This window comes from Malaclemys terrapin, chromosome 12 (assembly GCF_027887155.1).
Source record: "Malaclemys terrapin pileata isolate rMalTer1 chromosome 12, rMalTer1.hap1, whole genome shotgun sequence".
NCBI lineage: Eukaryota > Metazoa > Chordata > Testudines > Emydidae > Malaclemys > Malaclemys terrapin.
In genome coordinates, this window is record NC_071516.1 from 12,751,688 (window position 1) to 12,823,776 (window position 72,089).

The 72,089-nt window shown below is 41.4% G+C and overlaps 1 protein-coding gene across 1 annotated transcript; it reads left to right on the forward strand.

The window, feature by feature from the left end:
- Positions 1–2,745: 2,745 nt before the first annotated feature.
- Positions 2,746–54,541, forward strand: BMP7 (bone morphogenetic protein 7). The gene is made up of 7 exons (XM_054046226.1): positions 2,746–3,536; positions 29,190–29,382; positions 41,343–41,491; positions 47,227–47,424; positions 49,869–49,945; positions 50,629–50,739; positions 52,160–54,541. Exons 1-7 carry the CDS (start codon positions 3,116–3,118, stop codon positions 52,307–52,309), a joined length of 1,299 nt encoding a protein of 432 aa, XP_053902201.1. The 5' UTR covers positions 2,746–3,115; the 3' UTR covers positions 52,310–54,541.
- The last annotated feature ends 17,548 nt before the right edge of the window (positions 54,542–72,089 follow it).

A 72,089-nucleotide genomic window follows, 5' to 3' on the forward strand; every position in this document is an offset into this window, starting at 1 on the left:
TGGATCCTAATATTGACGTTTGAGCCCATTTCAGTCTATACAGAATTATCCTTTATTGAACATACTGGGACAAATTCTGCTCTTGTTTACAACCCATAACCCCACTGATGTCAATGAGGGATTAGGCATGTGATGTGAGAAGAATTCTCTAATAGATTCCCTTTCTTAACCCACACACATAAAGAATCCCCCTAGCATCATGTGCTACAGGTAAAGAAGCAGTGGCATGTGGACTATTATATATATCTGTCATACATCTATTGTATTGTACTTACTAGTTTACAATCACAAATCAGACATTTTGGGAGGGTGTGCGGGGGAGAGGGTAGAGTGTGGAGGCATTACCCACAGCTGCTTCAAAGAAAGAGTTTGGTTCACTGATTCTTATAATAATCCCCTCTCATAAAAGCCCAATTGCTTGTCCACAACGTCATCTCACTACTTCATTCTTAATCTCTGCTACACAATGTACCTTGCTTTGCAATTTAGACAGGAAATGAAGAATAGGACCATAGAAGAAAGCAATACAATTATATAATTTAATTAATAAACTCATTAAATCATCTGATTTGTTCCCATGCAAGTGTAGCAGCATATACTCCCAATGTTCCCCACTCCTCAAGAAAGGACATATCCAATATTAAACTGATACACTTGCTTAGAGTCAAAAATAGGGAACCTAAACAGCTGAATATATAGGAAAAACAAAGAGAAATAAATGACCTCTTAGGCAACCCTAAAAACTCACCAAGTTTTAAAATTCATCTCCCATAAAAATGATAAACTAAGTCTCAGCAACCAGTTTCCTGGCAAAACACCTTCCAACTCCCAATATACAACTACTTTTCTTTGCTTCCCCAAAAAGGAAAAGTTAAAGGGACACTGTCAACTTGAAAAGTAGTCAGTTTCAAAAAGTGAGTTACAAGTAGTTTTAGATACTACACCCATTCTTGAGTCCCCTTTGACAATTTTGACGGTTTGACTATCATGTTTTCCTATTTTTAAGATGTTTTTCTTCCCCCTGTTGCTGAGTGAAAGATCCACACACAACAAGATGGGAACCAACTGGCTATATAAGACAGTGGAAGTGACATGGTGCCGTCAAATGCACATAGGAAACAAAATGAAAAAAAAAAACAAAAAACACTTTGTCAATTCTATTTCAGTTATACACTTGGCAAGCATTTTCACACAGAAAGGGCCTGATTCTCAGAGGTGTTGTAGGTACTCAGCACTTCTTGGGATCAAGCCCAAGATTTGTATAAAAGTTGTTACACAAAATAAAATTGTGTATAGTATTGCAGGCAGTTGAAATCACAGAGCTAAGCCAAAGTGAAGGGACTTTGGAAGATCAGAAGCAAGAGACAAACTTGATGTAAATTACCTACTCCTTCCCACTGCTTGACAGCTGGTTGGTAGTGCTTCTCAGGGAGTATAAAAGATTTTGAGAGCTCATTCTTGTTGCCTCCATTGGGGACCCAAAACTCTCATTGATTTAGGAGCTTTGAGAAGCAATATGGTCCAGAGGAAGGAGCACAGGGCTGGGAGCTAGGAATCTTAATTCTGGTTCTATCACTTACTCAGTAGGTGGCCTTAGGGTGATTTACTTCAATTATATGCCTTAAGTTTCCTCTTCGATTCAGGCTATCCCCTTTTCATAGGCCTCTTATGAAAAATCGCTAGTTACTGCTTATATGATGCTTTCAATACACAGACCTATAGAAGTGTTTGTAGGTGAAGAAGGTGTTCAGGATCAAGTATTGAGACTTTCGAGTACGGTAGAATCATCAGGAAACATCAAAGGCATATTCTGTCAAAATTAGTGTGACTGACCCACTTTTTTCATTCCCCCTTCCTTCCCAAGACTGAATTTGAAAGTCAGCATATACTGTGAATTATTTTCACTCCTCTCTTTTCAAGTAACTGTTGGGAAGCAGTAGTTAAAGTTGGTGACTAACTCTTATTAATTTTTTTTATATCACAGTAGATCCCAAAGGGCCCAATCTTGGCCCCAATGTGCTAGAGGCTGTACAGACAGGTAGTAAAAGACAGTTGTGACTCCCTGCTTTTAACACTTGATAATCCAGTTCAAGCCAAGATTCAACAAGTGAGTGTCACAGACAATAGAATGGGAAGAGGTGACGGGAGAGTAGTAAGATAATATAGTGACATAACCTAGCAACGTGCAGAAGCTGATGGTTCAAAATCTTTTAAATATTATTAATTGTTAGTATTTTAAAGTTTCTCTATCATCCCATAGTCCCCCAGTCTTCCTTGACACTTCCTTACAACCCCCCCCCCCCTGCTCCCCATCTACCTGTGGAAAAATTGACCCTGGTCTCTCTGCCTATTATATTTACATCATTAAATTTTAAATGTATGCATTTATTGTTTTCCCCCTTCTGGACAGTGTTATTATTTATATATACAAATTCTCTCCAAGTATCTCCCCCTCCCTTCCCTGTACATAAACCACCCCTTCCCCCTTGGGTGTTTTCTCTTTAATCATGCTTACATTAATTTAACTACTTAGAAATGGCTCACCCTTTCTTCTAATCCAGCAGCTTCCATAAACATCCTGAAAAGCAACCTGATCAGATGTTTCTGCTCTAGGCAGTAACATGGATTTTCTTTTCTAAGCAGTTTGGAGAGAGAGGGAGGGACAAGGGGAGAGAGAGAGAGAGAGAGAGAGAGAGAGAGAGTGTGTTGAGTTTTGCTGCCTGCTCCTCCCACAAGATACAACCTCCTGCTGCCTGTGCTGTCTGCAAAGCAGCATTTCAAACGTACTTAGACTTAGCCTGTGAGAAGTGAAGAGAAAGAGGGAAAGAGATCAGACCCTAAAGGAAGAGGGTGGAAAGTAACACTCAGGATTTATCTTTTCCATTTATCTCTTTCCTATCATATGGATTTTACAAACTACACAACCTCCCCCAGAGCCAGACTTTGATCATGAGAGCGCTGAAGCTGGATCTCCCCTGTCTACCCAAGTGATCAGAACTTTGAGGGGCAGGCACCAGCTGTCTTTAATGGTAAAGTATTTATTCCTGCTCCCCAGCCCACTGGATCTCTTTATCTCCCCTCCACAGGGAGCTGCGTGAAGGAGGAGAGGAGAGAGATGCATGTGGTGTGGCTCAGGCAGCCTGCCTCCTGGCTGCTGGTCCTGTGGGCTGCTGCTCCCTTCTGCATCCTGGCTGATTTCACCTTGGACAATGAGGTGCACTCGAGTTTCATCCACAGGAGGCTGCGAAGCCAGGAGCGCCGGGAGATTCAGCGGGAGATCCTCTCCATCCTGGGTTTGCCCCACCGGCCCCGGCCCCATCTGCACGGCAAGCAGAACTCTGCCCCCATGTTCATGCTGGATCTCTACAATGCCATGTCGGTGGAGGAGGAGACGGCAGGAGCCGCAGGGGAGGAGGGAGAGGGATTCTCCTACCCTTACAAGCCCATCTTCAGCACCCAAGGGCCACCCCTGGCCAGCCTACAGGACAGCAACTTCCTCACCGAGGCAGACATGGTTATGAGCTTCGTGAATCTGGGTGAGTCTCTAACCTCCGTCCCGGGGAGCTCTGGGATGAGACTTTTTTTTGTTGTTGTTGTTGCGGGGGAGGGTGTGCCTGAGATTGGGATTAGTGCCTGGGGGCGAGATGGGGCAGATCTCTCCTGTGGGCAAAGGGAGGACAAGAATCTGATGGCCCAAGCGTCTCTGTAGGGCCAAGTGTCTCTAATGGTGGGCACAGGTGGCAGGTGGCTCCGGTGGCAGGGCAGGGAAAAGAAGTAGCCCGAGGAAAAACTACTTTTTTATGTGATACGTAAATGGCAGTAATATTGAAATTCAGCTGGGCAGGGCTCAGGCCCTAGTTCACATCATTAGGATCTTTACAAGCTCATGTATTGTGTTGAATCAGCTCTCACCCCACGTGCCGAATTCTTCCTCCTACCCCTGCCACTGGTTATTTTGCCTGTCCCAGAGGTGGGGTTCTCCGGTGCGGGTCTTTACAAGAATCACGAGCGGCTCTGGCCTGCATAGTGAACCTCCAAGGAAGATGGGAAACCAGCACAAGACCACGAGCTGCCGCGTAGTTCACAGCCCTGGGCTTGGAGTCATGTAAACGATCACAATGGCACTCGAGCGGCTGTAAATGGATGGAGTCCAGTGGAGCAGGGAAGACAGCATTAACTAAACGGAAAGGGCCAAGCTGCTGAGAGTCTGTTTTCTCCATTGGCTGAGAGGGATTCCGTGGTAAATCCTTCTTTACTCCTGCGGCTCCTTCTATTGACCGCAGTTCTAGGCAGCTAATTTGCCTTCTTTCACAAGCACATGTCTGTGGATGGGTTTATGCAAATGACGTGAAAGTTGTCACCTTTGAATGCAGCTCGCTAGGCCCCTAATTGGATGCCATGGTCCAAGCTGAGTTCTGTTTGTCTGCTGTAGAGTGTAGGGCCTTTTGGACTAACTGGTCAGGATTTGAGTAAAAGGCTGTCATGGCCAGCATTCTATTTTAAATATATAATTATAGGTCGGAGTTTGCTGTATCCAGTTTTAGCACTCATTATGTGTGGCTCTGAAACCACCAAATGTACAGATTGGGTGCCTACAATTTCAAGACCAAATCTGAACCGTAGTTTCAAAACAGGATCAACTCAAACGTTGCCTTAATGAGATGCAAGAGGGATACACCTGATGCATAAAAATAATAAACTGGTACAGATTGCAAGCACCCTTATCTTTAATACTGTAAAAAAATCCATCATTGTCTAGAACTTAAGGGTTGGCACTATGGTTCACACCATGGCCACCTAGAACTTCCTGGTGGCAACAGAAACTGAACCATAATCCTTCTCCTGGCACTTAACCTAAAGGAGACTCACTAGTAGCAGTATAAGCTCTATGCCACACAGTTGAATAGTTATGATTATATACAGTTACCATTCCATTGCAATCTTGGTGATACCTGAAGATGGAGTATTCTATGCTAGACTTCCAGTTTCCATGAGTCACACATCCATATTAAATACCATGAGCCTCACAGGAGGGCTCTATGAGCTACATTTGGCCAGGGTCTACACTTTTCTGAAAGTGATAATAGGTTCCATTTAGAATTATAATGCTTGTCTAATCTCTTTCAGATATTTAAACCAATCATCAATAATACCTTCTAAAATCAAATATTTGAACATCCAAAATTACAGTTGGTGGTTAAATATTAGAGTTTAAAGATAAGAGATCATGTTAACACTGTGCTTGCTGGTACCTTAGTATTAAGTATAAAGTACAATCTAAGGCTGAGAATGCAGGGACACTCAATAAGCTCTAACAGAAAACAAAAGATGTTGAAATAATGAAACTAAAATTCACACTTTTCTTTTTATATTGTAAAAGGAGGATTTTGTGAAAGGGATAAATAATTAATATGAGTCAACTCCAGATAAAGAAACATTTATCTCCAGGGGAATAATTATATCCTTTATAAAAAGCAAAGTTATTTCCAATGTAGCTTTCATAAGTACAGCTCTAGGAACCCAGTCTCATACTCATTATGTAAGGAAAGATCATCTCTGAAGTCCATGGCAGTTTTGTATAAAACATATTAAGGTTCAGGCCCTAAAGTAGATTATATTGCACACAAACATTTTAGCCCAAAGTGTGATTATAGTGAAATTAGTCAACATATTATACAATATAGAACAATTTTTGGATAGCTCTTGTTCTATAGGAGTATCATGGAACACAGAGTGATTGCATATATGTAAACAGAAGTTACAAAATGTAACCCTAAGATTATTACACACTCCATCACAATTCTTGGCTTTTGTAGTTAGTTTAGAAAGCATTCAAGTATTCTTCAAGCAAAATGATCCATTATAGTTTTATTTAATTGCTGTCAGGATGGCCAGTCATTAGTCAGAAGGTAGGCAATAGTCAATGGTTTTATATAGACAGGTGGAATTATTACCAACAAGGCACTTTTGAGAGGTTTATCTGTACTGTTTTGTTCCCCTGTCAACAGTGCATGCCAGGACAAGTTTAAAAAGGACATAGATCTGCAATAGCTTTCTTCATCACTGTGCACACCTTTCATCCCATTATAGTCATCGTTCTTTCATCTGTATCGGACAAAGCCTGGCTTGTTTATGGACTTTTTAATGAATCAGACTAGCTCCTAACTCACATTTATAGTCAAACACAACACCTGCTCTAGTATGAACAGTTTTCTATGGCATACAGTGAAAATTAGATCTATTGTAGACTGTTTTTTTTTAAGCTTTCTACAATGATTCTATTTAAATCAGAGCTGAATTGCTAAATGCAGTCAGTATTCAACTGTGTCCTAGTTTTGTAAGAGATACTCTGTGGGCATTGTATCTCACAGGTAGGTTTTTATTACATTCGAAAGCCAGCACAATGAGGAAGTGTCACAGCATAATAAAATGTGCATCTTAGTAATGAGGGAAGTGAGAGTAAGTAGAGAAGTCATTACTAAATCTAAGCTTCAGTAAACAAGCTATGGTATTGCAGATCTGTGTGACTTCCAGAAGGTTAGTCTACTGGTATACTTTCTCTCTTTGAACATGTTTCTTCATCCATCTAGAAAGACAGTTTTTGTTGGGCTTAAAAGGCATTACATATGATAATAAATTACAAGATATGAAAGAGGAGATAAATTTATTGACTTCTGTGGAGTTAAATCAGGGCTGACTTTGCTCAAAGAGTTTACATTTGACCTTAGTGGTTAGGAATCAGAATACAGGTGCTTTATTTCAAGGGTAGCTTGAAACAAACTAAGTTTATATTGAGCAAGTAGCATTATTATAATAGCTTGATAATTAACTAGATATAGCACTAGATCCAGTTAACTCATGGGCCAGTTTCTGTTCTCAGTTACACCAGTACTGAGATGGATGAGGAATGGGGCTGTGTCAGGAATAGGCTTGGATGTAAACAAAAGCAGAATTAGGCCACATAGGTCTGAATACCTAATTCAAATAAATAATGACCAGGCTTATAAGGGTATTACTATAAATTTTATTCCTCTGGATTTCATTTAAAAGAAAAAGTGTTCTCTTGCACAACCTTAATTTTAAAATTCATAAACAGCAACTAACGAGAAAACATCCAGGTTGCAGAGAGCTTTTTTTCTAAAAAATAATTGGATTGTCTTTATGTTAATAGGCTTGACTTGGTAAATAGTTCTTCCTTGACTTTTTTTTTTTTTTTTTTTTTTTTTTAAAGACCCAGCATGAGTGATGTGCAATCAGTTAATTTGTCTCATAGCTGATTATAAAATGGATAAAATTGTTTAATCCTTGAAAAAATGAGTTTAAAAAAACCCAGAAAATTAGTCATTCTTGGAAGAAGCGTGTGAAAGTGGCTTTTGTTAATGTAAATCAAGAAGCTGAAGAGCCCCTAAGTTTCATTTTATTTCATACCATCTGGCTATCCTTTTTGTTGACAAGTGTTTGGCATAGAGAACCATCTCTTTGCCCTTTAATAACAGGCTTTAACACTGTAGGGTATTAGAAAAAGATTCTATAACAGTTAAAAAATTTCCTCTGGGGAATACTTTATAAAGTGAGCACGGGCTGCAGGCATTTGCAGCTGTAACCTGGCTTGTGTTAAAATTTGGAAGGGGCTGCCTTGCATTCCAGCTCACTACAGGCCTTCACTGGTGTACAGCCAAAGGTTAATATAGATGTCACACGGTTTTGCTTTAGAGAGTCTTAGATATAAGAGTACGTGTACAGCTGTGTTTTTAGTAACCCTTTCATAATCACTTCTTTTAAACCTCATTTTCCTGCTTATATAAATCAAAGATTTTCAAGGATATTTGACCTGGATTTGAACTTTTGATCTTCATGTATCTCCCACTTGAAACAAAGCAGATTATATCTTGGCCCTGAATGTCTGCTCATGATCAGATGATTTGGCCCATATATTAGGCCAAACCATCAGATTCCCCCCTCCCCTCCACCACTGCCCTCTAGTCCTGTTACAGTTCTCAAGCCTGAACAGATATGCCCTGTGATAGTTTCAGACAGTATGGATCCACCAATGCTTAGGTGGCGTGGAATTAGCTTATGGGGAAAAGTTTGTAGCAAACGACAAAAATAATGAAATATTGTGTCTGTGTAGCAAGGAGCTATCCAGTATTCTTGGAATGTACAGACCAATCCTACAGGAAAACACTGAATTTCATTCTCGCTTCCTTATCTGTAAAATGGGAAATGAGACTAGGAGTTAGTTACCTGCCTCACACAGGAGTTGCACAGACTGACTCATTATTTAAGGTACAGACTGTAGCTGACCCTGTGAAGGGGGTAGGAAATGGAACATGAAGGCCTCTCATTCCCTTGTACTTCTGTGCAGGACATAGTCCCAGTCCCAATCCTTGCTCTTCCAATGGCTACATTGGCAAGCAGGCCTGGATAGGACTGGAGGGCTGGTCCATTCTGTCTGCTTCTTGTCAAAGGATGTAACTTTGGCCACAGCGGCATACTCTCTTCATTGCTCCCAGGCATATTATCCCTGGAAGCTGAAGCCCTTAACAGGACCTGTAGTTTAAAACAGCCACAATGTAAGGTAAGGTAATTTGAAGAAAACAAGCCCTTAGGACCAGATCTTGCAATCCCACAGTGAGAGGTGTTTCCCCCCCACCCCACCCCCAAGTAACAACTACAGTGCCTCGCTTTATAGAAGTGGTAAACACTGTATTATTAACCATTGGTTTAGGACAGGGGTCGGCAACCTTTCAGAAGTGGTGTGCGGAGTCTTCATTTATTCACTCTAATTTAAGGTTTCGCGTGTCAGTCATACATTTTAACATTTTTAGAAGGTCTCTTTCTATAAGTCTATAATATCTAACTAAACTCTTGTTGTGTAAAGTAAATAAGGTTTTTAACCTGTTTAAGAAGCTTCATTTAAAATTAAATTAAAATGCAGAGCCCCCCGGACCGGTGGCCAGGACCCAGGCAGTGTGAGTGCCACTGAAAATCAGCCTGCGTGCCGCCGTTGGCGCGCGGGCCATAGGTTGCCTACCCCTGGTTTAGGATATGCTACCCCTCTCTTAAAACCCTCCCTTTTGCTTGGGTGAGAATTGTCTCTACCATTGTCTCTTCAGACTAAGTTTAACAGCCTGTTGGCATACATCATGAAAATCAATCTTTACGTTTTCTTTTGTAAGTAAGCTTGTGTACAGTTTGGAACACTTTTGTGGGTGGGGAAGGTTGCACGAGTGGTTGGAAACATTAATTAAAAAAAAAAAAAAGATTAACTATTAAAGCCTAGTCAGGGCTGTCGACAGGCTTCTTTTAAATAGGACATTGCTATGCTTTAGTTTAATACATTCTGGCAGTGTCACCGGGGTTAAGGCTAATACAAGGATGTGTGGATCCTGTCATGTTATTGTCAGGAGGAATGTGGGGATTAGGGTTAAAAGTGGCAGAGGGTGAGCGGTGCAGCTCTGTACACTTATTATAAAAGATTTAAGTCCCACTGGTAAAATCAATATATTAAATTGCAAGAGCCTCTGTTTTCAGTTAAGTTAAATCAAATATGTTGGTAGTGCTAATATGGTTTCTATCCTTGGACCAAGTGAAGAAATGCTAATATTTGTGTAGAAACTGCTAATATGTGGTTAAAATGTAACACATTTAGTTTTACATATCTAAGTTATTCTAAGTTGATGAATACCAGAGAAACACTGAGATGGTGGATGAAGTCATCTGAGTGACTGACTAAGTTAAGGAAATATTAATAGTGGCCAGATAGAGAGGTTACCTGATGATATACAGCACTAGGAGGAGATAGTATTTTTAATTCCCTTCCAAATACAGTCAACTTCTTCCAAGCCAGAGTCAAAATATTCAGTTAGATAAATATATATTTTTAAGTTATGAGTTGTAAAAAGTATCACTTTTTAAAATAAATTAGTGGCCTGTATGTTTAAAAGTTAGTTTCAGAACTAAGATTCTGATCTTGTAAACATCTGAAGTCAGTGGGACTACTCAATAGGACAACTCACATGGATAAAGTTAATGACAAGCATAAATGTTTATATGATTGGGGCCTAGGAGCAGATTTTTGGCTAGATCTTCAGCCATGTAAATTGGCGTAGCTCCATTGGATCTGCCCCCTTACTTTAGATTTACATTGGTGTAAATGAGTGTAACTACATTAAACTCACTCCAGATTTACACCAGGATAACTGAATTCTGAATCTGGTCAAGTGTCCCTATACAGAAATAATCAGCAAGCAGTATTTTATTTTCGGGCTTCAAATAGTTTTCTTTCCTAATCTTAGAAAGTAGTTGTTTAGAGAAAAGGTTTCCCTTACTGCAAATAATCAAAACACGAACCAGATCCTATTAGTCACTGCTTATCATGATTATTTGAATCCAGGTTGTTGAACTACCACTGAATTCCTGTCTTTGTAACAAGCAGAATTTAACAAATATTTTGTTTGACAAAAATGTGATATATCTTAATACAAGACATGTTTCATATGGAGAACCCTCAGTGATGAAAGATTACTGGTATCAAAATATCTGAACCTCAGCACAAATAAACAATATGGTGTAAAGATTGTAGAGCCAAATTATCTGTTGGCATAACTCCATTGAAGTCAATAGAGTTATGCCATCCGATTATCTGCCACCTAGATTTTTTTTGTATAAATATAAAAACAAGAGGCTTTATGATTTTGTCAATATCTTTCAAAAATAATACATATCATGACATATTTATGAAAATTCAGGTGCTTATTTTTGAAGTCCATACTCTCATGAATAGAGCTTCAGGACTATATTCAGGATGTGATGCTGATCTGACTTACATTGGTGTAAAAATCAGTGAAACTCCATTAATTTAAGTAGAGTTACTCCAGATTTGCACTGAAATCAGAATCAGGTCTGTTGGCTTCTACAAGAATTCCTGAGAGTAAGAATACAGAATTGGGCCCCAGAGTAACATTCTCATTCTTTTAAACATTTGTGTTAGCTACATGTTGAGTGCAGTGAAAATCCGTTAGAGATCCAGATTGAGTGGATTGAATTAATGGCAACTCTGAGACTACAAGTTTTAGTGTAATTGCTTTATTGTTTTGCAACCAAGATGCTTACAATCTAGTTCCTGTGCAAACATATTTAACGTGTGTTAATATGTCTCAAAACCAGACCCTCTCCGCAAAATTCTGCTTTTCATTAATTGACATCAGTAGCATGGTACAGTATTTCAAAGTGCTGGCCAAATATAAACTGTGTTTCTAATTTCCTTACTTTCCTGTGTTTGGAATGCCAATGTTAATTTGTTCCCATGGAAGAGTGAGAGCTGCCAACCACAGTTTTATATAAATGGCTTTACAGTGCAGAGCTGCCAAAATTAAATGATACTTAGGAATTTTCATGACATTTTGTACTGAGTGTGTGTGTGTGTGTGTGTGTGTGTGCGCGCGTGCGTGAGAGAGAGATGTATGGGTTGTTGAACAATAGCAACCGATCATTGGGAGAAATGTTTGAAGTGATTTATATTTTGTTTAGCTATCAGTTAACGTTCCTTCTCACTTAGGATCCAGTTTTTCTTTCTGTCAAATGTTATACAGCATATTACTTGTGCGCCAAAGATAACCCTTACATAGTGAACTTCGCTGATAGCTATCAAGAGTGATTTTGTGGATGCAATTATTCCCAGCATGCTTTTATTTATTGGCAGCTTAAAACTGACATTTTTGTTATCTGATCATTATGATACAGATTCTGTCACCTGTACTTGCAATAATAATACCTTACTCCTTGAGTAGCCCCATTTATTTCTCTGAGACTAGCCAGTGAGGTACTGCTCAGCATGAATAAGGATGACAGAATTTGGCTGTATATTTATATTGTCAATTTGATTAAAAATACCAAGAAATATAGGAGTACATAAACCAAATTATTTTCTTTAAAAAAAAATTAAATCAGAGGTACTCATATTTACTTTAACAACATGTGTTGTCTCTTACACAAAAGAGAGACATAATTTTGATTAAATGCATCTATTTTATTTTAAATTTAACATGATAAAAACAGAGGGGTTTTTTTCCTTTCCAGGAAGGTATTCGAGAAGTACAAACTGTCCATGTTTCAGTACACTTCTGTTAATGAGTGCTATGTTTTTGAATCTCACAAATTTCCCATTTTATTGGAACAGGTGCAGTGTTTTACCATCTGTGCCAGTGTTGCATTATACCAACAAAGTGTTGTTTTGGTTCAGTGGATTTAAAAGTCTCCTGAGAATAAAGAAATGAAAGAGAAAGAATTTAGAAAGTGCCTAGTGAAGGAAAGGCACTTCAAGTAATGTGCTTTGTCACTCAAGTCTTCTCATAAATTACCTTCAACTATTTCCAAACTGTCTGAAAAATTTATCCATAGAGTATTAAGTTTCTGTTGCATCTCTGAGGTCACATGTTATTTTTTACCATCTTTATCTTCCTGGAACTGCTTCCAAGTTAGATTCTTTTGTTGTCATGTTGAATTAAATTTTATGCTGAGTAAAAACTCTGCCTTATTTTGAAAATAGAAGAGCTGTGAATTTTCAGTGTTCAGATTTTGAGTTTTGCTGATTCTGCCCTTTTAAAGATGATACAAATATTCCTCAAAGTTTGTAAAAGCTCATTTTGCAATTAGATCAACAAGCTCATACTTAGCTTATGGCTAAAACAACAACCACCACCACCCTTTTCTAGGTTCATCTTGAAAGTGTTTAGTCAGTGTGTCTGGAAAGGCTTACAGTTAAAGTGCCTGAAGGGTGGGGATGAGATATTTCAGCATGCAGCCAGTACTATCAGGTCCACCTGGCCTGGGAAACTATGCAGGCTTTGTAGTAGAGAAAATCCTTTTACTTATATCTTCATGGGAAGCTCTTAAAAACCATACACTGCCATCCTCTGTTTTTAAAATTAGCATGATCCTCATTTGACTATGTTCCTAATGAGGGAACAACTTCACATAGACCAAGCCAATTATCATTCCAGGGGTTGTTTTAAAAAAAAAAAAATGTTGTCTGCCCATGCATGATTGCTTTCAAGTAGGAAAAAAGTTTCCTTTCTTTAGCCTTGGTCTTAATAGATTTTTAAATCAGATTCTGCTCTGAATTACACCTCCATGCAACCCTGTCAATGTAATCAGGCCAAGATCCTCAGTTAAACTGGAATAGCTCCATTGAAGGCAATGGAGTCAAAACAGTTGACAACAGCTGAGGATCTGGCACAGCACCTTCATCATGTTTGATGGGGTTGTAAATCAGGGTATGATTTAACTCCATGAATGCAGCCATTGGGCTAAATTCTGCCTCCAGTTATCGCATCTTCTTGGAGTCAGTGGGATTGTGCACATCCTAACATTTTACCAACTTGTGGTCTCTACAGCTCAGTGGCAGTGAAGTAAATAAATAAAGGACCTGGAAGAAAGTACCAAAAATACTTGTAAAATAACACAGCATCAATATTTGTGAGTAGTAATTTAAGTTAAGAGGTAAATTTATTTTACTTGGGGCCTAATTCATGCCTGAAACTCCAATTGACAATGGGAGCTTTGCTTCCAAGTAGGGATGCAAGATCTGGTCTATCATTTTAATAGCACTATATAAGAGCTAAAAATTATAAATAATGAGTTCTGTTTCTTACCACTTATTAGGATTTGAATGATTATTTTAACATGTTTTTTTTTCTTAGCATATGTCTATTATCTATACAATCCCAAATGGCAAATATTCATAACTAGCACGAATTGATCACCCGTAACCATTATGCTGGCATGCAGGAAGCTAACAAAACAAAACAAAAAAAACCCCAACCAGTTTTCAAGAAGTTTAAAACTAATTGCTGGTACCATTCAAAAGACTCTGAACATTTCAGTCTTGCTACTTTTATTTATTTATTTATTTATTACTATGCAATAATTATAACTCTATGGGGACTCTCTAGAGATTAATAAAGAATACTGTCCATCACTTTTCCTGAACCTTGTGTGGTGCTATAAACATTCTGCTGGGTTTAAGTTCCCCTTTCTGAACATAGACTTAAAAATTCAGCAATTGTTAAGAGAACGGAGGGTTTTTGTTGTTGTTTTAAGAAAAAATGTAACGTTAGCCTCACAGTCTGTTAGCTACATGAAGCAATAAATGTTTATTTGAAACCGGGAAAATCCAGGGCTGCTGGTGGTTGGTTGTTTCCTTCTAGAGGAAACAATAAACGTGCCCACTTGTATTTTAACTGCTTTACCACTAGGCCCCCTAATGACACAAATATACTTGCACTAAGCTTCAGTAAGGAATAGCTGAAAATAATCACTATTGATCTCACCATCCTTGACAGTGGAAAGAGAAGCTTTTGACTAAACAGCCATTTAATTCTAGGACAGGGTCACTAGAAGATCAAGATTTTTCCATACTTGGGCCCAAGTGGAATCTCTTATCCTACATGGTGAAACAGTCTGCCTACTGAGACAGGTGAAAAAGGGATGCTAATCACACATACGGTCAGATCCTGTTCCCATTTAAGTGAAGGGGATTTTGGTAACTGACTACAATTACTCTTTCAACACAGTAGCATGCATTATAATAAAAACTGCAGGAATTTTAGACTACATGACCCACAGAAACCAATCAATGATTGTGCCACATTAAGGCCAACCCAAGGAATGAAGAATCAGGCATGTATTAAAGAATCCAGAATCAAAAATACTCCAGCAGGCCCAAATCTCTTTTAGGTATCAGTAGCCTTTGTTTTGCTGATAAATCCATTTCACTATAAATGATGTAGTATACATGACTGCATTATTTAAGTCAGTGTGTCCAAAGTTTTTGTGATTTCCCCCCCACCCCCTTTCTGTAGTGATAATTGGCAGTTAAAGTCCTAAGGCAAAGTAGTACAGCACTTGAATGTGACATATTGGCAATAGACCAAGCTGGAGGAGAATGCTTTGTGTTCTGGTCCTATGAGGGACACTTAACTCCCCTTGTGCATAAATCCCATGGCCTTATTCGTGCACTGTTTTGAATAATGCAACACAATAGAGTGTGAATTATGTTGCATTCATACATTCATTTCATTCATTCATTCACTCATATCAAATTGACTTGGGGAAACTAGAGTACTACAGCAGCTAATCTCATACAAAAGTACTGCAATCAAAAAAAAATTATCTGAAAAAAATTGCTATTTGTTAAGGATTGACTCCAGGAGACCACTTTGGTCGAATGTTAGTGAGAGCCTCTATCTCCTATATTATGTTAAACTGCTAGCAAATATGTCTCTCCCTATTCCCAGATGACCTTAGTAATGGAGAGTAGGCCAAAAAAAATCTGAACTCTAAAGGACACATGGCCTAAAAGTATTTCTGAAGTAAAACCCCCAAAATGGCCCTGAGCGTGGGAAACCACCATCATTCCATACACAATGCCCCAGAAGACTTATGCATATGTTTGTATTCTTAATTCACCCATCTCAAAATTCCTGAGCGCATATACTAAATAGCACATAATTCATTGCTCTTTGTCAATGAAAATAATTAATCTTTATTTTAGCTTCCCCTCCCACAAAGGAATAAGTTGTATGAATATGCCCAGGTACCATCTCAGGCAAAAGTCTGAGAGAATACATGGGTCTTAGACTGAATAGTGAAGATCTGCTGACTCTTCAGCTCCCAAACTTTCAAATCCAGAAAGCTGTGAGCAGGAGCAGCCCAGTTGATCTGAATTGGCTTGGTGGCACACAAGAAGAGTGGGGTCTCAAAATAAAATGTGAAATGGGTCACTGAGCACTACTTGCAGTAGTGAAAGAGGCTGACCCCTCTGGCTGGAATAACTAAGATGAAATTCTGCTCTCAAAACAGCATTTTTAAGATCTTTTGTGCATAATGCATCACGGTATCCAGTATTCTACATTTGATCCCAACAGAGAAATCGCAGAGAAATATGCAGTAGAACTCCACAGTATGGGTCCAAAAGAAGATCTTTACTCTTACTGAGCTTTCACCTCCAGGGTAGCTATACCTTTCCCCTGAATAGTTTGCAATCCCCCTGGCACAGCAAGGACTGTAATCTTCCAGAGACTGCTTGACCTAGAAAGGTGCAGATATTTGTTGCTGCACAGAGAGGCTCAAAAGGTCTAATCTATTACTGTATCATAGCATAACTCAGAATGTATACATTCCAAGCTGTAAATTCTATTGATTACAATCAAGGGCTGAGATTCACATCAGTCACATATCTGATCTCTCCTGCTTATTTTGTAATGTCACGGGAACTACATTCTCAATAACACAGGAATTTGGGATCCAAACTAGGAAACCTGTATGATTTAAAACCTGGCAAACTGATTCTTGGATTTTTTTTTTTTTTTTTTTTTTTTTTGTATAACCATAACCCATCAAAAGGTCCCAATCCTGCAAATCCTCAGTGCTTGGATGCCCTCTGTGCTCCTCCCAAAAGGTTTGTGGGGTTGGGCCCAAGATTTAGTATAATGTTGGGTATACTCCAATTGCAATGACAATAAAACATTTAAGGAGGAATTAGATCTGTGTTATTTATCTGGGCAGGTGTTCGGAAGATGAAAGGAAAACATACGAAAATGAAATTAAACATTTCAACATAAAGAGGTCTATTTCCACACAATTCTCCAATACAGTACTTAGTCAATATCAGTGCAGAAATGGGCATATTCCATTGACAGAAATGAGGCATATGAAGGTTCCATCAACTCTCTTTTAAGGCTTGCCAATAGATATACAAAATATATATGTGTGCTTTTAAAAGACTTTTATTTTGAACTCATGATGTGAATCTATGGTATTAAAGAAAGCAGAACAATCCTTTATTTAGCTGCACCTGCACCTTAATGCCTAATGAGTTTAGTCTGATGGAATCCAGACCTCAGGAAGGATTATAAATTCTCATTTGATTTCATTTACTTCTAAAATACCTTAAACCAGCTGTACCAGTCCAGAATCCAGTCCTCCTTTCTATACCAGTTTTGCAAATGTTTTTGCTTGCTGTACTAGGTAACTTTATGCTATATAATAATATACACATAGTAATAAGGAACAGAAGGCTGTTTGAAAAAAAATAATCTACTTCTAGTGGAAAGATAATTAGAGGTATATGAGCTTGAAAACCACTACCTTGTGAGTAAAGTTTTTTGTTTTTTTTTAATTTCTTCATGCTCAGCAAGAAGAAGGGAAAAGAAATTAAAAAATCATAGGTCTGAAAACAATGTTCTCTCCGGTTGGTCCAATAGTAAAATACAGAAGGGAGAGATGGTCCCAAGGCATAGTGTTCTTTCAAGTGTAATGATCCCAAGTTGCCATGAGTTTATGTTTTAGTATTTGTCAGTAGCAAAATATCTAATAGTTGCAAACTTTAGTGGCTAGAAGCTTTATACACTCTAATGGAGAATGACCACTTTCCTTACGTGGCAAATGGTACATTCAAACAGGTCATTCTCTTTTGTATACTGTAAACACAGCAGTAAACTTGAGCAGCACCTTCGCAAAGACTGCTAGGTCAGGCTAGTTAGCTTGAACAATATCTAACCATCCAATGAATTTGCAACTTTTGGACTTTGTCCCAACTTAGCTATTACAACAGGGCAACGCAGCTTAATGACATTCCATCAGCCAGGCAATGAACACATTGCAGAGAATCGTGATCGCATTGCAATGCTTGGGTTTCTGACGGTATAGCAAGGGGAGTGGTCCCAGCGATCCCTCAGGTCATTCCAGCTACTGAAGGTGAGTGGTTGAAAAGTACACTTGCCCTCCTGAAAATTTTGGAACCTTGTGGCACAGGCATCTTGACTCCACATGTGTGAATGGGCAGAAGCTCCTCTTGAAGGATTCCAGTTAGTAACCTTCATTTTCATGGGACTTGATTTCAGGATTTCATAAACCTTCCAGAAATTTCAGTGCCATATTTTCATAATTCCTACTGTCTCCCTGGTTTGTTAAAGGGGGAACAATTTAATGAATTAGCATACACTCAGGAGCAGAGGTGCTTCATATATAAGTTGAAGATCTTGAGTTCAGGTCCCAGCTTGAGGCACTCTTCAACTGTACAAACTCCTACACCATTTTCTTTCCTCTGCCATCCTAATGTTAATGTTCAAAAACTCCTGGGTAACATGTGGGATGACAGGATGTGGTGGTTTCCAGTATCATGTGATCTCATCACTTCCTGTTGCCGCAGCAGTTCTAGGAAGCCAGGTGGTTCAACACCATTCTTATGAAATCAGACAGGTAAGACTAGGTTTGCCATTTCAAGCCTAATGGGTGAATATGAGAAAGGGCACAAACGCTTTGTTTTAATATCAGTCTCCAGTCTATGCATCCTTGTTTGCTGGAGTTCAACTCCATTTGGGAAGAATTTGCTGCTGCTCTAGACATAATTAAACCCATCTTCCCTCAGCCCTCCCTTTTCGTACATGTACAATGACACCATTGTTCAGAGTCCTGCAGCACATATGCTGACATTAAAGTGTTTAATCTTGTAGTACAGTATTCCATTATTTCTTGGACATCTGTACATAATAGAAATAGTCTGTTTTAAGGGATTTGTTGACAAAGAAATGGCTAATGCTGATGCATGTGCAGACTGAAAACATCTTTCCCAATTCCATCCGGCAGTAGGGAGGTTGCTTCTTTCCAGTCCTGAAGCCTAGTACAGATGTGATATGCACCATTGCCATTAGCAATCTTGAATTTATAACAAGGAGTCAGTGTTTTGGAAGACTTTTGGAAGCTCCCCGCTTGGTTGTCAGCTAGGTGATGTTATTGGCAACACTATTTTTATGATGAAAAGTTGAAAAAATGAAGTTATGGTTAAGGGCAAAACATTAACTCCAGAGGTTTGTTTCCCTGTAGCACAAATACTGAACTTCATGAGTTCACAGCAATAAGTACTAAGTACTTCTCAACCTCCTGTTTCTAAATGGTGACTCTTGGGGCTGGAAATCAGGACTTGGGGGAAAGGGTCTGTTTGTTCCAATCTTATTTTATGCTATTGAGTTACACCAGTAAGTGAGAGCTGAATCAGGCCCCTGGTTTCTATGCTCATCTGTGCCACTGATTTACTGTACGATTTCAGATAAGTCACTTACCCTCTCTGTACCTCACTTTATCCATCTGTATAATGGATGTAACAATAACGACTTTCCTCGAAGGGGTATTATGATGCTTAATTGTTGCAATACATTTTGAGATTCTAAGATGAGAGCACAAATTATTAGTCTTAAAATGGTTCCATTCCATAGAGTAATTGGGTACTGGCAAATGATGAGCTCAGCACACACCCTTCTGCAAAGGGCAGTATTGCACTGTCCCGGAGGGAGCATCAGGAGAGAACATGCCTCAGGAGTCACAATCACTTTCTGTGACTGGTCAGTTTGCACAGGGGTTATTCTCTTCATTAAGATGGTGCTCTGCTGTAGTGCTGGCCACCCTAGCCCAGGGGTTAATGCAGAAGGGGCACATGACAGCACTCCTCCTACTTCTTTTTAGGTGCTATGCTCTCCCAGAAGGTGCAGGCACTACTGTTATGATCTGCCCTGTGCATGCTGCTCAAGGAGAAAGGGAGGCTCCTTGTGGAAACCCTCTCTCCTTGCTCACTCATGCAAGGGCAAATCAGAGCCAGGCCCTGGAAAAAGGAGCTGAGGACTGATTTGACAGCATCCTCCAAATACTGTATTAGCACGGTTATAAAAAAGAGAGACATTTCACATCAATTATTCACAATCTAGGGCATTTTATCTACTCAGTTTCCAGAATTCCCAATGTAGGGTATTTCTTTAACTGCTGTTCCAGCTCCCTAATCTCAGTATGTTAATCTTTTAGCCAAGAGGACTGAATGAATTAAAACCAATCACAGATCCAAATTCTTGCCACTGTAAATTTACCACAACAGCCCTGTAATTCTTGCTGTAAAGCTCCGTGTAGAGGGAACCATGTGCCTTTAGTAGACTGTGGCTTGGAATATGATGATTGCAATCCCCTTTATACTCTCTCTTCTGCTTAGATGAATATAGGGACTGATTCAGCACTCCTTGCTCAGCCAAGATTCCCATTGGCTTCATTGGAAGTTTTGGGTATGCAAAGAATAACGAATCTGGCCCACAGTTTGCTTTCTTCAACCTTAGATCTCACTAACTTAAAGAGAAGGGGCCAACATTTTTAAAAGTGACTAGTGATTTTGGGTGCCCAGGTTGAGATACTTTAAAAGGATTCTGATTTCCAGAAAGAACACCCAACTTCTAAAAATCAGGCCCCGTGAAGGTCTCAAGTTGAGCATTCGGAAACTGAGGCACCCAAACCAATCACTTTTGAAAATGCAAGCCTCTGATCTTTTTTTAAAATGAACTTAATGCAAGAAAGATTCTGCTAAGTTCACAGTATTTTGTTGATTAGATTTTTTTGATATTAAAATTTTGGAAGTGTGCAAAAAATTGTGCATGCAAAAATCAAATAGATGTATTGATGTATGCAAAATTATCTGATTGCATGTGCAGTTAGCTAGTTTGTGCCCTCAGTCACCCTAAATGCTTGCACAGATAAGGCAGGCAAATATGTACCAAAATGGTCTGAAAATCTTAGCTATAGTGATCACCTAAGAAACAATTTCTATTTCTCATAGATCTAAAAGAAAAAATTTCTCCTTCCCATTTCAATCTATACTACTTCTGTCAGCGGAGTCAACAGCCATAGGCATAACATGGTATATGAAAAGATATTAAGCAAGATGTTTGATGCCAAGATGTGGCAGATTTTTTCATTGGCCTTTGTCTGAATCCCTGGTGGGTTTCACAGGCAACTGGGTTGACGACTTTGGAGCTGAGACTATTACATGTCTTATAAGCTGCTGGTGGGGTGGTGGTGTCTTTTGGAATCTATTTTCCTTTGACTTATCTTTCAGCCTCAGGAATTCAGGACCTTTAATCTATTTGAGATTAAAGTCCTTCACAAATCCCTCATGGCCTTTTTTGGGATAAAAGAAGTTACAGGCATTCTACTGCACATTCCTTTTGCCACTTTTTTTTTTTTTAAACTTTGTGAATCGGAAACAAGCAACACTCTAATTTTTCCATATAATAGAAAGTCATCATTATATTTAGAGATCAGTAAGAGTTTAGAGACTTTAATAAAATGCCTTATACAAAAATAATAAACAAATTTTCTAGCGATAATTTTGTCATGTATGTTTAAATATTCAAAATATTTTCCAAATGCACCATGAAAACATTCCAGGAAGATTAAAGTATGGATTTACCAACCCATGCAAAAAATCTGCTCACCCATTCTTTACCACTATTACTAATAATAATTATAATAATACCTAGCTCTGACATAACACTTTACATTGATGATTATGATAAACTCATACATTTTACTTGTGCATAAAAATTACTTTCCTTAGGTGAGCAGAATTTAGCAGTGCTGAATTAGGGTCTGATTCAAAGCTATGGAAGTTAATGGAAAGACTCCAGTTGGCTCCAATGGGCTTGGAATCAGACCCTTAATGCCTTTGAATGCCTTTTTTTTTTTTAAGTTCATATGAATTGTTGCAAAATTATTCCTCTGATTCATGGTACCTTTGACTTACATATTGAACTTGTCAACACTACAGTTGAAATAGTGCTATCCTGTTTGTCCTAGCAGGGTTTTAGCACAGTTTCCTTCTGCTAAATAACTTATATGCTATGGCTGTGTCCACACTTAAAACTCTGGCCTACTTGACATCAGGTATCAAGCATGGATCCCCATCGTCCGTATAATCAAACAAGTTGTCCTGCTGATGTCAGAGTCAACAGAGTTCAGTTTCCATTGTAACAAAGCATGATTGGGTATAACAGGGTGACCGTGCTTTGTGACAACTAGTTTTGAGCATGGTTGGCTCTGTCTATATGAGTGGGACAGTCATTTTTCACATGGGTGAATGAGGTCAAAGGGAGCAGTGTTTTGAAACATGAAGTCAAACACGGCAGATTTTTAAGTGTTCATACCACGTAGAAGGATTGAATCTATAGCACCGTTGTAAGAAAAAAAAAAATCTCTCTACACACTAATCAAGAAAACTGTGCTCAATCTCTGCTAACATGTTTGTTAATGCTGAGGTGAAGAAAGGAGTGAAGTCTGCTATTTTCTCCTCTTAACTTAGGACATGATCCTGCAAACATGTATCAGACTTGCTCTTTTCTTCTCCTCATGTAATTGGGCCATTGTATGTCCTCTTGAACACAGAAAAAAAATGGCTTCCAATGAGAGAGAGCAGTGCATGAGCTAAATAGCTTCTCTGACCTTGTTGAGAGACAGAGCTATAGAGGGGGTACAACTTTGAAAGTTTTATATAGATAATTAATAAAACAAATGTTGATGTCTTGTTTATCCCTTCCCTGCCTTCAATTCTGACATTATTATAGCTGATGATGTTCTTGTGAGCTGCTTGAGTTACAGCATAGGCTCTAGTTCTAATGATTTTCAAGACAGTAAACACTAAAATCGGATCAGAATCAAAATAGAGGGAAAAAAAGATATAATGGTAATTACAATGGTGTGATTTTTAACTGTGATTTCAAAGGAGCCTAAAAGAGTTAGGCACTCAGTTCCTTTGGAATTCAGTGGGAATTGGTATGCTTAATCCCAGCCTTAATGTCCTATAGCTAGAAAACCTCTAGGCCTGGAAACAAGTTAAGATTCCTAGCTTTCCAATGAGGTACATTTTATCCTAGACACTGGGAGATATCAGACATTAAAATGTGGCCATTGGTTTCTCAGTCTAGATCTGCTCATTTAGCTTGAGGTGTTACACCTAGAGTTCTGAATGTTTGATCAGGGTTATTTTCAAGCTCTGTTAAAATGAATGTATTTTGGTGTTACGAGTGTTATGTCTAAAGCGGGGGTGGGCAAACTACGTCGCGGGGGCCGCATCCGGCCCTTCAGAGGTTTTAATGCGGCCCTCGAGCTCCTGCCGGGGAGCAGGGTCTGGGGCTTGCCCTGCCCTGGCGCTCCAGCCAATGAGCAGAGTTGGGGGCTTGCCCCGCTCCATGCATGCCATGGCTCCCGGAAGCAGCAGCATGTCCCCCTTCCAGCTCCTATGTGGAGGGGCAGCCAGGGGCTCCCCACGCTGCCCCCGCAGCTCCCATTGGCTGCTGCTTGTAGGAGTTGCTTGAGGTAAGCGCCACCTGAAGTCTGCACCCCAGGCCCCCTCCCACGCCCCAAACCCCTGCCCTAGCCCTGATCCTTGTCCTGCCCTCCGAACCCCTCGGTCCCAGCCCAGAGCACCCTCCTGCACCCCAGAGTCCGCATCCCCAGCTGGAGCCCACACCTCAACCCTCTTCCGCACCCTGAATTCCTCATTTATGGTCCCACCCTAAAAGAGCTCGCACCCCCAGCCGGAGCCCTCATCCCTCCCGCACGCCAACCCCCAATTTCGTGAACATTCATGGCCCTCCATACAATTTCCATACCCAGATGTGGCCTCGGGCTAAAAAGTTTGCCCACCCCTGGTCTCAAGGAATAAATTTAGGACTGTGGCAAAACACTTAGAAATAATATGAATCTGTCAAACAGATTGTGCAGATTTCAATTGCCATGGATTCTTTAGTATTCCTATCTTCAGTATTCCCATACATTTGGATCAGGTGCTCAGTCACCATTACGACTGAACAGAACTATCCAGTGTGTTTTCTTTTAACTGTTCACTATCATTTCATGTTATGCCACATTGCCTTACCTTGCATCACTGCAATGCAGCAACATAGCAGGTCTGAAGGAACATAAATCATCAAGACTTCACAGAGAACACAGGCCCTTTCTATACTGGCTAGTCAGGCAAGCTTTTATTCAAATTGTTGATAGAAAATGAGGCCAGATTTTCAAACATACTAGATTTACTTCTGTGTTTCCAACCAAGGCCCGACTAGGAGCATCATTTGCTATGGGACAAGGGGGGAGGGGGGAGAGTTTCTGGCCACCCCCCAACTTTTCATATGCTCCACTTTTTATCCCCAGACATTGCAGAATAGAACATAATCACAATATCGATTGATATGCGGACACAACTTTGCCACTCCCCGTCACCCTCAATTTTTTCTGAAATTATGCCCCTGGGACCCCCATATTTACCTGCTACTATGACAACTCGGCCTGCTGCTCTGTTCTGCTCCCCCCCGCCCCAAACACTTAAAAACTTGTGTCCTGCTCCTTCTGTCATGACCCACTGCTCATTGCTGCTAGGATTTCATCTGTTCCTCAGCATCTCCTTTCCCACTCAGACAAAGGCACATGTCAAAGGAGTAAAGAATTGCTAGAAGCTCATCACCTAATGTTGCTGCCATGAACTTGCAACATGTGTATTCTTGAAGTAATTACAAGACAGGCACATGGGGTTCTTATTAGCCCACCCGTTCAACTGACTGTGGATGAGTGGATTTTGAGCCCTACATTTAACCAACTCTCTCACTTGCACACACATTTTACATAAACTGAGTATACGTACATGCAAATGGAGAGAGAGTTGCATTTATATATGCAGTTACCTGAATGTAATGAATAATTTTGTGCACAATTTTGCCAAGCTTACTGTGCACTTAACTTGTTTTAAAATCTGGTCCCAAACGTATGTAATGGCAAGTCATACTGGATGTTTTTCTTTTTTAAAGGCAGATAGTTACTAGGATACATTCTCCCATTTACTTTTATGTGTGTTGTGTCCTCTTCTTATTTTATGTCCTCTATTTGACCCAGAGCAGGTGCAGCAAGGAGCGTGGCAATGCCAGCTTCCTCTCATACTGCCCTGCCAATGTGTCGTGGCAGTTCCATCATCTGCGTCTCTGCTGAGGTTTCCAACAAGGGGGCCAACAGTTACGATTGGGCACTTGTCCATTAGGAAGTGGACTGAGAGCATCAGCTAAACAGCGGTTGGATAGTAATGATTTTCACTCACAACTGACCTCGGATGAATGTGAACTCTAAATCTGTAGGGGAAAGCCTGTATTTCATTCATTATATATCCCACAAATTTCCATAGACACGGTAGGCCACCATGACTTCCAAGAGAGTCACTGAAATATATAATGGCTCATGAACCCCTTTGATTAAATCCCCTCAGAATGACTCAGAGGTTCTCATGATGGTCTGTTGTGTCAGCAGGGATCACTGACATTTTTATGGGCCTAAAAGAGAAACTACAGTCACATTCAGAGAGCTATCACAATTCTATTGTCTCACTGTAACAGTGAACACCTTTCAAATAGAATCAGATTATTTTTTCTTTCTTATTGAAAATACCTCCAGCTAACACTTCTCAGGCAATTAATCAGAAACAGCCATATTGCAGTATTGTCAAAGGTCTAACTAACACCCACCAAAAATAGGAAATTCAAAACTCTCCTGCTCACCTCATGCTGTTGTGCTTAAGGTATTGCTGGGGTCTAACAAACAGTGCCTGCTCTTCTATACTGTACCATATGTGCACAAATATCAAAGCACAGCAGCATGAATTAAGGATAGGATTTCAGCCTTCATTATGAAGTATCTTGCTCTTATGAGAACAAGGTCAAACCCTTAGAATTATTTTAGCATAGATTTTGGTGTTTAATTATGTAATAAGATTTACTGCAGTCATCTAACAGATGTTGATTCAGGGTCAGTGTTTCTCATAAATTAGTTCTGAAAGGATTTGTTACTTCTGGGTCAGCAAATACATCCAGAGTGCAAAGGAAAAGAGGGAAAACAAACACTGAGTTGAAGGGTTTCTTGGGATTCTTTCTTCAGTTACATATCCACATATTTTCATGGTTTTAATGACTATATAGCCATAGGAATGTTTCTCTTAACACTAGAGATGGCTCAAACCAAAACCCTATATCCAAACATCCCCAAAGTCTGGGAAAGTTCATAGTTTGGGGATCTTAACTTCATGACTCTGGGCCATTGATTTTTCATAGTAGTGGGATGTAATTATCATACGACTCAACAATGGAGCTTACTGAAATGCGTGCTTTAGTTGCAGTCATAAGAATTTTCCTTTTCATATGTACCCAGTGGGTCAGGCATCAAACAGCAATTTTTGCATCCAAATGTAGGGTACGAGATGTCCGAGGCTTTGAATAGCTGTGTGCCTCAAACATTCAGGACAAGCTTGCTCTGGGCAGAGAAAGTAAGTAGCCCGCTGCTCACTGTGTGAGAGATCACTCTGACCCCCAAACCCAATTCACAGAGGATAGTTGTTTGTTATAGCCCCTAGCTACAGATCCTGGCTCTTTAGCTCAAGTTGTAGAGGCCAATGCTTTCGGATCCAGACTCTCCAATTCACTCTCTGAAGTGTTGGCTAAGATGGTGACCATCACACATGTATATTCAAAAGGTGCATATGTGAGATGTATAGCACTCATACTTAAAAACACCTATTGCCTCTTCCTTTGAAAATTCATCCATAAGTGTTTTTGGAAGTAGGTATATCTGTAAATCCTGCTGTTGGAACTCTCTGAAAGACATCCTACCACCAGTGAGGTTATCCAGAAATATAATTAAAAACACCCAATATAATATCAGTGACTCAATAGTGGTGGGTACAGGATTCATTCTGTTCTAACATCTCTCTCTCTCTCTCACACTCCTTTTTTTTTTTTAACTCCCTTATAATTTATGCACAGATAAATTCCTTTGGGGCTCAAATGATACTCTGCCAGTTTAACAGTGAACTTTATTTTGCTGGGAATAGTTTCGAGGAAACCAGACAAGGCATTTTTAATAATCTTGTACTTAGCACTCATGTGGCACTTTTCATCTTCAAAGAGTTTTAGATCGTTAATGAATTCTCACACCACACCCCGTGTTCAGATATAGGGAGACTAAGTGACCTATATAAGGCTACATTGGGCGTCAGCAGCAGAGATAGGATTAGAATGAGTGGTTTTGGAGCAATAACTGTGTTCATTCAATGCACGCTTAGAATGCCCAACATGCTAAAGCATTTACTAAAATTGATTGCCTCTGTCTTGGAGAGGTTAGCGGGAGTGAGGGGTAGATACATAAAAGCCTGCATTAAGATGAATCCCAATTATTACTGTCAACTGTAATGGTGCGGCCCTTTAAGGCTACCATACAGCCGTAAATTGAGAACCACAAAATAGTTAGTAGATATAACGTATGAGTTGAAGAGGAATGTAAAGCCAACTGTAAAATAGTATTGGACCCACTTCTGTGGATGTGGTTGGATTTACTAGTTGATTCCACAAGACTATCCACAGTCCATTCCACTGCAAAGGAGTGCCTCACTGGTGCTTCATCAGTAACTGTAATATTATTAAACATATGTACAATATAGCAGTGTAAATTTAAATAGCACTTTATACACTGATGAATGGATCTCTCACTTTGGTGTAAATCAGGAATAATTCAGTTGAAGTCAATAGATTTACATCAGTGTAAAAACTGCTGTCAGGAAAGAATCTGGCCCATTAAAAAAAAGACCATCATTGCTAAGAAAATCTTAAAGTTAAATTACCTGAGTTGTGCGTTTAGAAGCAATGAGGTCTAGTGGACAGAGCACTGGACTAATACCTAGGAGACCCTGGTTCTAATCTCAGCTCTCCCACTGACATGCTCTGTGAGCTTTGGCAAGTGACTTCATCTCCTTGTGCCTGTTTCATAGAATATCAGGGTTGGACGGGACCTCAGGAGATCATCTAATCCAATCCCTTGCTCAAAACAGGACCAATCCCCAGACAGATTTTTGCCCCAGATCCCTAAATGGCCCCCTCAAAGATTGAACTCCCAACCATGGGTTTAGCAGGCCAATGCTCAAACCACTGAGCTATCCCTCCCCCTTTCCCCAACCTTTGGCTGTCTTGTCTATTTAGATGTAAGTTCTTCAGAATACGGAGTGCCTCTTACCCTGTTTGAAGTGGAGCCCTTCTCTCACTCAGAACCTCTAGACATCACCATACTACAAATAATAAATATTTGCCATTACTATTGCTGTATCAGACACAGTGTACATTGTAAGGGATTAGCAGCTGTGGTCCTATGTACGATGTACCAAGCTGGACCTAAGTTCTGCAGAAAGGATCCTGCTTTTATTCTCTAGTGGCGAGTTCTTCAGCAGCCCCAAGTACAGTAAAAGAAAAGAAAAGAAAAAAGACTTTTAGTGCATGAATTGTGAAAATTAATGATAAAATAGGCACACTGCACACATTTTGAAATTAAATTCACTTTATGCTGCCCTCACATATTCAGTCTGCAATGTGCCACACATTACAAACCCCTAATTGCAATGTAAGAGCGGCTGCAAGGAAGCTAGAAGTTTTGACAGTGAAGTAGTGCGAAATGGGGCATTTGACATCCAGGATGGCTGGGAGGTAATTTGCATTACTGGCACTCCAGAGGCAGAGGTTTTACCACAGGGAAGGGGCCAGGACTCCTCTTTTCCTCCCCTTTGCTGGCCGAGATTGAGGTGACTTAAAAGACTTGTTGGGGGGAGAAGCCTGAAATCTTTACACTTCAGAGTTAACACCCTGATGAAGAATTTGATGCTTTACACATCTCAAAGCTATTGTCACAGGGTGTCAATTTGCAGACTTAAGAAGGCACTCACATTGAAGGGTTTTTGTCACAGCCTTTAAGGGCTAGAATTGATTACAAATGAAAGCTTAAGACATTGTGGAACAGAATTCAGTAACTTCATTGATTCCATAACAAATTCTACTGGCACAGAACATTGGGTACTAGCAGGAGAAAGGTTGTAAGAACTGGAACATCTTCTGCTGGGATTTCTAGAAGTACTCAGTTCTGGTCTGACTCTGTTCCCATTGTTTCAACAGTCAGTGCTTCTGAAAAATCCCACCCTTCACTTTTAGATCCTTCACACTGCAGCTTGTACATTGGTAGTGGCAAATGCCCAGAAAGAGTTATCAAGCAGCGCTCTGCCAAAAATCATTACAAGACAAGAGTCAGCATCACTCAATGCACTGCCTGATGACAACTGTTTCAGAGACAATGCAATCACTAGTTTCATATTGCACGTGTACTAAAACTAGTAAGAAATTTAACAGCAGAATGCAGTGAGGGAGTCAAATATTCATGCCGTCCTCTGATGGGGCTACTTGCAAGCTACTTGATAGAGAAACTAAACAAAAGCTGGTGGCTAATAGGCTGTTTTTCTGTTTCAGTGGAGCATGACAGAGAGTTCCATCATCAACGCTATCACCATCGGGAGTTCAGGTTTGATCTCTCCAGAATCCCAGAGGGGGAAGCAGTGACTGCTGCCGAGTTCAGGATATATAAGGATTACATCCGAGAACGGTTTGATAATGAAACATTCCAGATAAGTGTCTACCAGGTACTGCAGGAGCACCCAGGAAGGTGAGTGACTGGAAAAGAGCATACTGAGTATATTGTATAACTGTCAGTGAAAATACAGGGCTAGGTTCTACTGCTCCTAGTTAATATAGGGTTGCCAACTTTCTAATTGTACAAAACCGAACACCTTGCCCCTCCCTCTGCCCCACCCCTTCCCCAAGGCCTTGCCCCCCCACTCACTGCAGCCCACCTCCTTCCATCGCTCACTCTCCCCCACCCTCACTCATTTTCACTGGGCAGAGCCAGGGGACTGGAGTGTGGGAAGGGGTAAGGGCTCCAGCCGGGGGTGTGGGCTCCGGGATGAGGCCAGAAATGAGGGGCTCAGGGTGCAGGAGAGGGCTCATGGCTGGGGTTGAAAGTTCGGGTGTGGGAGGGGGTGAGGGGTCTGGGAGGGAATTAGGGTGCGGGAGGGGGTTCCAACCTGGGGTAGGGGGTTCGGGGTACGGGTTTAGACTGGGCGGCGCTTACCTCAGGTGGCTCCTGGTTGGTGGCACAGCAGGCCTAAGGCAGGATCCCTGCCTGCCCTGGCTCTGCACTGCTCCTGGAAGCTGCCAGCATGTCCAGCCCCGTGGCTAGAGGCAAGGCCAGGCGGCTCTATGCGGTGCTTGCTGCCTGCGCCCCGCCCCCACAGCTCCCATGGGCAGCGGTTCACGGCCACTTCTGGGGAGCTGTGCAGCAGAGCCAGGGGCCTGCCTTAGCCCCTCAGCGCCGCCGACTGGACTTTAAACAGCCTGGTCAGCAGTGCTGACTGGAGCTGCCAGGGTCCCTTTTCGACCGGGTATTCTGGTCGAAAACCAGATGCCTAGTAACCCTAAATTAATACCAGTGTAAATCCAGATTCAGTGAAGTAACTCTGGATTAATATAGTGAGGTAACCATGAGCAGAATTTGGTTCCTTTAGGAAGTAAGTAAGTATAGTTTGTTCCATTTTAGAGATTGGAAGTGCCAGAGCTTCAGAAAAAGTATATTTATATAATTTTATAGTTTGGTTTAGAGATCATTCATTATGCTTGAATGCCAACAAATCTTAATGGTCTACAGCCTGACACCACTCAGTACTCTGTTAATCCTTTGATTGCCATGTGTGGTACCTACTCAGAGGTTATAAAGCTTCCTGTGGTGACATTAATTGCAGTGTGAAAATTCGGTAGAATGTAAGTACAGCATATCTCTTCAGGAAGTTTTTGCCATGTCTGGACTGTCTACTAGCCATGGAGCAGTAAAGCAGAGATGGGAGAGAGGCACTGCATGTATGTGTCTGTACTGGGAGGGGAAGGTCGGAGGAGAGAAATTGGATCATAGACAAAGTATTGTAAAATTTTAGAAAGAACTGCCCTCTTCCTCCTGCTGCTTATGGATTCTGGGGTGGCAAAAACCACATCTGAATACTTCCTCTCTAACCCTAGGGTCTCTTATTTACTAATCTTTATTACAAGAGAGTCATTTGAGATCCCTAATTAACACAGACAGATGACACCATGCTCTTCATATCAACTGATTGGTTTTGTGTGCACAAAACTAGAAAATGAGCTATTTAATCCATATCAAGCAATTATTAATTTGTGCCATGCTCCCTGACAAATTCTTCAGGAAACTTGAACAAGAACACGTTTAATTTTCTCATCTGTTTTTAGTCCCAATTAATCAGCAACCTCAAAACCATTTATCGGTAACACTTAGATGCATTTGCACATGTCTCTTTTACACATGAATCCCATTGACAGTAGCAAAATCCTTCCTGCAGTTATGCACATAAAGTACTTCACAAATATTGGTCAGAAAGTTATTCTCCACAACTACTTAACATGTACCAATAACATTACATGTACCTGAAATAGAGCTATTACACAGCCAAACAACAGATCTCAAAACAAGATAAACAAAAAAATAGTCTAATGAGAATGCTTGCTTTGTATTTAACTATTTATTTCAGATGGTCAAAAATTCAGGGGAAAATAAAACAAAGAAATTTGCTGTCTAAGTAAATGTTCATTTCAAATTTATTCTACACACAGAAGTTCTTTCAAATTCTTGCTTGCAATGTACAAACCAAAAAGTTAGAGGATATGTTTATTGCCCCAATTCTGGTTACCCTACTCAGTCACACAAGGCTTGAAGAATGGCATCTCCAAAGGTTCTTTGCGACTAACTTTGCAGGGGGTGTAACTAGACGTGACCATGTGAATTGGGGACGGTTCACATGTACGTGCATTTACCCATATGCAGCTAGTTGGACTGAGCAATGGTTCTTGCAAACCATCCCTTGCACAAGTTATTCTTACTCCTATAAGCAAAGTACGTGAGAGAGTGGATGCACTGCCTATATATGAATCCATTAGGTAGGGAAGACGTGTTTGGGAAGAAAATTATCAGGGGGTAGCAGTGTTAGTCTGTATCTACAAAAACAACAAGGAGTCTGGTGGCACCTTAAAGACTAACAGATTTATTTGGGCATAAGCTTTCGTGGATAAAAACCTCACTTCTTCAGATGCATAGAGTGAAAGCTAGATGAACTTGTGATTAGCACATACCACTACTGTAATACATAAGCTACAATACATAAGATGAGCAGGCACACTGGGCTACCCACTCTCTCCAGGGGTTTTGTGAGGATTAAGGGTGATGATCAATGGCTAAACTCAGTCCAGGTGAAAGTGGGTGCATCTCCATGGAAGTCAATAGAACATGCCTACTTAGAACTGGATGGAAATTGGCTTTAGATGTTTCGAAAAGCACTGTTTTGTATATCTTTTTGGAGGCAGATTTGTAAGTACAGAACATGTACGCATCTGAGCTGGAAATTCTACATTCCATGTCCCATTTTCTCATGCTGCTCACAGGGCTGATGATCTGCAGCTTGGGCTTTCTCTTTTATCTCCTGTTTCAACAAGATCAGCTTTTTTTAGCCACAGTCGATACGCATGGAGGACATGTGACTGACATGGGTAGCTGCGAGATCTGTTTTTCTAGCTGAACATCTGGCTCTTTAGCTAGTATTTACAAGGGCTCCATAAAAATCTTTGGGATACTTGAGACATAGGCAGCCGCGGATCTTGAACTGTCTGTTTCTGCTGGAGAGCATTTCCTGTTGACTTTTCTTGAGTAGAGGTGGCCAAAAAGACCACAAATATTTTCACAAAAATTGGTGAAAATGTTCTCTGCTTTGCATTGAAATTATATTTCAGCTAAAGTTTTCCAACCAGCTCTGTTTATGACCCTCCAATCAGATTAAAGCTGTATAAACAGTCCAGGCTATCAGGTTATTGTGTCTCAGGGCAGGTGGAGAGAGAAAGCAAACTCTCTCCAATGTTGACCTATAAACACACCTTTTTTCCTTGGTTGTTTGTTTCCATCCTTCTAACCATGTTAGAGGACTATACCAGTCTAATATAATTAGCATAAAAAAACCCCTAAGAAAATCTAGACATATAAGCAAAGGTTCTTTTACTGAGAGCACAACAAGTACAGTGTCCTTTTAAAGTTAAATGTAAAGATGAACTGGCCTTTTTCTCTTCTAATACTGCTGGAGTCTCCATAATGCCAACTTGACCATTACATAAGGATGTGTGTGTGAACGAGAAGGGCCATCTAACAGCAGATTCTCCAGGATTGTTCCTCTTATGACTTGCCTCACGTTTACTAGTGCACAGGAACTCACCTCCGTACTATACAGAATCTACAGCGGTTCTCAACCTATGGCTCGCGGGCCGCTTGCGGCCCAATCAGCACAGAGCTGTGTCCCATGTGACATCCTCAGGGCCATAGAGGTACTATTGGATGCAGCCCACATAGCACATTGTGAGCCACATATAGGTTGAGAACCATTGGCCTACAGCATCCTGTCACCTTTCTAATACAGTGGAATGACACCAGTTCAATGATCAAAGAAGCCTCCACAGCTGCAGAAACAGGATTTACCCCAAAGACCTGGGTTGAGGCCCCATAAACATTTCTCCTTTGAAGAGTACTGTATGTATGCCAAAGGCTTGGTTTTCATCTATGACCCAACATCCATTTTTATGGATGCAGTTTTTCACCCACAATGCAGATTAATCATAAGAATGGCATTACTGGGTCAGACCAATGGTTCATCTAGCCCAGAATCCCATCTTCGGACAGTGGCCAATGTCAGATACTTCAGAGGGAATGAACAGAACAGGGCAATTGTTGAGTGATCCAGCCCCTGTTGTTCTGTGCCAGCATCTGGCAGTCAGAGACTTAAGGACACCCAGAGCGTGGGTAAATACTAGTAGTTGAGCAATTAATTACCTGCTTTGTAAGCTCAGATAGGTTGAGAGATATCTAGTTAGTAATATTTGTACTTTTACTTCATTGTGGGTGCAAAATAAAGGCACAGTTCTTTCTGGCCATACATATCTGCACCCACAAACTAGAACCCATATCTGAAATTCTGGGCCTCCGTAATATTATTAACTTTGAATGTACTATACACTGTATAATGTGCATAAAGCAACCATATCAGTGAAAATGAGATCACAGCTATATTCTTTGAATCAAGGCTGGATGCCTTTCTGGAAGTTATGCTTTAGCCAAACATAAGTTATGATTTAGTAAAACACAAGTTATTGGGCTCAAGACAGAGGTAACTGGGTGAAATTTAATGACCTGTGATATACAGGAGGTCAGATTGGATGATCTAATGGTCCCTTCTGGCCTTAAACTCTATGACTCTAATAATTCATTGCAAGTTGCAGTTTCAATGTTGGCACAATTCCCTCTACAAAAGTATATAAAATGTTCTTCAGTCTCAAAACATCAGGCACTACCCTGAAGCAATGTCTTGAATTTCATAAACACTGTGAAAGCAGTTGACCCTTTGACTGATATAACAATGTCTCACAGTTTCCTTGGGCATAATTTAGTGTCCAGTGATTCGTGTCCAACTCCCATTTGGTCTTCATGGTTCACTCACCTAAGAACTTGGGAAGGAGTTTTGCAAATGCAAGAAATTGGATCAAGTAACATGCCGTGCAGCATGACCTAAAGTCCCTATTTCTGGTTGCACAAACAATGCTAGTGGAAACTAAAGTTTACAACCAGGGTATCCCTGATTGTACAAGCACAGTTCTAGCTCTTTGTCGGCATCAAAGGAAAACATAGTAACTCCTTTAATCTCTGAGTGCTAGAGAGTATGCACCGGTAAAACACATAAGAGTGAATAAGAGGTGCCCAAGATAGTTTATTATAGAAACTAAAATGGGAAATGTTTTCATATAAAGCCACTCTCCCAAATAAATTAGGGTCAAGACTGAATCAGCAAATAAGGCTCAAGAGGAGGATCTCAGTCCATTTGTAAACCTATGACAAATCTTGGTGTCACTTAGCCAGGTAAGACTCATCAGAGGCATTTGACTAGTTGCAGGAAACATTTTGCATATCAGAGAGGTTCCTACGCAGCCAAACAATGCACTAATGAAAAAGTGATCCACAAACTCCATTGGTGAACAGCAGATTCTGCATTTAAAACATTAGCTTTTTATACAGCATTTTCCCTGCACTATTCCTACTGTGTGTCTGGAAAATACGTTGTGCCTCTCCACAACAAGATAACTGCTGCCAAAGTTTAAGTTGCGTTTTTGGAACCCTGATTTTGTGATATCCATATCACTTTCATAAACACTGAATGCAAAAGGAGCTATCACTTAGCAGTAGGTTAGATAAAATTGGAACCTGCTGAAATCTGAACTGGAACTTTTTCCGAGGCACTAAGAAGTTTGGCAAGCTAGGTAAAAAACAACTAACCACTACCCCCCCACACCCTTTTCATTTTTTGTGCATTTCTGCACTTGCTGACTCAGGCTGAGTCTACCTGGCTGAAACACCAGGAAAGGCTAGAAAGTCGTATCAGAAAAAAGGTCTCTTTGCAATATTGCTATGTGATTTGCAGTCCAGCTCTCTAGCCTCAGGAAATACATTTAAGCATACATATTTTGGTAGCATGTCTAGTGGGCGGAGCGCGAGTCAGGAGACTGAAGTTTCAGTCCTGACTCTGTTGCTGTCTCACCAGCTGAACTGTATTTAGTCATTTAACTTACCTGTACCTCATTTCCCCCTTTATACAATGGGCTTAACAACCTGTTTTACAGGGAAATTGGAAGGCTTGATCCATATTTGTGAAGTGATCTGAAGATGCTACAGAATTGCAAGGCTTTGTTATTGTACTATTTGAATTCCCGCTTATCTCTAAGGCCATAGTAAATGCCATTCTATCTGTGGTGGGACATTCTCTGGACGATCAGTTAAAGACTGGAAAATGTAATACTAGAGCTGTCACACATTATCATCACTGGCGCTCTTCAGACGAGCCAGCTTTTGCTCAAAACCTATTGGTGCTGTGTGCAGCAGTATTTGTTTGCCCTTGCTTGGAGTCTGTTACTGTCAGAAGATGTTCAGGTGAGTGGTCAGGACCCCTAGATCACCAAAGGGACCGAATTTCAGCCAGTTACACCGGTCACCTTTGGCCTCACACCGTACTGAAAGCTAACGCCACTCCTTGTTTCCTTCCTGCTCCCTCTTTCACTTGTCCATTCAGCCTCTTGTCCATTCTTTTGTTCAATTTGGAAATGCTCATTAGTGTTCATTAACATGCATCTTGAAAGTAACTATGACGAAGAAAGACAGGGATGGGGGGAGGTTGAAAGGAGGCAAAGAAAGAGGCAGTATTGAGTATAATTTAGGGCTATCCCTATATTTTATAGCATTTGACTCTATAATTGTAAGATTTTTATATAGTATTCAGCCTTGCTGTTGCAGTGCTGCCAACTCACCATTTCACTGAGAGTCTCTCAACCATTCATGTTCTTCTCAGAGTCCCAGCTCACAGAACCAAGTGATTATGTGACAGTATGAGCTTTCATTTTATTCAAAAATAAGTTCCTAACATTCATGCTTGCTGAGAAAAGCTGGAAAACATGGCCTAAGTGTACCCTAAAAGTTCAAAAGAAAGAAGAAGAAAAAAACCCCAAACTTACTATTTAAAATAAATAAATGGTTTTTTAAGCCAGTCTCATGATCTTTGAATTCTTGGCATTGGCAATACTGATGACATATATCCAAGAGGTAACATTTTTAGAGGTAACATTCACAGTTGCCTGTGACCCAAGAGACTAATTCCTTTGCTGCGTTTGTTTAGGTGTTGAAGACACCAATATCAAGAGCAACATGAAAGCTTAAGGAAAAGGGAGAATGCATTGTCTGGTGGTTAGAAAATGGGAATGAGTCATGTTCTGAGGTGTGTTCACTGCACCACTGCGATTTTTCTGTATGACCTGTTGCAAGCAACATTGGCAATCGCTTTGAGCAGTCAAAACATAATAAGGGTGGGAGTTGCCTTTGTGCCTTTGAAAATCTTCTCCTAAGTTACTTGCCAGAGTGGGGGAATCTCGGTTACAGTTTTAGGTGAAGTACTTTGAAGAGACATGCCGTTTGGTGCATTCCAAAGGCAAGCAGAATCCAACATTATTCACATATATTGTATTTAATAGCAACATATTGGCAATTGAATTTCTCATTAATAATAATACTTTAAAATGAAATGTGCTTGTTTCCTTTGTTTTTCTTACACTTGTCTTCTCACTCCACTTTCTGCTTCTTTTCTATTTGATCATAGACCATGGTATATTTTTTCTGCCTGTTACCTTTTTCCTTCCCTCAGCCATGTGAGCTCTATCCTGATATTGTGCTCTCTCCCTATTTCCCTATATTTTTGTCTCCCACTTTCCCCTCCAATCTCACTCCTGCCCATCTTCTTCTTTTCTCTTCTAATGTACCCCTCAATCTCTCACCTATCCATCCTTCTGCACCTAAGTCACTCACAGTCCTCCCACATCCTCATCCATTTGTTCACCAACATCTACCCCTCCTCAGATGTACCTATTCTTCTAGTGCCTCATATAGGGCTCCTCACTCTTACAGCAACATGCAGCAGGAGGAGGCAATTGTGCTAGTCAGCACAAGCAGGCCCTAAAGTCCAGAAAATGACAGACCTACTAAGGGAATTTCCTGGACTACCAGGCAGCCATCCAGGTCTTAGGGCAAGTCACCTGCAGCCAGATTTTCAAGAGTGCTTTCTCATTTTGGATGCCTCAGCTTTCTGGTGTCCAGCCTGAGATGCCTTAAAATGGCCCAGTTTTCTGCAAGCGCTGAGCTTCCACTCTCTCAGAACTAGGCCCCTCAGCATGGTAGCACCTAAAGTCACTAGTCACTTGCCAGCTACAGGTCCTGTGTTTTAGAGTTGCTATGTGCTTGCCACTCCCATTGACTTCATTTGGAGTTGTGGGTGTTCAGCATCTCTGAAGAAAAAAAAAAAAATCTAGTCCGTAACTCTGGCCTCAAGTTTCAAAAAGATGAATTGGGGCACAGATCCTACTTCCCGATCTTTGGGGGGGGGGGGGGGGGGTTGTAAGGCCCTTTTAAACCCTCAGATAAGCATAGCTGTAGCAGTGCAGAGAACATGAGCAATTTCTTTCAGTCCTGACTGTAGAAGCTTAGTTCACAGCATTGCGAGAGTATTCTAGAGCTGTTTATAGTTAGTAGACAAGGTTTCAGGAGATGGCACTCAAGAATATGTAGCAGAATTACTGGGGTTTGCAGGACTGATAAAACTTTTAGTGTTCAGCCAGTGGTTACCTCTATGCAGCTCTTAATGCGTGAACTGTGGAGCTGAGGTTACACTGAACTGGTGCTAAATCATGTGATAACACTTCCGGTTGGAGTATGTTAAGTAAAGCCCCCCACCCCCGAAAGGAAAGGGCAAGTTCAGGAAGCACACAGAATTGGTGTCTCGGAGTGCAAACTGTTCATGCTTGCTGTGATGCAGAGTGAAACCGCTTCTGTATTTTAATATACCTGTAACTTGTCTAACGATTGTGTTTAAAGAGCTTGCCTTGCCGTCTGCTAGTTGCTGCTCTGATTTTATTTTGCTGTGTGTCTTTGGTAAGCAGGCCATTTTATTTAAAGGGCAGTTCTTTTAAAAAGAACAAGAGGTTTCTTTTAATTAGAACAAGCTCTGCACTCTTGAGCCCGGATAGTCCGCTTGCAACACTATTCAGGTTTGCAACCCATTTTTCTCCATTGGTCGCAGGCTAGAATGAAAAGCACTAACCCATTAATACTGTGAACCTCTCCAGAGAATATTTGACACAAGCCCTTTTTGGGTCTCAGCGTTCCAATTGTGTGTGGGAAGGACAATTCCCTTCAGCATGTCCCTTTGATCTCTCTTACTGAGGATTTCCCCTCCAGGCCTATTGTTTGCACATTGCTGTAACTACAGGCACACAAATACTTTAGACAATTTCCCAGACTGACTCACCCCTGCACTTGATGCGTCATGTTGTCTGGTTACCCTGATTGCATCACATCAGCATGGGAAGCTTAAAGGCTGGTTTTTCTGAGTAATAATATTGCAGGACAGCAGTAACTTATTATTATTGCCATTATCTTCAACCTGCAACCCACAAAAGAGAAAAATCAAGCAAGCTACATAGCTATTAAGTAAACCATTTGTGAATCATAGGCTGGAGGCAGGAGGCATTGTTAAATCACATGGTGTGTTAACATAAAAGCCTGGTACCTCTGGAACCTTAGAATCAGTATTGGCCTACGTCACAAGTGAACACAAGTGTAGCGTTCTCTCATCTGTGTTTCCTGTGGACAGGGCCGGTGCTTCCCTTTAGGCGACTAGGGCACCAGGATTTGGGGGGGCAGCATTTTGCCAACCTTGGCGACAATTCGGCGGTGGGGGGTCCTTCCGCGCTCTGAGTCTTCGGCGGCAATTCTGCAGCGGGTCCTTCATTCGCTCCGGGACCCGGCGCCGAAGTGCCCCGAAGACAGGAAGGACTCCCCTGCCACAGAATTGCCCGCCGACCGGGAGCGCAGAAGGACCCCCGCCTAGGGTGCCAAAAACCCTGGCGCCGCTCCTGCCTGTGGAACATGTGTCTTAACTTTGATATTACTTACACCCTAAGGCAGTCTCACATTTGTGTAATTGATTTACACATATTGTGATCCCCTCTACACGGGCAAGAAACAGCTTTGTAGCACAGTCCCCCAACAAGTTAGATTGTGATGTACGGACGGAGCCTAAAGCCTGGATTTTCCATAAGCAAAAACGTTGTTTAAAAGAACAAAAGGTTGTTTAGGTGACATCTTCGCAATTCCCCTCCCCTACCCCTTGCCAGCCCTCAACGGCAAGGAAATGCCAAGTTATGGGATATAGCCGAACTGCACCCAATACCTACAAGCAGCACACGTCCACGGGGAGCAAAAGACTCTGCATCTTCACAAGGAATTTCCTTCTGCCTCCCGCTGATAAGATCTCCCTCACATATAATATGTAATATTAGTGAAAGCCTCAGCAACATTTGTAAATATTCCACATTAGCACATGCAGAGGTTAAGAGTGTTGTGTGTTTGTGGGGGGAAAATATGAAATTGTACTTCCATAGGCATTTGGTGATGTGGTCATTTGTCCTTCCGGACTGGAATTGGATATTTAATTTCATATAAGCTACTAAACAGCTATGAGGTAGTAACTACAGACACTTCTATTATTCACACCAGTGACTTAGATTAAAGCTATTACTGTATAGCTTGACCGATCTAGGCTGGAAGGAGAGCCATGTGGTCAAGACACTGGAACGGGACTCAAGTGAATGAGGTTCAATTTCCTGCTCTGCTAGATTCTTATCTGGGGCAAGTCATTGCATTTTTTGATGCCTCAGTTTCCCAATTGTAAAACATGAAGGATAATATTATTTCCGTACCACACAGTGGCAAAATTCATATACTTTTTTGAGGCTTTGGGGGCCATATAAATCCTCTCATTTTAGATTTTTGTATCACATGATGTTCCAGGCAAACAAGGGGCCCTGAGTGAACTAAAGACATTAAAAAAAGTTTGTACTGACAAGTCTATAAAACAGATTAATCTGGCCCTCCCCAGGCTTATGGGACACAATAAAAGAACTTTCCTTATCCCTTTACAAGGTTTTTCTTTACTCAAAAAGCTATAGTTACTCTCCAACATCTGCACATTGCAAAATATGAAAGAATCTCCTACAGGGCTTGTCCAGACACCACCTTGCTGTCTCCATCCTTCTTGTAAAGAAAGACTTTTTCCTTTTGGGGGTAGCTAAACCATAACCCAATTTTCTTGTTATCATCCAAGTTACTTCTCTGCATTGGCTTCTGATGAAAGAGATCATTCCTTTTTAGAACCTTTGTAATCCTTGTAATTTACCAGATTTTCAGTTGCAGCTCATCTCAGTGGTAAATTGTTGAAGACCCAGAATGATTACCACAGCCCCATCTGAGACCTTGAAGTATTCTCCGATTCTGATTAGTTTTGATTTCTTGTTCTCAATTTCTGGTCCAAAATAATCAGAATGTGTCTGTTTATTTAGCTTTTAAACAATAGATTGAAAGGACATTACCTCATAAGGTAATGCTGCGTTGTGATCCTTATTCAATTGTATGTAGCCTCAACAGAGCAGATTTTTAAAGACTTTATATACGTTAGTGTTTACAAAAGGCACACAACCATGCTCCAATTTGCTTGCACCATTGCCATGATTATTTCCAACATGGAAATATTATGCATGGAAAAGGATAATTAGGTGTATTTGCATGCCCAATTACCAAGTTTCATATGCAAACACAATAACTGTTCACATATTTGCCTGGAAAACATTTTTAAAATTACATTAGTAGGATTAGCTGTAATAGTACAGCAATATGTACGCTCCAAACCACATTAATGCTACTTTAATCCATCCTCCCATTGTTCAGGAAAAAAGGCAGTTAGGTTGGCATTGTCTATGACATAACTTGTGTATTGTGATAAAGGCTACCAATTGTGTTGCTTAAAGTACTAACTTGAATGGCTATTTACATTAAGTTATTTCCATCTGAAAATCCAAGTAACTGTTTCTTTTTTCCTTCAGGGATTCAGATTTGTTCCTACTTGACACTCGAATAATCTGGGCTGCAGAGGAAGGTTGGCTGGTGTTTGATATTACAGCAACCAGTAATCACTGGGTGGTAAACCCACAACACAATCTCGGCCTGCAGCTATCAGTTGAGAGTATAGATGGTAAGTTTCAGAGAGTAAATGTCATCAAAAAGTCTCAATTTTGGCTGTAGGAATCCAGTCAGGATTAGTCTGAATGCAACCAGTAGTCATTCATCTGAGTGGGATTTCTCAAGATTGTCTTGAATTTTCTTAAGCTGCAGATATTGGAAAAGTATTACAAAATTACAATATTAGCCCATCACGCTAGATTTGAACATATCTAAATAATCACCACCTGATTTCAAGACAGTCATACATCTGTGTCCGAATCCAGTAAAAGCAGAAGCACATACTTAGCTTTAAGCATCTCAAAAGAAACTATTAAGAAGCTCAAAGTTAAGCATCTGCTTTAGTGGATCTGAGCCCTAATTTGCACACAACCATTTACCATGATTTGTGCAATCTAGTAACTATGCACGTGACTAATATGCACATATATTTATTTTATTTGTACTTGAAGTCCTGCAAAACTACACATAAAAATTGGCCATTCTTTTGGCTCAACCAAACTTATAAATACTCTGGCCCTAGTGGTTCACTGTTTAAAATTGATTGGGTTTTCTTTTTCTTTTCTCCCCATCCCCCCCACAATTTAGTAAATACTTTTTCCAATGGTGTCTCTATGGGTGGGGAAGGAAATGTCAGGAAAGTCTTAATTGCTGAGTTTCTCCAATTATATTACATTAGAAAGTGAGAAAAAAAACTGTACAGGCTAAATCCTCAGCTGATGGATCTAGTCCATGTTTTCTCTTTAACACTAGGTAGGAATCATTAAGGCATGTCTCTGTGGGTGGGGAAGGAGGCCACCATTGTCCTCTTCCATTCAGCAAATGATTTTCTCCCTCTCCCCCTAGCTGCAACAGTCCCAAACTGGAGCATCTGAAATGCTGGTCGTGGTGACTGTAGCAAGCACTCAAATGAATCAAAGGAAGTTATTCGGCACACATCTTCCTCCCTGGTCCTCTCTATGCGGCTCCTCCCTACCCAGGCCTTTTTTCCTGGGCTCTGTGCTGTCTCTTTTCCGCCTCCTCTCCCTCCCCGCAACACATCTCTAGATTTGCATGTCTAGTCTGCTGAGAAGAAAATGCTTTCACATAAACAGTCCAATCAGTTTTTAACAGTGAAACGTGAGGAATGGCTTGACACATTATGTACTCCAAGTTCTTCAGCCAGCTTGTGATGCAAGCCCATGAGAGTTAGAAATGGGGTGTGAGTATCAGAGATCCAAGGTCAGACCAGTTTTGTATCTGATCTAATATGGCAATGTCTTTGTTCATTTGGTACAATTGACTGTGACCTCCTTCTCAATCAGCTTTCATAGTTAGCTTGAGTCTCAAAAATCTTTGCTCTCTATGAACAGGGAGAATTAATCCAACCAGAAATTTAAAAGATTTCAATTGCTTAAGTTACCATGAATGCCTGTGATACTAGAAAATACAAGCCCTGTATCCTGGGGCAGAATGGATCACTTTGTCTTTATCTTCTGATTATGTTGCTAGGTGCTTAGCCGTTGCAGTCTAGAAATATTTTCCGGGCTCTGTGTGTATTCCATTTGGAGTAAATCATGGCTATAGGAAGTAATAAAACCTTGGTAGAGTGAGCATACAAGGGAGTATTAGGACTTACATAAGTTGTGACTGTGTAAGCAATAAGTCTGAATATAGTATAACTAAATTATTTACAGTAACAGCTTATTGCCTTAAACACTAGAAATGTGCATAGCATTTTATAAACAGATATTATGCACTTAGCCCTATGGAATAAACAGCAGATAAGATCATAGCAGCTGCAGTAAGGGAACAGATGATTAGGACATCTTGCCCAGACTTTCAGAATCCTGAATGCAAAAGAGTGCCACAACTGTGCATGCATTTATGGTAATTGCTCAGACAAAGCAGGTAGGAAGACAGTTAGAACTGCGCCCTTATACAAACCTGTCAGAGAAAAAGCTTGGGGAGAGTATTTTCAAAGGCCTAGAATGACAATGTAGGGGGCCTAACTCCCATCAACTTTCAATGAGAGTTAGACACCTAAATGCCAGTTGTGTTTTTGAAAAATCTCTCCCTTTGTTTACAAATAGGCTTGTTTTTGGTTTAAACACACACACACACACACACACACACACAAAGTAACTCCAGGACTGAATCTGGCTGCTGGCATTTTAAAAATTAAACCTATAAGTGGCACAAATCTTCGCAGTCTCACTTCACCAGAATTCAAGCAAACATTTTCTTCCATTTTGAGCTGCAAGGGTAAGTCCCACCAAGCCCAAGTTTAATTTGGGGTTCAAACAAACTGTGCACTCCTAACAAAGCTGCAGTTTCACCTGGTTGTCATGTCACAATTCTGAAGACTAGCAAACATAGCATGACTTTGATGCAAAACTATAGATTTTTGAAGTAGCAAACCTTTCAGTGGATATGGCCTGAGTTTAAAGTGTGTAATGAAACTGAAAACCTTGCAAGTTTTGTCTAGAATTTGTACCAGTTATTTTGTGTGAGTCTCACTATACGTGAATAAAATGCAACCAGGATAGAAGAGAAGAGTCAAAAGTACTGTCCAGATAGAAAGATACAAAACAGATGAGTTCATTTATCTGCTCTTCATATTCCTTTACTATCATGCCAGATAAGTCCATCAACAATAGCAACTTGTGGGGAATTAAAGGATGTTTGTTTACGCTTAGAAAGTTGGGATAAGCTCAAACAACAAGCTAGAGAAACACTAACATGATTCATTAGCCTTAGGCATCCTGTCACCCTAAACTTTGAAATGCTTCACGCCCTCATAATACATAGGAACAACAGTTGACTATTTAGGTTTACTTAGCATATTACTTATTGCTTCATACCCCTTTTTTCCCCTCAGTTTTTTTTTTTTTTTAAAGTAGCTTCTTAAAGACAAATAGTCTGCATTCTCGGATTTGAGAGTACAGCTCTATTTTGTCTTAGATAAGTACATAATTGGTTAATTAGGAATAGACAGATATCTTAAACATCTTTTTCCTTGAAATCTGGTCCCTGGCTGTAGGTGGAGGTTGAAATACTTAGTTCTAGTCACTTAAGTGTGTGTGTGTGGGAGGGAGGGGGTTCTCCCCACAAGTTTAATGAATGAGGAACACAATAGCTCTCTGGTATGGGTCTTACTCAGAACATTTTAAATTTTTTTTTTTTTAAATAGGGCATAAAGCAAAAAAATTGTACTCAGAGAGAGAGATTTGCTACAGCAAAAGTAACTTTCTTTCTGTCATCAAAAAACTCAAGCCTCTCCCTAAATTGATGCATTGGCCAAATTCTGCTCTCCGTTACCCTCATGTAAACCCATCGAATCAACTAGGAGTGATCTAGGGCAGTGGTTCTCAACCTATTTAGCATTGTGGGCCGCATATGCAGCCCACAATGTGTTATGTGGGCCGCGTCCAGTACTAGGTGTATGGCCCTGAGGATGTCACATGGGCCACAGCTCCGTGCTGATAGGGCCACAAGCGGCCTGCGGGCCAGAGGTTGAGAACCACTGATCTAGGGTCGCTACCTGCAAGCTGCTGAGGTTCTTGTTAGTGAGATGATACAACTAAAAATAAATGTAGTCTCTCAAAACCATGGCCTTTTTAAATGGCAGTGCAATCAGAAAAAGTTTCATGCTGATAATGGAGGGTGGGAGGGAAATCAATACCGTACTAGATGAATTCTGACTCATTTTTGGCTAAACTTGTTCTTGAAAAATGGAATAAGGCCCTGATCCAGAAAAGCATGTGTGTAGCTTTTAAGACCATGAATAGTTCCAGGTACTTCAGTAGGACTACTTATGTACTTAGAGCTACACACATGCTTAAGTGTTTTTTGGGAGCAGCCTAGCTGTGTAAAATAGACTATGTGGCCAAATTACAGGGCCTAAACGGAGGATGAAATGATACAGTCAGGTGGAGGTGCTCATGCCCACCAAAACACACACCTTTGCATATGTAAATAGGTATTTATATGAATCAGCACATTTCACTGATGAACAATATACAATGTAGGCCTCATTCATGGAAAGCTTGACCCAGTGTCTTATCCTTAGGAGATAAATTTTGCTTAATCCCATTTAGCATATCTACAGGTCTAAACCTATTGCCTCCCCACATAGGGAACCCTAAGGGGTTGTAGCCAGGAGGTCATGGCTTAGTTGCCAAGCTGTCATGCTCATATAAAAAAACAAAAACAAAACACTTTATGATTCTCTGTGCAAATGCCACGTACACCAGCTTTGCACAGGGAAAGAATTTGTCCTTTTGTGTTGTGAATTATTTAAGACAAATTAAGAGTGAGAGAAGCAAATGTAAATTGGCCATTGTTAGCCTTGAGCTGTGATCATGGGCAATTCTTTTCCATCTTAATATTTGTATGCACTCAAAAAGCTGCTAAACATGAAGGGATGAAAAGATCTAATAGAGACCGTGGTTCTTGAGATATTGGTGTGGGCCGTTCCCTTGTTACGGAACAAATGCCTTGAAAACTGTAGTTATGGAAATGAATCTTAGAAAACGAGGGTCTTTTGTTGCCTTTTTTTTCATATTGCACTTAGAAATCAGAGGACCAAAGGACTCAGTGGATTGCTAATGGAAATACAGATCCTTTCACTTCCACAATGCCAGTGCCAATGTGGTTCAGCTTGTGACTGAGGGCTTGTCTATACTTAGTGCGGTGAAGCTGTACTGGTGCAGCTGTGTCACTGCTGCACTTAGTAAAGCCGCTACCTACGCTGACGGAGAGCTTCTCCCATCAGCATAACTATCCCACCTCCCCGCGAGGCAATAGCTATATCGACAGGAATAATGTAGACCAGGCTAAAACTAGCATCAGCTGTTCTTTGACTTACTTGGCAAGTCCTAGTTCAGTTCCTAACAAACATCACAAAATCCACTATCAACACTGGTGTGACTTATCATCACTACCAGAGTCCTAAGGTTGGTTGGTTATAGAGACTGAGGAGGTCTCCAGAAATGGTCCCTTCACAACACAATTGAGACACAGTGGAGTAGGGGGTGGATCTGGGGGCAAATCTGTACAGCCACTATCCATGCCTTATCTTTGTAAATAGTTGACTTCAGTCTCCTGGACTATCAATCAGGCATCTTTGTCCAAAACTAAAGTTAATTTAAAAATCCTGCATCAGAAAAGGAATGAGCAATAATCATAATGTATCTATAACCAGGTTACTAATTCAGTACTGCTTTTGTGTGTGACCGATGTGGCAATAAATAAAATGTTGCTAAATATCTGAACTATTTGTTACTTTCAAATGCAATATATCTGGAACTGTGTCAACATTTAATACAAGGCATTTTTATTTTAAGTTAATAACCTTCCAATGGGAATTTAGTGTTCCTATGAGCTAAGTTTTATGGTTCCTTTTATGGGATCACTTCAAGTTATAGGTTGGTGAACTTAAAGAAACCCCTCTAAAGAATGCAGGAAAATCTAATGCAAAGCTGATTTAGGGTAAAATAATTATTTGTAGGAGCATTTTATTTAACTTTTACATTCAAATATAAAATGAAGTTAGTTGTACTGAGATATTCCTTTCAAAAGTGGATTTGCTTGTTAATTTTAGGCCCACTCCATCAGTTGATCCAGGCATATGGGCCTCAATGGGAATTTTATATGTGGGACATAGGCAGTTGTCTCAATCACGTTGTCTTCAATATTGCTGGTGGAAATGGAAAGTTATAGCAATTCCTCTTATGGGCTAATTGTGTTGTTGATATTTCTGTTAAGGTCAAAGCATCAATCCCAAACTGGCTGGTCTTATTGGAAGACATGGCCCACAAAATAAGCAGCCTTTCACGGTAGCATTCTTCAAAGCCACAGAAGTGCATCTCCGCAGTATTCGTTCCACGGGAGGCAAACAAAGGAGCCAGAATCGATCGAAAACACCAAAAAACCAGGAAGCCTTTCGGGTGTCTAACATTGCAGGTACGGTGAAGGCTGCGAAGTCAATTTTTCTGGGTACTGGATAATTCTGTATTGTTTTGTAGAGACTAGAATGAAACAATATTGTGCTCAAGCAATAGGCTCTCTTTTTCTCTTGTAAATTCAGCATCATCCAAATGTTCGTCTGTCAGTGGCTTAAAGACTAGAATGTTTTTTTTTTTTTTTTAACTAAATGTTTCTTGGAAAAATGCTGATTGGTCATAACCAAATTTTTTTTGTAGGAAAAGGTCAGTTTTCACAAATTTCTTGACTCAAACTATTTTTGAAGTAGGCTAGTTATAGTAAAAATAAAACAAACAAACCATGGTCAAAATACAATATGATGGGGGCTAATTTAGCTACAACAGATCAGGAAAAAGATCTTGGAGTCATTGTAGATAGTTCTCTAAAGACGTCCACGCAGTGTGCAGAGGTGGTCAAAAAAGCAAACAGGATGTTAGGAATCATTAAAAAGGGGATAGAGAATAAGATGGAGACTATCTTATTACCCTTATATAAATCGATGGTATGCCCACATCTTGAATACTGCGTTCAGATGTGGTCTCCTCATCTCAAAAAAGATATACTGGCATTAGAAAAGGTTCAGAGAAGGGCAACTAAAATGATTAGGGGTTTGGAACAGGTCCCATATGAGGAGAGATTAAATAGGCTAGGACTTTTCAGCATGGAAAAGAGGAGACTAAGGGGGGATATGATAGAGGTATATAAAATCATGAGTGATAGAGAAAGTAGATAACTTTTTCTTATTTACTTATTCCCATAATATAAGAACTAGGGGCCACCAAATGAAATTAATGGGCAGCAAGTTTAAAACAAATAAAAGGAAGTTCTTCTTCACACAGTGCACAGTCAACTTGTGGAACTCCTTGCTTGAGGAGGTTGTGAAGGCTAGGACTATAAGAGCATTTAAAAGAGAACTGGATAAATTCATGGAGGTTAAGTCCATTAATGGCTATTAGCCAGGATGGGTAAGGAGTGGTGTCCCTAGCCTCTGTTTGTTTGTCAGAGGGTGGAGATGGATGGCAGGAGTGAGATCACTTGAGCGTTACCTGTTAGGTCTACTCCCTCTGGGGCACCTGGCATTGGCCACTGTCGGTAGACAGGATACTGGGCTGGACGGACCTTTGATCTGACCCAGTACAGCTGTTCTTATGTTCTTAATAGAAACAATGTTTCAATTGACCTGAACCGAATTTTAGATTTTCAAAATTTTGAGATTAAATATTAATTTGGCCAGAGAAAGTCAATTAAAGTGGAACAAATATGGATGAAAAGTCCATCTCACTCTATAGCCCAGTGGTTACGATACTCACCTAAGAGATGGCAGATCCCCGTTTAAATCCTTTCCCAACAGGCAAAGAGGGAACATCAACCAGGGGGTCTCCCGCCTCCCAGGTGAGTGCTCAACCACTGGGCTACAGGGAGGTCCCCTCCTTCCCTGGCTGTTTTATGTAGATCTTGGCAGCCTCTGCGCACACCTACCACACTGGGCCACAAATGCTAGTTGTAGAAGAATGCCCATGTGCCCCTGGTTTGTGAATCCCTCTGGGGCTTGAGGGGAAGACAGGTGTCTGGACCCCAGGTTGGCAGCTGTAGCATGCGTGCTCAGGAGCAGAAACATAGGCACCTAGGGAACTTTTAATGCAAAAGCTTAGGTGGCGAGTGAGCTTATGCCCCGACAGCGTTAGGCAGCAGATGAGTAAGAGTTTTGAGAATTGCAATGGCACCTGAAAATGGGACTTATATGTCTAAGTCTGGGGATGAGGTACCTAAGTACCCTTGTGGATCCCTGCCCAATGGGTCAACAGTCAGAACTTGTGATGCATCGGATAATAGATTCCAGCTCATTCTCCCATGATTCTATTGCTTTTGCAGGACTAACAGGTCAGCAGCAGACAGTACTCAAAGAAAATACAGAGATGTTAAGAGGGTGCCACTCTTTAGACTCACTTTACTATTCTTATTCTCTGTAGGTTCGAATACCAAGCTTATCACTGTGTATGTGAGTGCCTTCCTGGGTCTCTCACTGCGTTCTCTTGCCATACAGTAAAAGCATGATGAAAATAGATTTTGTTTTGCAAACTAGCCCTGAAAAAAAATTCCCAGGGTTTTCTTGGCTTTGCGTAAAAACCAGATGAGCATTTTATATTTATTGAATCCAGCCATTTTTTTACTATTAAATTACAAGAAACTGAAACAGCTAAAAGAAAGTGACAAGTGCTGTAAAGCAGTGCATGGCTCCAGAACGGGAGCCACACCACATTCCCCATCGCAATGCTCCAAAGGTGTCCGTGCTGGGGAGCTTCAGACTTTGAGGGATTAATCTTAATGGGCCTTGCTTTCAGCCGAAAATTGTACTGAAACATCCAGTTGGACAACACAATCTCACTTGATGGTTTCAATTTTTTTCAAACCCCCCCCCCCAGAAAACAGCAGCAGTGATCAGCGGCAAGCCTGCAAGAAACACGAACTTTATGTCAGTTTCAGAGATCTTGGCTGGCAGGTAAGGTTTCTGTGCTCAGGCTTAAGAGAGACATGATGCCTTTTCAATCATTTGTCATTTACTAGTAACGTTCACTCATGGAACGCATTTTTAGCCTCTGATTGTGTGTGTAAATGTCTGTGCTTACAAGAATGGGTGTGTGAATGCACACGTTAATTCACTGCCCTTTGCATACACAAAAGGGGTGTTTGCCTGTGTGTTGGCACAACTGATTGCATGCACAAAAGGGGATGTGCAAATTGGAGGCTAGTTTAAGAGTGACCGAAAATTTGATAATCCCCACAGCTTTATGGCGAATTTTAAATTCAGAGCATTACTTTCTGGCCCTATAAACTCCTTCTGTAGTTTCAACTGGACACAGTGTTCTTCACTTTCTACTGAATAATTCCTTTAGACACTGGTAAACAGCTCCTACTTTTCACACTGGAGGTAGCTGCCTTCCAATAGTGGATGAAGTTATCCTTCTCCTATACACAAAGTATTCTCTTTGTAAAGTGCTGTGGGATCCTTCAGGATAACTAGGTGCTGCAGACAGGTTAAGAATTGATCATATTAGAGCAGCTAGTTTAACAGGAGACTTTTTCATGATTTTTTGACTGCCTGCATGTATTTGAATTGATTGAATAGTGTACAATGAAATTAAATCCATCTTTTCTCCATGATTTAACATCAATTTAATCCAGGACTGGATAATTGCTCCAGAAGGCTATGCTGCATATTACTGTGAAGGAGAATGTGCCTTCCCATTGAACTCCTACATGAATGCTACAAACCATGCTATTGTACAGACACTGGTAGGTGCAATTTAAGTTGAATAAGGAAGGCTGTTAACGATGATCAATACTTCACTGAAATAATTTTGTGCAAGCAAAACCCTCAGAACTAGCCAGAGAAGGAAGGTCTGTGTTAGCTCATAATGCCTTCAGCATCTGGCTAAACAGGTCTAGCGGAATGGCCTGAATTAACAGTTGGCCTGGAAGTAATCTCTTTGTTGCAAGCATTAACATGCTCCATGCGTGTAGAGGGGCCCTAGATGTAAACACAAATGGCACAGTCCCACTGCTCCGGAGGGGAACAGTAGGAATGGAGGGCCCCCCCAAGTCGGGGGGAGGGGATCAGCCTCCCTTGCACAAAATTCCCTGAAGATCCATTGCATACAACTGCAGGGAGTGGATTAGGGAGGGGCCTCTAGAGCTGTAACAATACAGATTAGCCCTACTACTGCTTTCTTTCCCATATGGATGGAGAGTAGAGTAGGGTGGAGGATTCCTTGATCTCCCAAGTATAGTCCAGTTAGTGGGCGTGTTTGCCTATTCCCAACAAAGTGCATGAAGGACCTGCTCTAAAGCCCATTGAAGCCAAGGGAGACTTTTTCCATTGTCTTCAGTGGGCTTTGGACCAGGTCCCAAGAGTAGATGAAGAGGAATAGCTGCAGGATCTTAACTCTTCCCGATTTAAACTGGCAAATAAACAGTGCCATCAAGTATCACAACCCTAGATAACTTCCACCTGTTTGCAACAAATGAGAGCTTCACCACTCTTCCCTAGCTGCATAGCTACAAGACTCCAGGAGTCTAACTGGCTGGAAATGCAATTGAGAGTTTTGCTTTTTTTTTTTTTTTAATAATATAATTTTTATAATTTAATTTGCCCAAGTTTTTTTGCAAGGGGAACATTCAGACAAGTTAAAAATGTGCAGAGTCCCCCATCACTTCCCCTTCCCCCCATCCAGTTCTAGTTGAAACTCATCTCCAAGACACTACAAAAGGCTGAGCTTGATTCAAGTTTGGGGTCAGAGCTAATCAGTTTTCCCAAATTTATTGGTGACAGGCTCTTTTGCCCCCACTCCCTTATGACTACCGTTTATCCTCTCCAGCACAGGGTTGCAGCAATACGGAAGAAGCATGCACTAAAGTCCTTCCTGTATCCAGTGCTCGACTATTCGCTGGACATAGAAAGGACTTCAGTGTCTAGGCTTGTCAGCTGACTAGATTTCATCAGCACCACCCTTCCAAGGAAAAAAACCCAAGAGGCAGCAGATCTTCCCGATTTAGGCATGCCCAAGTGTGCCGGTGAATTTCACCTTGTGTGCATACAATGAGGTATTTGTGTACACAAGTCAGTATGCCAAAGGCACACATGCAAGTTGGAAGGTTTGCCCAAAAAGAGGGGGGGAAAAATAATCTTAACATTGTTTCCTTTCCCCTCCCCCAGGTTCACTTTATAAACCCAGAGACTGTGCCGAAGCCATGCTGTGCTCCTACACAACTCAATGCCATCTCAGTGCTCTATTTTGATGACAGCTCCAATGTTATCTTGAAAAAATACAGGAACATGGTGGTACGGGCATGTGGCTGCCATTAGGTTTGCAGGAAGGGGGAAAAAGAAGTGGCTGTAAAGAGCGTTTTTATATGGATTTGCAAAGAGATTTAAGTCTCCTGCATTGGACTGCCTTTAAAAAAAAAAAAAAAGTTTCTAGGGACCATGCTTCTGAAGGTGCACAATTAACAGGAGATAATGGAACAAATTCTGGATTCCAAGTGGCATTTGAATCAAGTTTGTTTTAGCTTATTATAGACATGAGTCTGCAAACCGGTGCAAAGTGAAACAAGCCAGAGGAACCATTTAAAATCAAGCCCGTCCAAAATAATTGCTCTTACTTCTGCAAACGAGCCTTTCAGAAGATGGCTAACTCACCAGTGCTGATTGTGAACATCTTTTTTAAACAAATCCATCCAGGGTGAGAATCTGGTGTGTTTATGCACAAAGTAATAAACATTTGTGGTTCCTGTAATAACTTGTTCACAATAAAATGTGCCTGGAAAAAGATGTATTTTGTTAAAGAATTACCTCCAACCCTTGCTTTATCCAGTTTCATAATCAGGAGAAAAAGACTAAGTACATGCACTTCCAGTATTAAATTTTGCACTAGCAAAAAGTATCTGGATTGACTCAAATTAAAAAGGACAAGTAAGTCTAGAAATGTCTTTTGGAATTGGAAGAATTGAAGAAAATAACTCCAAAGAACAAGATTATCTTGATATAGATTTTCTATGTCAGGGATAATATCTATTTCAACTACCAACAAGAATTTGCATTTAATATGGACTAAAACAGCTAAAAGCAAAATTTAAATAATAGCGAATAAAGCCCCAAAACAGTTTTGTAACCCAACTTGGACATCTCAAAACACTTACATGGTTATGAAAGGACGTTCAAAATCCTGCTCCCATAGGAAAAATACCCATTGATTTCAATGGGTGCAGATCAGGCCCTGGAATTTTGCAAGTCTGTAGGCTTGATCCGGTGAGGAGATGAAAGCCAAGGATGGTGCTGAATGAACACCCAGCACTATGCAGGATCAAGTCCTTAATAGGGAAAAGAAACCAGGACATTTGTAAGCCTGGTTCCCTGGGTCTGTATTTTCTGGGTGACTCCTATCTTACTGTCAGTTTCATCTGTAGTAAGAAAACTGCTTGGCTCCATGAATAAATAACTGCTCTTTTATTTTTAAATCCCAGTTGAAATCCAGACCGGATGCTTTCCTCTTTTTAAAAGGAAAAACACACAGCAAAAAACAAAACAAGCCAGCCAAAAAGCTCGATACGAAATGAATTGGAGCTTGTTTCTTTGGACCCACGTCTAATTCCATTGTAGTAGATCTGAGTTTTACCACTGGATTTCCAATAGCAGCAGGATTAGGCTGTTAAGGAATAGGAGGAGTCTCATGGGCCTTGGATCAGGCCCTTGAACACCAGTCAGCATTACCAAATGCATCACACTTCTCTACAATGGGAATCAAGAGTCTGACTTGGCTCTAACCCTTGTTACACCAGATTTCACTGAAATCAGAATCTGGCCCAATATTTACTACGTCACGTTCCAAAATGGTGGCTGAAATATTCTTTCAGCCTTTTCTGAGAAGTCCTTAGATGAACTGTCAAAGAGAAATGGTTGGGCTGCAACTGCCTCAGTGTGTCCATTGTTTTAAAGGAGAGATGCATAAAGGCCTACAAATCATAAATGCCACTCAATGTTGTATGTATATCAGCCACCAATGCAACATATTCTAGATGTCTGTGACCCTTGTACAGGGAGTTAAGGTGCTACCAATAAAGTTAAGATTGGATGGTCCGAGCTGATTATTTTTTAATGTAGTCAAGGTTGAGTTTGCCACTACTGCCCCAAAGTACTGGTATATTACAGTTCAGTCCTGACTACCCTCTCTCTCTGTACTGGATCCATATATTATATATATCCTGTGGTGGTTTTTTGTTTGTTTGTTTTTTAAACATGACTACAGGATCTCTGTTGCTAGGCTAGACATCAATTCCATTGTTTTGTACATTTTTATGTAAATAATTGTCACAAAAGTGGGAAAAATTTATTTATTTCCATCTCTGAATTCCTTTTCAATCACGCATTCAGGAAATTGATTCTCATCTCTTCTAAACACATTTGTTTCCTTATTTAAGAAAATATTTATTAACAGTTGGCAAAATACATGTACACATTTCTGGTTCTTTTCATAGAGCAGTTGTTAGAAGCATTTTGTACAAACTAGTTGAATAAATCATTGTGACTTTACAAAAGATATTCCAACAACTTTGTGTATGTGTGATTATTCCCACTAAATCTAAAGGGTATTTTGTTGCGAGTAATATTTCATGGTGAGTGTCAGCTATTCTGCAACAGTGCTTCCATGTCCACTAGTTTCTGTACATTGGCATCATGGGCACATGGTCAAAATCTGCTGCAGCTGCCAAAGTATAAATACAGTAGAGGGGAAAACAAAAATATGAATATATTTTGCAGGCTGCATTGCAAAGATCCATGATTGAATTATAGTGCAGCTGTCAGCAGCTGTTTCAAAGAAGCAGGGGGTAAATTAGTTCTGTTTACTGCTAACATAGTTCAGAGTTTAGTCATCCCAATAAAATTATAGAGGCACAAGAAAGGGAAAAAAAACCCATCAGCCAAGAAACTGACATTTTCTAATTGAGATTTTTTTAGCATATTTCAGAGATGCTGCTGGCATGAGGTTTCCTACTATTGATACCACACTGCATTGCAATGGAGGTTACTGGGTTCTTGTTTACTTTGAACTATGTGCAGCATGATGCCAGCTTATCTAAATACCTTTGCTGGCCTGTTGGATGAAATCACTAAGATCTTGAAATAAACGACCATCTTCCAAAGAGTCTCACGTGGATACAGACACAAAAAGTGGAACCCCTCAATGTTTAAGGCCTGATCCAAAGCTCAGTGAAAGGACTACTTTGGACTTCAGTGGGCTTTGGAGCAGGCCTAAATACCCAGAGCGTATTTAGAAAGAGGTTCTTCATTTTCTTTCCTTAGTTCACAATATGGGCCTGATTCTTTTCATTTACAACTAGTGTAAAGGAGAATCTGACCCTACTAGAAGTTCTGCCATTGGCTTCATTGAGAGAAGGATCCAGCCTATATGTTTAAATGCTACTTTTCTTCAGCATTGCCCCCCCCACCCCCCCACACACACAGAGCAGGATTTCTCAAACTTCATTGCACCGTGACCCACTTCTGCTAACAAAATTACTGCATGTCCCCAGGAGGGGGGACCGAAGCTTGAGCCCACCCAAGCCCTGTTACCCCAGGGAAAGGGGGCCGAAGCCTGAGGGCAGTTTGGCTTGGCCCTGGGCAGTTTGGCTTGGGCCCCAGGCCGTCTAACACCAGTTTTGGTGACCCCATTAAAACAGGGTCATGACCCACTTTGGGGTCCCGACCCACAGTTTGAGAACCGCTGACTTGTTAGATATGCTCAGCAGCTGCAAGCCCTGTCTGGGAGCCAAAAATCCACTTCTCAGTTTGTTAGCCTCCCATCCGTCCACAGTGCTACTGCAGCTTTGTCTCTGAACCTACTGTTTTGGAAAGGGAATTCTTGACACAAATATGAATGTTACCATAAACTGGCATTGGCCATAAAACCCCACCGAGCACGGGCTTCAGAGTTGTTGGATTTGTCTGATTAATGACATTATAAAGCACATTTAGAACATTATTCTAAATGTCAGTTATTGTAAGTTCGTTTCTGACTGAGCTTCCGGGGTGTTATTTTTCGCTTCATGAAGATTCCTTAGTTCTGCTCCATTATAGTCAGTCATTGTGCTTAGGCTGGTAAGATGCTACAATCCTTACTCAGGTAACATCCCTGTTGCTGCCAAGGATTTCAGAATTTCATCCAGAGTTCTCCATTTCACTCTTCAGCTTTGCCGGCAATTGGAAGAGACACTTTTGGATGGAAGAAAGCCAGAAATACTCTGCTTTTGAGTCAGCGATTTGCATCCACAGTATGTTCGTCCAACTACTTCTATTGACAACTTCCATTGTTGCCATGGACACATTAGTCTCTCTATATTAGCTATTCCTCTTGGAGAGAAAGTCAGCCCAATTAAGCAGAAAGAAGCCTGTTTGAAGTTTTTATTTATCAGGTAATGACTGACAAGAGCTTGAGGCAACAACTATGGGAATTTAACACTATGGCCATTCATTACCAGGGTACAAAGAGAACCACAAGTGGGTCATGATGATTGCTTTAAGAGTTGAGTTTTATTTAAAGAAAAAAATAACTTATCTACTGCTAAAAAATGTGCGCTATTTCCACTCCCCTACTCTACTTATGCTCGTCAGCTGACACCTAAATAACCTCAGAGATTTTAAAGAATAGAAGAACATGAAGGTTTATTTCAATACACACATTATCTTATGTTCTGTCATTTGCATTCCTTTATTTATTGCTGGGTCTCTTATTTGCTGACAGTAAGTGTGAGGTGGTTTAGAATTTTAAAGTTTGAGTATTGGTACCTTGCTATCTTAATGCAGACATTAGAATCAATAAAATTAATGAGATCCTATCTAATGAATGTCCCTTCTTTCACTGAGGACCATAATATGGTCACAGGTTTAAGGAAGTAAAATAAGAGACTAGATGGAGGATTATCAGTTAGGGCAGAATTTATCTTAAGAAAAAAAAAAAAAATGAACCCAAGCCCTCTTTCCTACTAACTTTAAATAAGTGCTTAATTTTGCTCACAAGTGGTTCCACGGAAGCCAATGGCAATATTCATATGAGCAGAGTTACACGCTTAGTTGCTTGAAGGATTAGGCCCTTTGTTATTGTCAGTTGGTTTGCTCAAATCAACCTGGTCCCAGAAGAGTCAGCTTGGGTGTCTATATGGAATGCATTTACTGCTGGATTGGATGAGGGGGAGTTTGGGGGCTTGACTGTATATCACTGTGTGTGTGTACTGCCATATAATCAGAAACATGCCCTTCTCCATTTCCAATCTGGGAAGTAAAGTGATTGCAGAAGCAGTCGCACCACTGTTCAGTGTTAATAGGCTCTCCATAGCTTAGATAAAACATGAATGCTGGACTAATGGTCTTATTTTAGGCAACTCTTAAAGGAAGTGGGGATTGTGGGAGCATTAACGCATCAGTCATATTTGGTTTTGTCAGCACTTAGTTAAATCAAGCCCTGACTGTTGGGTTTCTGTTACCTTTTTAGTCCAGCACATGCAACTTCTATAGTCAGCCTAACTGTGAAAGGGAATATGATGGTGTAGGGCCTGAAGGCATTTGTTTGTTTGGAGTTCACGTTTTTTCCCCTTTTTAAAAAGGGGAAAAAACATGGTGCTGGTGATAGCTTCAGAGCAGGGAGTATCAACATACAGCAGATGACAAAGTGGTATGAACTTTAACCCGATTAATGAAGGCAAACGGTTCAATGCTGGTGGATTTATTCCTATATTATTTGCCACCAATGTGTCAGATCATGAGCTCTTCTGAAAAATCCAGCAGCTTAGTTTGGTGCCTGATTGGTAGTAGAGTTCTAGTCAGTGGGACCAACATCTGCAAGAGATCAGGGATCTGCAACCTTTGGCACACAGTTCACCAGGGTAAGCACCCTGGCTGGCCGGGCCAGTTTGTTTACCTGCCTTGTTCGCAGGTTCGGCCAATCGCGGCTCCCACTGGCCGCGGTTTGCCACTCCAGGCCAATGGAGGCGGCGGGAAGCTGCACGGGCCGAGGGATGTGCTGGCCACCCTTCCTGCAACCCCCATTGGCCTGGAGCGGTGAACCGCGGCCAGTGGGAGCCGCGATCGGCCGAACCTGTGGACGGGGCAGGTAAACAAACTGGCCCGGCCAGCCAGGGTGCTTACCCTGGTGAACTGCGTGCCAAAGGTTGCGGATCCCTGGACTAGATTGACTTTAACAGCTGGTTTTCCTAACAGCAAGGCTGTTTTATTTCTGAAATAAAAAAAAAATTCAGTTGCACCACTAATTCCAGGTAGAGCCTATCAGCAGTTTTGGTTTCACACTACTATTGAGAAGTCAACTGTAAAAGCTGGTGCAGTACTATACACACATACCATGCACAGAACATGTAACTATAAATACTGGTAGGAAGCCTGGTCTACACAGCCTCAGGCAGGAGGTGATGTGGAGAAGTAGATGAGACTGCATCAGCACAAACGCTCAGAGTTGCTCAGAGTGCTTGAGGTGAGGGGGGGGATGCACTCTCCCCTGTCCATGACAATGGTACAGATCTACCTCAGGTACTTCTTTAGCCCTCATTAACTGTAGTACCTAAGTGCCTCACAATCTTTAACAGATTTATCCTCACAAACCCTTGAGGTAGGGCACTGCTATTATGCCCCCTTTCAGAGGCACGGAGAGGGTAAATGACTTGTTCAAGATATCACAGTTCTCTCCTCCTGGTGCACAGCTTCTGCTCCGCAAGCCAGTGCAAAGGAGGGGGCAGCAGGTTATCTCCAGAAGAACTGCATGGTGTGGAGGTTGTTTGCCAGTGTAGGGGATACATTCAGGGTACATCTACACTGCAAACAAAAAACGAGACACTACGCCTGGGTCAACAGACTTCAGCTCATGGGGCTCACGCTATGGCACTAAAAGGTAGTGTAGATGTTCAGGCTCAGGCTGAAGCTGGCTCCAAGACCTTCCCCCCCTCACCAGGCTCCAGCCCCCAGGCTCCAGCCTGAGCCCAAATGTCTACTCCATTTTTAGCCCCGTGGCATGATCTTGAGTCAGTTGACTCCACAACCCTCCACCCTTTCACAATCCCATTGCAGGGCTCATTAGCTTTTACAGTTTCCTCTCTGCTCCTTGATGGCTGCTGGACTGGAGTGCCACCAGCTTTTCTGCTGCCCCTAGGTGGCGGAAGGTCCTGCCCCCGAAATACTGCCGCAGTCACCGCCCCCCAAATTGTAGCGCCCTAGGCGACCGCCTAGGTCGCCTAATGGGTTGCACCATCCCTGCTGCTGGATACGAACCTTAATATGCTCCAGGGAGTGCAAGCAACTCTGAGCCACATGGCACCAAGCTTCCAAATGCTTCAATACAAGAGCAGCTATGGCCAAGCATAGCTGTCGATAGAGCTACTGGGCCTTGAGACAGTGCAAAGACCACTGGTGGGTTGTAAGCAGTGAAGGAGACTCATGGGGTTAGTGTAGGGTCATCAAGATGGGGGGGGGGGAAATAGAATGGAGCTATTGGAGGGTCAAGGAGAAGATCAGGGAGGGAGCTTCAAAGAGCCAGGCATGCATCCAGCTCTCTTGGTGCTTATCTAAAGCAAAGTCAACTTCCAAACCTTTTGATGTTTGTTTGCCCAGCACTAATTTCACGTTTATCTCCGCGTGACACTGCCCAGGAGTTTTCCAGCTCCTAGGGTGCTGTGGCAAGTCCTAACCACTGCTGTGGTTTGAGTACACTTGTAGCCATGCCGCTTTTAAAAATGTGGCGGCTTGACCACTTACCCAGAGAGCAGGCGAGCCAGACCGTTCGCTTTCTTTGGAAAACCACATAACCGCTTAGCGTAGCCTTGGATGGAATCTACCCTTCTGCATATTTACTTCGTGTTTGTGTACAGAGCAGAACTACTTGATTTTTTTAGGGGGGTTTAACACCACTAACCTTGGTGAGGTTCTGGACTTGTTATACAGGTACAAAACCCATTACAGTCAATAGTAGTAGCCCCCGAAACGGACACATCCATAGATTCACCTGTACATACAGGTGCATGCAAACCCACACCAGTACTGACAACTCTTCTGCTTGTATTGAGAGTCTCGCAATATTTGAGGTTTTCCTTAAAGCCCCAACTCCTGCAGTCAGGTGTTTAAGTGAGGATCTGAGGTTTTGTTTCAGTTTGCGTTTACCCTTCAGGACTCCTAGAAGGATCAGGAACAATGCTGTATGCAAGATCACCAGGAAGTGAGCCTGTTGGTGCCTAAAATTGCCCTTTCCCATATATGGATTCAGAATTACAAGAGCCTTCAATTAAGTCTTACTGCCTTACTGGAATAACTAATGAACAAGTAATTGGAACAGGGGGACTGGACCAAGGGTCTCCCATCTCAGAGGTGGGTGTCCTAATGACAGGACTAGAGTCATTCCTATTCTCTCCCTTTGTCCAAATGACTATTTTAATATCTAACCACAGTGGAACAGTCCCAGCAACAGGCTATGTAGCCCCGTGGTTAGGACATCCACCTGTGAGTTGGGACACCCTGGGTCCGCTCCAGCCCCCTGCTCCAATCGCTCTCATTTATTTACAGTGCAACCGGAGGGACTGAGGGAGTCCAACATCAGAATGTCCCATAACTCAATGGTTAGAGCACTCAGCTGAGATGTGGCAAATCCCTGTTCAAATTCTTTCACCTCACATCTGGCAGAGAGGAGGGGGAACTGAACCAGGGTTTCCCTCATCCTAGGTGAGTGCTCTAACCACTGGACTAACAAGTATAAGGTGAGCACTGCCACCAAACACCTTCCCCCCTCCTCCTATTTTGTGTGGAGGAGGCTAAAAACTCCTTAGGCACCTAAACCATCTGATTTCAGGCAGTTTGTGGATCCCTAGTGGAGTTAGGTGCCTATCTGCAGCCCAGGCTTAGGCACCTATCTCTGAGAGAGAGGGGGGCAGGGTTTAGCCCTCACCCCTCTCCTCAACATCTTCATTGGCTAGCTTAGGAAGCTCCTCACCCAACGTGCTGGCTTTTGTGGATCATGTTCAAAGATGCCTCTCTCTCCCCATTCATTGTATAGGGAACCTAGGCATCTAACTCAGGCTTTGTGGATTGCAGTGTCCTTCCTGTGATTTTCTAGGTGCCATGACACTCAGCATTGCATAAATCCCTTTGTGGATCCCACCCTAAGTGATTTGCCCAAGGTCACAAATGAAGTTTGTGGCAGAGGCAGGCATAGACCCCCAGATCTGCTAAATCCCAGGCCACTCCCTTACCCACAAGGCCATCCTTCACATCAGATACACTGACTGAATCTCTTCTCCTACTGTAACATCACAAGCCCTTTCCCCACATGAAGAAACCTTTGAGATTCCACATTGCAATTTAATCAGTTATTGATTTAGTAGTTTTTCCCAGTTCAAACAGAAGGGGGGGGGGGGGGGAAGATTCCTTGATTTTTTGCATCAGTAATTGTTAATCCCATACTTTAAATCCATGACTACGGTGTCTGCCTTAAGTGCTTCTTTCAGTCCACTTTGGTTGTAATCAAAGCAAACAGAAGACCAGATCGTCACCACTTTTACACTGGATTCGCTCCTAATTTACCCTGGTGCACATGATAGCAGCTTCACGCTCCAGATATCTTTTGAAAATTGAATAAGGACTTGTCACATTCAATATGAAGTGGCTTGTGAATCTAGAAAGCTGGCCCATTTTTGCCTACAATCCAGCACAGTTGTGGGCCTAGTGTTGTAGGCTTGCACGTATGGAGTCAGTCCTCTGTATTACTATGTTCCCTATCTTTCAGAGAAGATTGCTAACCCCGCACCCTGCCCTCCAATCTTCCTTAACATACACGTGGCAGAATGAACCATCCTGTATCCTTTTTGCAGGGATTGACATTGGTCCAGTCTCCACAGGTTTGCTTGTAAGTTCAGTCTCCTCCAGAAAGAACCCCTTCCTCCCCAAGACACCCACAGCTGCCCTCTCCAGGACTTAAACTTCATAGTCTCCAGATGAGGATGGTGCCCTGATATCCCCCACCTCTGTCTGTGTTTCTCAGCTTTGGGGAAAAAAAAACAGGCCCACAACGCTCAGAGCAGTAAATAGGTCATTTAGGGAGGGGAATTTTCTTCTTGTTCTCCTGAAGAAACGAGTCCAGTGATTTCTCTGGAGAGAACTACCCTGTTTCCCCGAAAATAAGACAGTGTCTTATATTAATTTTTGCTCCCAAAGATGCGCTAGGTCTTATTTTCAGGGGATGTCTTATTTTTCAGAAATGAAAAATGCCTTATTATCGGTGGATGCCTTATTATCGGGGAGGTCTTATTATCGGGGGGATGCCTTATATTACAACGAGAGGCAAAACTGTAAGTAGGCCTTATTTTCGGAGGATGTCTTATTTTCGGGGAAACAGGGTAACTAGTTCAGGTAACAGACCAGGCTAATTTCTGAGATTTTTACCCTTCCGATCCTTTCATTTTCTTAACCCATTTACTTGATTGCATTTACATAAAGAGAGGTACCATCAGAAAACACTTGTGGTGACGGGAGTGGAATTTCTCGGTTGAGTTTATTTTAAGCGACGCATTTAGAATATCTAGATAGCCACAGAGCTATATATAGATATGGCTAAATTACAGAAAGAGCCCCTATACTTCTGAAAACCACAATGCCACAAGGACAGATTATATGAATTATGGTCATTACTGAAATTGCTAGCTAAAGAAGAAACAGCCAGACACCATACAGTGCCCTAGCAGTTTGACTGTAGGAACCACTATAATTACACAAAGTATTTTAAACCGGGCCAGTACAAACAAGACCTGGAAATGGAAAATACCATGCTAGTCATTACGTCTGAAGATTAATGGCAGACATGGAAGTGCACTGAATCAGTTACTCATGCCCAAGCCGTGGGTATGAAGTCATGTTCATCACCTTTGACTACCTTGGACTACCAGCAAAAAAGCTATTTCCATAGTATCTCCCACAATACATTGTGCTTTCAGCTGACATTTTTTGGGCAGTCTTTCCAACTCAACTCCATCACTAGCAGAGATGCACTGTATCCTTGACTGAGAAACAGAAGTAGCACTAACTTCATGACCTTCAAGAAAGGTACATGCAAAGACAACAATAGAGACCATGTCACACAGTTCTTAGCTGAGAGTTTCCACCTTTCTGACAATCTGCATGGAACAGCCCATTAGGAGTTATTCAGTGGTAAGAGGGCTCCCATAGGCCTTGGTGGTTTGGCCCAGAATGGCCCTCAGTGGTCCTTTTTATAGCTGCTTGGAATTTTTCATGCAGAAGTTTTCCAGATCCAAAACTAATTTCACAGGCAGAATTTTTCATGGGAATAGGGCAATTTCCTCAAAATTTGAAATTTTAATTTCAAATAATAATAAAAAAAGCTTGTTTTGACAGTGTGAAATGTGTTCCAAAGGGTCAATCAAATGAAATTGCTTGTTCTGAAGTTTCCTCTCAGCAAAGAACACTTTTTTCCCCCCTAAGGTTTTCATTCAACATTTTTCCATAGGAAAAAATACAGTTTCCTGACCAGCTCCACCTCTCTGTGCCTTTCCCCTGGTATATGGCGCTTCACCTCACAGCCCTTCTCCAGGGCAGGCATTAGTTGCCTCCATCAGAGTCATTCACTTACGGTTTTTAATTGCCTTGAAGAGTCTATCTAGTCTGCAAAATTGGATTAACAGTCACAAGAGAAAGCCTGTTTCTTGTGATATTTTAACCCAAGGCCCTGATCCTGCAAGTTGATCATGACAGGTCAGAACAGAGACATCAGATTGTAGGGTCACAGCCCCAGTTAGATACAGGAGCCTCAGAAATTCATCCAGGAGACCCTGCTGCTGGTTAGCTGAAGGTGCCATGAGAACATCTGTCCTCACAATGTTTCATCACTTGTCTTCTTGGTTTCAGTCTTGTAACACCATTCCTGCTGTAATTTACAGTAACAGCCTAAAGCCAGGGTGGCCAACCTGTGGCTCCGGAGCCACATGCAGCTCTTCAGAAGTTAATATGCGGCTCCTTGTCTAGGCACCGACTCTGGGGCTGGAGCTACAGGTGCTAACTTTCTAATGGGCTAGGAGGTGCTTACTGCTCAACCCCTGGCTCTGCCACAGGCCCTGCCCCCACTCCACCCCTTCCCACCCCCTCCCCTGAGTCTGCCATGCCTTCGCTCCTCCCTCTCCGCCCCCTAGAGCCTCCTGCACACCACAAAACACTGGAGGGAGGGGAAGGCGCTGGGAGGGTGGGCTGCTGACATATTACTGTGGCTCTTTGGCAATGTACATTGGTAAATTCTGGCTGCTTTTCAAGCTCAGGGTGGCCAACCCTGGCCTAAAGCATTGTAACTTCTACTTAGCTCTACTGTGATGTTTTGGGCAGTTATTTTAAAATACTGTCGCTTTTTTAAAGAATGGGAGCATGTAATATAAAGCTTACCTCTCCAACATCAGGTGCAGAACCATCCCTCAGCTTCTTCCTACTCGGTCTCAGCTTCACAGAGTCTGTCCCAGCATGGTAGGATGATTCAGGTGGATAATTTTAGCGGTTTGGCCCTCCAGATAGAGGGAAAGTCCTTCCACTTCCAGGGTAAATAAAGTCCAACACAGTAAATCTTTGTCCCTCAACAAAGCACAGCCTTCATCCCTCAGTACAGGGCTCCACTGATCAACCTCTGCCCACCACAGGCTAAGCCATTCAGTAATAATTTGTTCCTTAGTGCATGACTCCAAGTTCTTCAGTACAGTCCTCTGTTCAGGGTCCCAACCTTCATCCCCAGCTGGCAGGGATTTACAACAGTGCTTTGCCCCTCATTCACTGGTGACTATCAGCTCACTTCCTCCAGGTGGCACAGCTGACACATAAGGGAGCCCATGCCCTAGCCCCAAGGAGAAAACTGATGAAACAGCCATCCACACCCACCTCCAGATTCCCATTCGCTGCACTTTTTGCCAGGGCTACTTCCAACATTGCCTTGCCAGCCAGCAGGCATATAGCCCAGGCCTTACATGTTGCCTTCCAAGTTCCCTCTCAGCAAGGAACAGCACCAGGCCTAGCCCAGACACCAGCCTCTGTAGAGCTTCCTGTCTTCCCAGGCTATCTTTCCAGCTCCCTCACTGCAAGATATCACTAACAGTCCTTACCCAGCCACTAGAAAACCACCATCACTGTTATCTCCTTCTGCTACTAATCCTGCCAGGATCTGCATTTTATCATGTTCACCTCTTCCCAGCAGGCTTTGCTCCTAGCCCTTAGTCATGTGATCTGGAGCGAGTGGGAGAAATCAGGCACAGGTCTAAACTGGGAATTGAACCTGAGTCACAGCTTCACAGAATATCAGGGTTGGAAGGGACCTCAGGAGGTCATCTAGTCTAAACCCCTACTCAAAGCAGGACCAATCCCTAGACAGATTTTTGACCCAGATCCCTAAATGTCCCCCTCAAGGATTGAACTCATAACACTGGGTTTAGCAGGCCAATGCTCAAACCATTGAGCTAGCCCTCCCAGGTACAGCTTGCCCCCTGACAGGGTGGTGAGTACTAGTAAGTGCACAGCAGTGCAATAATTTATATCATGGTAAAGAAATGCTAGCTGAGATTTGAACCTCAAAAATCATAGGAATGTCAGATTGGAAGGGACCTTGCTAGGTCATCTAGTCCAATACCCTGCACTGAGGTAGGACTAAGTATGATCTAGATAATCCCTGACAGGTGTTTGGCTAACCTGTTCTTAAAAACCACCAATGAAGGAGATTCCACAACCTCCCTAGGTAATTTGTTCCAATGCTTAACTACCCTGACAGGAAGTTTTTCCTCAGGTCTTACCTAAATCTCCCTTGCTGTAATTTAAGCCAATTAGTCCTTATCCTGTCCTCAGTGGTTAAGAGAAGCAATTTATCATCTTCCTCTTTATAACAACCTTTTACATAATTGAAGACTGTTATTATGTCCTACCTCAGTCTTCTTTTCTTCAGACTAAACAAACCCATTTTTTTCCCCTCATAGGTCATAGGCTTTAATCGTTTTTGTTGCTCTCCTATGGACTTTCTCCAATTTGTCCACACAGAACTGGACACAATACTCCAGTTGAGGCCTTATCAGTACTGAATAGAGTGGAAGAATGATTTCTTGTGTCTTGCTTACAACACTCCTGCTAATGCTTCAGTTCAGGTTTGGATCAGTTCATATTTGGAAAAAGCAATAAAATTGAGGCCCTGACCAACTCATTAAAGAGGTCACCAGGTTTCTGCAAGAATAGGGATGTCAGCCGCAGTGTTCTGGCTAAATTCCGCTTGCGGTAATTAGAGTTTCCCAACTTAAAATTAACTCTGTAGTTTTAGTTGGATGTAGTTTCTTTTTTACTCCCCGTCCTACATTGCTGTGCACTGTTGAATAGTTGGTGCCAGAGTTTCAGAGTTTAAGCATGAAGTTGCATATACAATTGCACACCTGGTTGTGTATGCTTAATTTGCAACAATTGAGTGAATGGAGATTTCAGCCATTTGCATTCATCTCTGTGGTAATTTTATGTGGAATTGCACATGCTTTTCAACAGGCACAATTGCATACCTAAGCTTCTGAAAATCTGGCCCTTGTTGTAATTCATCTTCATTGGCGGTGCATTCAGTGATGGCGGCAATAATTCCTCTTTGTATGGTTAGTAATGCGTTTGGGATACTTTTTACTAAAAGACACTAGGTAAATGGGAGCCACTGTTATTCCATGAGAATTGGTTTGCCTGCCACTAGTAAAGGCAAATCTTACAATCCCTTTGCTGACCTATGATCAGGATTGTTCTTGAGATATTCACCTGCCAAGTTTTCTGATAAGTGCTAAGGTCCAAACCTGCAAGGAGAGCAGTGGGACTAATCACATGGTTAAACATCATGTTAAGTGTTTGTAGGATTGGGGTCTCACCTTGGAAAGCTGGAGCTAACACTAGTCACACTGTCCTTTTCTTTCATATTCTCGGAAAATATGATTGTGGGCTGCATTATCTTTCACCCACTTCTATATCAGCCTACTGTGTGCTTCCTCATTTTCCTTTAGAGCTATAGCTCGTATGATTAGGGTTACTTTGATGAGGTCTTTGTCATTTTTGCATCTGGATTCCACATTTAGGAGTTCAGTACTTTGAGGTCTAGGGGGATAGAGTGTCAGTTGTATTTTGGTTACGAACTGCTTAACTATTTGTTCACCATGTTTCCCAGTGCCTATCTTATGGTGCACTATGGATTTTCTTCTGGCTTACTCCTAGGTAGAGCAGCTTTTCCAGAGTCTGAAGCTGCTTTTTATTTTTTAAATTATAGTTTGGGGAGTATAAAGACTGCGTGAAAATCCCAGATGCCCCTTCAGCAGATAATGAATACCATAGAAAGAGTGTTTCCAATGCTCTTATACAAATTGCTGTTGTACCAAGCAACACCTCACCTGAATCCAATAGGTTAAGCAAGAAGACATGACAAGAGGGAAGACTTGGGTTCTGGCCTTGACTCTTTCACTGATCCACTGTATGGGCAAGACACATTGCCTCCCTGTGCTTCAGTTTCTCCTCTGTAAAATGAAGGTAACAATACTTTCCCATTTCACAAGGAGGTTGAGAGGCTATGCTATTTAATTAATGTTTTAAAGCCCTTTGGGTTTATCTGATGAAAGATGCTATTGTAAGTGCAAAAGCATTAGTACTGCGTGTAGTAAGTCAGAACATGCAGTTATTGGACAGTATTGTTGTGAGTATGAAATTGCTGAACCCAAAGCATTGTAAGCCATTTAAGAAGGAAAGACTAAAATCCAATAAGCCAGGAGCCTGGTGAGAAATAATTACAGCCATCTGGTGAGTAATTAGCCAGGAGGTCCAGGGTCAAGTGTCTCTAGGCACTGGTGCTGGAACTGGGGATGCTGCTGCACCCCCTGGCTTGAACTGGTTTCCATCATATACGGGGTTTACAGTTTGGTCCAATGGCTCTCAGCACTCCCATTATACAAATTGTTCCAGCACCCCTGTCTGTAGGTCCTGATTCTTACAGTTATCTCACAGTGATAACCTCACTCCCTGGAATATGTCACATAAACAGTGGCATTTGGAAGGAAAAAATCAGACAAGCTCAAAAATTCCAAACCATTTGGCTGCAGTCCCATAATCCCACTGGTCCTCAGTAGCCAATGAGGACGCTTTCTCTTTTATTTAAAGTGTTATATTGAGTAATTGCTCTCTCCAGATATTTGAAATGTGTCACATTCTGTACCCTGGCAAGCTCAGTCAAGAGTGCTTCCTTAATGTAGAGATGGCCATTAGGTGACGGCTCTTCTCATTTTTATTAGTTTTATTGAAAAGGGAGCTGGTACAGTGGTCGTGCTCAATCAACATTTGCCAACAGTTACCATGCTGTGGTGTCAGAGCCACTGCAATGATTTGTAGTCTAAGAATGGGGGAATATATGTTATCTTAGAGACCACTGGGTAAGTAAACATTAATGAATAGCAGCTTTTTAAACGGTGACCACAATAGACTTGATCTTCATTTACCGTAGGGTCTTTTTATGCTGCTAAATTGGTGTAAAGGGGCCATAGCATAAATGATAATAAGACCCTTTATGATCATTCAAATTGGTGCAACCCCATAGTATGGAGAATGGCTATGCTGACTGAGCGGGTGAGATTTCCTTGTTGAATGTGTCTTTTCAGGGCAGTGGTTGTAGGGTTTGTATCTATATCATGGCATGTATAAATATTAAACAAATGTGGAAATTTCACCTATGCTACCTTTGGGCTTGTAGTGGGGCCAGTCCTTATTAGTTTAGTAACCCACATGTAAGATGGAATTCTAATGCTGCTTTATGCCTGGGACACAATGAACCAAATTCAGCCCTGAATTAAGCAGATGTGCTAACAGACAGTGTCCAAATCCCACTCCTAACACAGCACACAAGTGGATATTGTCCAAACTTCTCCTTTCCCCCCTTTTTCAGGGATCTGCCTTTATTCTTAATTCACGTAACAAATCCTAAAACTGGAAACAAACACAATCCTTAGCTTCCAAACTCCATTTGGACCTGCTTATCCTGAGGTGGTCTTGTCCCTTCTTTTAACTCCTTCTTGCCTCAGAGAGACACTTAGCCTTTTACGTTCTTGAGTGGAGCTCATGGAGTGGAGACATAGGGAGGAGTACATCTATTCTGCTGTTACACCCAGGGGCGGCTCCAGGCACCAGCGCAGCAAGCGCGTGCCTGGGGTGGCAAGCCGCAGGTGGCGGCCTGCCGGTCGCTGTGAGGGCGGCAGTCAGGCGGACTTTGGCGGCATGCCTGCGGGAGGTCCACCGGTCCCGCAGTTTCGGCAGCAGTTCAGCGGCGGGTACACCGAAGCTGCGGGACCGACAGATCACCTGCAGAAACACTGCCAAATCCACATGATCGTGGACTGCCCACAGGCATGGTGCCGAAGGCCGCCTGACTGCCGTGCTTGGGGCGGCAAAAAACATAGAGCCGCCCCTGGTTACACCCCAGTTAAAGTTCCTTCAGCCTCTAGCAAGCTCAACTTCCCTTGAAAACCTTGGGTGTAGCTCTCGCTTATGCCAGGGTAGAATTTAGCCCACGCATTGCTAGAAATATATGTTTTATCTGGAGCTTAGTGAAATGCGGCTTTTTTGCTGAGTGGAATTTGGGGAGTGGCAAATTGCAGTTGGCTGATTTTTTTTTTTTTTTAAACATTTGTTTCCATGAAAAATCGTTTTCTGACCAAAAGGAACTTGTTCAATTTTGTCAACATTTTCTGATTTGTTTTCAATGAAAAAAAATGGAAATTGAAAATGCTTCAGTAAAAATGTTCAGTTTTCTGCAAAAATGTTTTTTTTTTTGTTTTTTCAACAATAGTTTTAACCAAAAATAGTTTAAAAAAATAAATAAGGATTTTGGGTTTGTTTTTGTAATCAGAAACAAAAATTTTCAAGAGAAATTTTGGAAAAAATACCCGATTTTTGTTTTTCCAAAATTTCCTGCTGAAATCTAATTTACGTTTTTTCTACCAGCTTGCCATAAAATACACCATAAAGATCCACCACTTCTTCAGGCTTCAGGTGCTTGGTTTGAACATAAGAAAATGATAGCAAAAAATAGCAAGGTGGAGAAGTGGATTGGGGGTCAGGGCCTGTGGATACATTAGTAGGGAGGCTGTCTTTACACATTTTATCAAAAATGTTACCCCATGTTTGGTTCAATTTGGGGATGGGAGAAAGTTCTAGCTGGGTCTTAAACTGATTTGAATGGTTTGGCCTGATTTATTCATTTATATAAACCATCAGGTGTGGCTAGGGCAAAGAAATTGAAAATGGAGGGTATGGAACCTGAGAAGCCAGTTGTTGCTGTAAGATGCAACTTGGACTGTGATTTACTCCAAGTGCCTGAAGCCCTGCACAAGATGTACTGAGTATCCGGAAAATTTAAGAACAAGGAGATCTAATAGACTGTTGAATAGGCTCCCAGGACTAGATGACCTAACAGGACTTTTCCATCTCTCCTTTCCATCATTCTGTGATACTGATCTGGAATGGACCTACATGATCTAGGGTAGTTCCCTACTACCCCAGAATGTTACTAAATTCCTATTTGTCCAAAAATCTTGACAATGCTTTGAAACTTGTCTTGTTTTCTCTAATTCCATCCAGGAATTCATATTAGTACCAGCAGGTACTGCCCACACACAGATCCAAAAAAGTAGAGGGTACTGCAAAAATGAGTGTTTCCAGTGGTCAGATTAGCTGCGGATGGAAGTAATTCAAGATGCATTAAAATCTAACAGATTGTGATTGTCCAGGGGCATTATCTTGCAAAACAGCACTTCACTTTAGTTCTTCAGAGATATTTCTTGGAATCTTTTCAATCACTCTTCTGCTTAAAATATGTGCCAACTTTCAGACATTTCCAGCCCATGTCAAAAGAGAATGAACTAAACGTTCGTCAACAGCCTGTGGCAATGTCTTGATGGAGAAAGCTGAAGTCATTTCTTAATGCCATTACTTATTAACTATCATTATTGTGTAAATGTTGAGAGAGTGCAAGAGAGCAAAGATCTGCTCTTAATTATTATGAACCTGGGTTTCCCACTGGCCAGCAGTTAAATCTACCGAGTTGCCCCATTCCTTTAAACGTACAGAACCCTGGCTTCATCCAGTCTTGTCAAAGTTCTAGTAAGTATTACTGTGCCCTCTTAACTCACCATCAGCTTTCCTAGTTAGTTGGTCAGTTACATTTTCTATTTAAAAATAAGTTCTTTCTCCCCCTCCTGCAATCTGGTTATAATTACTGGTTACTGCCACCCGCAGACTGATAAACTTATAACAGCTGCACTGCAGGAAATCACCTCCAATTCAACCCTGATGTTGTATGGATGTCTTTAGTTAACGTAAATAGGCTTTTAACATTCATTTTTGTTTTTGTGCAAAACACCTATCATTAATTTTGACTTGAGAGATCAAACAGTTAACAATGTGTTGATCCTCACTTACTTTCAAGTGATGTATTGTATCATTTCTGAGAATTATGAGGGGTTGATACTTTCTTTTACTAATGCATCAAAGTTGATAAGTGAGCGGGGTAAACCGCGTCCTGGGAAAGGAAGCCATTAACAGCTATACTCTGAAGATTCTGAGGGCCACGTTGCATCATAGCTCTTGGGTTTATTGAATGTGAACTTTTTTTTTAACCAAAGGAAATGAGTTTCTATAATCCTCTGCTTTGAGCTACATCATCAGTGGGGTAATGAAAAATGACCTACGCCATTAGATAGCACACTGCTTTACACAACATCGATCTTCACAAGACTGAATGCAATTTAATTTATGCTTTTTCTTTTCCTTAATGTTGAACTGCAGGCATCCACAATGAATTTATTTATCACAAATCTACAAGGCACTAGGACAGAATGGGCACAGAGGGGGGAAAAGCTCTAGTTTAACTTGGCATAGTAAGAAAGCAATCTCAGAGAAAATGACCAACATTCAAATCAGGGGGAGCAGAACATTTTTATACGGAAGATCTTGAAATGGTGGTTTCATACATACATTGCAAGCAAGGCAAATAGGTTCCAAGAACAAGGCATTTGCTTCC

What these genes read in the sequence shown, in the direction of transcription:
- BMP7 (XM_054046226.1), top strand. Translation starts at nt 3,116, where the DNA reads ATGCATGTGGTGTGGCTCAGGCAGCCTGCCTCCTGGCTGCTGGTCCTG. An exon ending in CTGCAGGAGCACCCAGGAAG is followed by an intron (nt 29,383 to 41,342) that starts GTGAGTGACTGG and finishes TTTTTCCTTCAG; the next exon opens with GGATTCAGATTTGTTCCTAC. An exon ending in TCAGAGATCTTGGCTGGCAG is followed by an intron (nt 49,946 to 50,628) that starts GTAAGGTTTCTG and finishes AATTTAATCCAG; the next exon opens with GACTGGATAATTGCTCCAGA.